Source organism: Zingiber officinale, chromosome 2B, assembly GCF_018446385.1.
Source record: "Zingiber officinale cultivar Zhangliang chromosome 2B, Zo_v1.1, whole genome shotgun sequence".
Lineage (NCBI taxonomy): Eukaryota > Viridiplantae > Streptophyta > Magnoliopsida > Zingiberales > Zingiberaceae > Zingiber > Zingiber officinale.
In genome coordinates this window covers 83473861-83540452 of record NC_055989.1, presented here as the reverse complement: position 1 = coordinate 83540452, position 66592 = coordinate 83473861, and the positions used below count along the sequence as shown (strand labels likewise).

Genomic DNA, 66592 nt, shown 5'->3' with positions numbered 1-66592 from the left:
AGAAGGAGCCCAAAAATGTTATTTGGGATTGGTGCGGTAGTTCAATAATAGTTCTCTAGTGGAATGAATTATTATTGATAAAATTAAGTTGTGTGTTCGGGGCGAACACGGGATGCTTAATTTTATCGGGAGACCAAAATCAATTCCTCCTCTCGGTCCCTATCGTAGCCTCTTATTTATAGAGTACTATACTCACCTATACCCACTTTCTATACCCACCAATAGGGGGCCGGCCAAGCTAGCTTGGGAACCAAGCTAGGGCCGGCCTAGGTATAAAATTGGGTGGCCGACCCTAGCTTGAACCCAAGTTAGTGGGGGCCGGCCAAATTAATTTAAAAGGGATTTTAATTTTAATTTTTATTATGTGGGAGATATAATTTATTAAAGAGAATTAAAATTAAAATATCTCTCTTGTAAAAGATCTACAAAAGATTAAAGAAAGAGATTAGATCTCTTTCTTTATTTGTAGATTGGTGAGATATTTTATTTTCTCTTTAAAAATTATTCACATGTTGAAAAATTAAAATTATAGAAATTTCCTTTTATCAACCATGAAGAGATTTTGAAGAGAAATTTTATTTTTTAAAATTTCCGGAAACAAATTAGGAAGTTTTAATTGTTGATTAAAACTTGTCCAATTTGATTTCATTGATGTGGCCGACCATAAGATTTCAATTGGGGAAATTTTATTTTATTTTTCTCAATTAAATCATGTCAAGGAAATTAAGGAAATTTTATTGTAATTAAATTTCCTAATTTGCCTAGGCCAAGGAATATAAAAGAAGGGGTGAGGGTGCCTTCACAAGACACAACCTCTATTTTATTTCTCTCCCTCTTTTGTTCCTTGGTGTGGCCGGCCATCATCATCATCATCTCCCTCTCTTCCTCTTGTGGTGGCCGAACCTCTCTCAAAGGCTTGGAGCTCTTGTGGTGGCCGGATACTACTTGGAGAAGAAGAAGAAGAAGGAGAGGAAGCTAGCATCTCTTGGAGCTTGGTTAGTGTTTTGATTTTCTTCCTTGGTGAAGCTTCTTTCTTTGTAGCCGAACCTAGCTAGGAGGAGAAGAAGGTGGTTGGTGGTTTTTCATCTCGGAAGATCGTTGCCCACACAACGTCCGAGGTTAGAAGAGGAATACGATAGAAGATCAAGAGGTTTTTTCTACAAGATATAACTAGTAATTTTACTTTCCGCATCATACTAGTTATTTATGGAAATAATACCAAATACAAGAGGCTTACGTTCTAGAATTTCGAATATGTTTTTCGATGTTATGTTCTTTTGTTTTTTTCTTTTCCTTGTGATTTGATTGTTCTTTTTGGTTAACCTAAAGTTATTTTAGGAAATTAAATATTAGATTTCTATAAAATGTTTTGTCTAGTCGGTGGTGGTTGCTCCCATATCCAAGAAGGCCGCGTGCCTCGCCACGTCAGTACTGGGAACCAATTATGGAAATTAATATTTAATGAAATTAATTACTTAAGGTGATTTGGGTCGAACGTGTTAAGTTCCGCAGGAGATCCAAGTCAAAACCTAAAAGAACAAATAGATTAAGTTTTGGATCAAACGTGTTAAGTTCCGCAGGCGATCCAAAATTTAATTTAAAAAAACACATGGTAGCTAGGAAAAGGTTCAGATCTTTGTACAAAATTTTTGTACAGTGGAACTTCTAGGTTTTCCGAGTAGCAACCAACAGTAATATGGATTTCTTATATGGATAACTTGTAGCTATGTTAATTGCAATAGAAGCAATCAAAACTCCTGCAAGGCTTGAGATTTTAAGCTTCGTCTATATGATTTGGATATTACAGAACAACATGTAAATTCTACAAGAATGATTGCAATGTCATCTTATGAAGGTTCTTTGGAAGACGTGCAACTGCTACATTGCATCATCTACTCAGTCATATATCTATCTTAATTTCCTTCACTTTATAAAATATAGTACTAAAATATGTTGGTGTGTGATGCTCACGAGTTTGCTAAGTATACTAGAAGTGGCTATCCTACATCTGGAAGCTGAAGCCATACACCTATTTATATTGTTCATACTAATGTTTAGGTTCTTGCATCAAAGCACTGAATATTGAGATAAAATTTTCATTCTGATAATATAATTGAATATATAAACAGGGAATTTGAAGAGTATTTGATAACACATGGGATCTTGCATCAAAGTACTTGTGTTAATACCTTTGCTTACAATTGCATTTGCTAAAAGAAAAAGTAAACTTTTATTAGAAGTGATAAGATTTCTATTGTTTTCTATGAACATACCTAATTTTTGAGAAGTTCTTCTAACTGTTGCATATTTGATAAACCACTTGCCACTTTGAGCATTAAAGATATCCACATGATGCAATCCTTCTAATGTTTAAGATGAACATAATTCAATTATACATCGTCTCAATTAACACATAATCCTCGAAGATTTATTAGCGACAATTGTTGGTAAATAGTGAATGTTGAAAATAGGGTGTCAAATGAAAGTATAAGATTGTCTATTCAATTGAAAGAAGACAATTCATATTAGGCTGCTAATTTGTGAAATATATGGTTCTGTTTTTGATATACTTGTGGTTTCTTTAGTTTCTGTCTCCCATGCTATCATATCCATTTGTTGATGTAATAATTCTTCTAAATCTCTGCTACTACTTTTGCAATTCACTTTAGAAGCTTAATACTCATCTACTTGCTATGTGATTAATCTGTTGCAAGTTTTATAATGTGATTAATCCATGAAATAACAGAATCTGCTATCAAGAAATCATTACAGACCCCAAGCAAGATGCCTTAGTTTATATGTATAATTCTTGTCTTGCTCCATCAGGTTTTAGTTCATGATTCATGTCAAAAAAAAAATAACACCAATAAACTAGAGAATAAGACTTGCCTCTTAGGATCGGTTAGAGACAATGGGTTAGAAAAGTGCAACAGAGATGAAAGGAAAATAAATCTAACGGCAAGGCAGAGAGGAAAGGAAAGAAGGGGTCGGAGAGGGAACAAACCTAGAGCTGTAGAAAACCTGAAGGGCGGCTGCTAGGTAAAGTAGATTTGCCACTGGGGGAGTCAAAGGTCGCTGGGTGAAGTCGATTGTTTGCGTCGGGTGAAAAAACAAGCAGAGGGCGCAAGGTGAAAAACCTCGAAGAAGACCTAGAGGGCGCACGACAAAAAAACAATAGTTAGGAGTGGTTAGAGACAAAGAAACATAGAGGGAAGGGAAAGAAACCTAATGACGAGGCAGAGAGGAAAGGAAAGAAGACGTCGAAGAGGGAATAAACCTATCTCTATAGAGAGGATCTGTGCGTCCGGGAGAACAACTCGAAGATCGCCGGCTGGGTGATGTAGATTTACTGTCGGGGAAGTCGAAGGTCGCCGAGGGTGAGCAGAAGGCCGCTGGGGGAGTCGAAGGTTGCGTCGGGCGAAAAAACAGGAAGAGGGCTTAGGGAGAAAAAAACGTGAAGAAGATAGAAGAAGACAGAGGGTGCACGGAGGGAAAAAATAAAGTAATTAGGGTTCCCTCGTGGAAAAAAAGGTAAACCGGTTCAGCTAGGAAAATATTTTTAACCAGTTATAACTTATTACTTCGACATTTAGACATATAGTTTAATTTTATGACTTATTACTTCATCAAATATATATCATGAAGTAAAATATTAGATAAAATTAAAAGTAAAACTCGTATTTTTTAATCTATGAAGTTTAACATAGTATTTACTATATTAAATTTTGTATCAAAGTTAATTGTAATATATTACTTCATAATTACTGATTGCCGAAGTAAACAGTGGCGAAGTCTAATACAGATTTTCACATAGTGGGAGGGTGTGATAGAATTCACCAACAAATCGTCCTCCTCCTTTTGATGAGTTGGAATCGGTGAGGATGGAAAATAAGGTATGTTTTCCATGAAAGTAACATCAATTGAGGTAAGTATTTGTTAATATTGGGATAATAACACCTATGACCTTTCTAAGGATGAGAATAATCAAGAAAAATATACTTCAAAGACTTAGGATCTAATTTAGTAACATGTGGATGAACATCCCAAATAAAACAAGTGCTACCAAATATCCTAGGGTTAATAGAAAATAATGACTTATTAGGAAAAAGGACTTTGTAAGGGATCTCACCATGAATAACAGAGGATGACATGCGGTTAATGAGAAAACATGCTATAGAAATTACATCAGCCCAAAAAGGTTTAGAAACATTCATTTAAAATAAAAAGGCCATGCAATTTCAAGAAGATATCTATTTTTACGTTCAGCTACATCATTTTGGGATGGAGTGTCAACACAAGAGGTTTCATGAAGCATGTCATTCTGACTCATATATGATTGGATAAACTGGATATATACTCCTTAGCATTATCACTTCGTAACGTACAAATGAATGTATTGAACTGAGTTTTAATCTCAACACAAAAGACATAAAACAAAGAAAATAACTTAGAACGATTTTTCATTAAATATAACCAAGTTCTACGAGAGTAATCATCAATAAAAGTAACAAAATACCTAAAACCAGGTTTAGATAGAACAGGACAAGGACCCAAAATATCAGAATGAACTAATTCAAAAGGAGTAGTAGCACGTTTATTTACTCTAGGACTTACACTGAGACGATGATGTTTTTCAAACTGACACGACTCACAATCTAGTTAAGACACATTATCATATTGTGGACAAGGCTTTTTGAGCGAAGATAGAGATGGATGCCCCAACCTACAATCAACCTTGAATGGAGAAGTGATACATGAGCTAGCAAAAGAATAAGGGAGTGGTGTGTCAAGAATGTAGAGGCCTCCAAACTCATGTCCTTTACCAATAATCTTCTTCATCAAAAGATCCTGAAATAAACAATGATCAGGAACAAATGAGATGCAACAATTAAAATTACAATTTAGTAGACTGACAGAAAGCAAATTAAAGGATAAATTAGGTAAATGTAAGACAGAGGACAAAGAAATCAAAGGAGTAGGATTGATAGTTCCAGACTCACGAACACAAGATAGAGATCCATCAGCTAAAGTAACAGTAGGAGTGTTAGCTTTGGACTAAAAAATAGAAAAGAGACTAGAATTACCTGTCATATGATCCGTGACACCGGAATCAATGACCCATTTTGAAGAGGAGGAAAGAAGACATGTGTTTTGTTTACCTGAATCAGCAATAGCAGTGACAGAGAAAGATGAAGACTTGAGTGATTCCTGATGTTTTGAAAATTTGATAAATTCATCTGCAGAGATAATGACCGATTTATCAGAGACATTATTAGATGCAATATAAGTGTTTTTGCTGATTTTTATATTGTAATTTTCTATATTCAAATTTCGTATGTCCTGGTTTACGACAGTAGTTGCATATAACACGAATTCAACATTTGTGTCTCAAAGTCCTGTGAACCACTTTTTTTATTTTCATTGTGATTAGTTGGTCTTCCAGGTACATATTTAGTATTGTAACTCTCTAAAACACCACTAAGAGAAACGGGTGCAGTATTTTCTGTACAAAGAGCATGACTAAATACATTTTGTAAAAAAGAGTCCTCAAAACCAGAGAGAACTTGTGACTTAGCAAACTCAAAGTCAAGAGATAGACCAACAAGGAAGCTCATAATAGTCATTTGCTCTCGTTGTCGTTGTTGAACATTCACATCAAGACTAAAGCGCAAAAGCATATTAAGCTTTTCATATGTCTTTTTGAATGCCATAAAATAATTCATGAGAGGTTGATCTTGTTTTTTCATACGATAAAATGCTTTACAAATGTCATACATGCGTCAGGGATTCTCTTTCCTATAATACAAAATTTTCAAGTAATCCATTAGTTCTTTAACAAATTCATAATGATTGATCAAACCTATTACCTCACCATCAATACAATTCTGAATCTGAAGAAACAAGTGAGAATCTTCTCTAAGCCATGTTTGCTTTGAATCATCTTGAGGAGGGTCATAAGTCAAATAACCATCTTTGTCAATACTTCATAAATAAAGACGAATCATCTTACTCCAATCCATATAGTTTAGACCATTTAGCTTATAGTTCATGATTTTAGACATCATTGGTACCATATATGTCACAAAAGAAGGTTTATTTTTAGCCACGAGGCTTCATCCCAAAGACAATCAAATAAAAAATGAAGGAAGGAAGACTTTTTTGATTTTTGCCGAAGGAAGATGCATCAGCTGCTGTTGCTTGGAGAGGGAACAGCAGAAAGTATAGAGGAGGTGGTGTGAGATGACACAACAACTGATGATGCTTGGAGAGGGAACAACAATAGAAAGTCTGGAGGCGACGGTGTAAGGTAGTTGCAAAGGAAGACTTCAGAGAGCAAGCGAGAAGAAGAAGCAGCTAATAGAGGTTGTTGTCCGATGAAACAGGTTACTGTTCGGTGAAATAGGTTATTGTCCGATAACTTTTCCTAATGCCCGCTCACTGGAAGATCAGTAGGTGAGGCTATGATGGCCGAAAACTCTCCGGCAACCAACAGTTGGTCGAGGATAAGCGAAAGTGGGTGGTGGCGACACAAAACCTAGTTAGACAACAACAAACAAAATCTGTCTGCTGACTCCTTTGCTACGAAAGGCGGTGGCTGATCGGAGGGATGCCCTCCGTGGTCCTGGCCAACAAAGATGCGCTATTTGGGGCTTGATGGCGGAAGCGACGAAGCCCTTTTGTTGGTGTTAGTGAAAGAGGAAGAAGGATGCGTGCCTGATGCGTCGACGACAAAGGAAGAAGCGCGATGTGTTGGCTTTGTCGTATGTGGATTTTGAAAAAAAATAGCAACTTCCCAAACAAACCCTAATTTCAAATTGATGGCTCTAATACCATGAAAAGAAGAGACCTCAGAACCAGAGAGAATTTATAACTTAACAGACTCAAAGTCAGGAGATAGACCAGCAAGAAAGCTCATAATAACCATTTGCTCTTGTTGTCATTGTTGAACCTTCACATCAGGACTAAAGGACAAAAACATATTAAGCTCCTCATATGTCTTCTTGAATGCCATAAAATAATTGATGAAAGGTTGATCTTGTTTTTTCACACAATAAAATGTTTTACAAATGTCATACATGCTAGAGAGATTTCCTTTCCCAGAATACAGAAATTCCAAGTAATTCATTAGTTCTTTAATAAATTCATAATGATTGATCAAACCTATTACTTCACTATCAATACAATTCTGAATATGAAAGAACAAGCAAGCATCTTCTCTAAGTTATGTTTGCTTTGAATCATCTTGAGGAGGGTCATCAGTCAAATGACCATCTTTGTCAATACTTCGTAGATAAAGACAAACCGTCTTACTCCAATCCAAATAGTTCAGACCATTTAACTTATACTCCGTGATTTTAGACATCACTAGTACCTTATCCATCACAAAAGAAGACTTACCTTAGTCAAATGACCAACTTTGATTTTAGATTAGCGTATGAGGAAGATATTTACCTCGATTATCCTAAAATTCGAATCTTAGACCTAAGTTGACAACACCTCATACGCTAGTCACTAAATCATCGCGAACGACTTTCAACATCTCAAACCTTAAGTGCTACCGAGTTCAAGCGGTTGATTGTTCTACTCTAAGTCTTCGTCTCCGTCTTCGTCTTCGTCTTCTTCGAAGACGGATCATGAACTACCAAAAAATGTATTTTCAGTCAGATGAAATCTGAGAGGAATTAGTTCCTCCTTAGATTGTGGCAGGTGGAGATTAGAATACTCCCCTAAAATTCGGAGGTTCCACCTTAAATTAGTTAATCTAGGTTGACCACACCTTCTCTTCTTAAATTAAACCAAGCAAATTCCTCACAAGCAGATAACGCATTGCATGGAAAATTCAACACTTCCTCTCCCATCGCTTCCTTCTCCAGCATTCAATCCCTCCATCTTTTTCCATGGCCGCGTCTCCTTTTCCTCGATCTTGAGCGGGGAAGAGGGAACCGACGAGCAATGAAGCTAGAGAACATCTATAAAGTTATTCAATGGTAGAAAAGCTAGCGCCTTGCTTGGAAATGGAGGAAGACAGGTGCGAGAGGCACCCAGAATGGAGGCGCTCCCTAGGCGTGTGCCCTCTCTGCCTCACCGAGAAGCTTTCCAACCTCTCTTCCGCTAATTCTTCTTCTCCTTTGCCGTCGAATTCAAACAACTTATCTTCCTCCTTTTCTCCTCCTCTTCCTCCTCCCCAGCATGGGTTCGCCAGAACAAGGATTTCAGAGTTTCAACAGAAGCTTCTAAACCAGAGCCCGATGCTTTCGTCCGTGTTCGGGAAGCAGAAGCAGAGAAAAGGGGAGGAGATCAAGAAGGCAAACAGATGGTGGTGCTTCTGGTTCAGAATCAAGCATTCAGAGAACATGACGGAGGTGCAGGGCTACTCCTTTAACGAACGAGTTCTTCTTTAATGTCTGACGATCGAATTCTGTAGATCAAACTCTCCAAATGAACAATTTTTTGTTCCTTTCATATCAAGTTCTTTCTTCATGTAGTCCATCGGAGAGGATCAAGTTCTTCAATCCTACCACAGTTTTTTTTTTTTTGAAGTTTCTATGATTTGTATATATTCTCTGCTAAATAATTCATTATAAATAACTGTTAAAATTACGATTATAATTTTATCAAATTTTAAAATTCCATGGAATAATTCATGATCGGTGATCCCCTCCGACTCCAACAAAATCACTTTCCGCATTACAAATGTTATTATTTTTATTACTTGCATAATTAAGGAGAAAAGCATTTATAAAGTTAGGAAATATATTTTTATATAAATTATAAGAATAAAATATATTATATTTTATAAAAAAACAGTTTGAACCGTCATGGTCGCACATCGATGGAAGAATTTTAAGATGTTAAGTGCATAACGACATAAACACAAACGATATATTTTCTAAGCCCTTCCCATTACAAGTAAACTTTCATATATTTACCATTTGTACCCAACCTTAGGACTAAATCATATTAATCCTGTTCGAAAGCTGAGTCAATAGATATTGAGGATATGATACTCTTGTTGGTTGGTCGAAGACTTTGAAAGCATAGATCTACCGTTGACATGAACTTGCAAGTACAACACCGAGCAGGGAGGGGTTCCCTAGCGATGGTCCTCTGATGCTTAAGTAAGATCTCCGGTGGAAAGAAGTAGAACAAAGAGAAAACGAGAACTGTAGCTACAGTAAAGAAGTGAGCATACCTCCGTCGAAGTCTGGGAGTCCTTATATAGAGCTCCCTAGAGGCGCGTGCATGCTCCCCGAGGCGTGCACGCTCCTCAAAGCATACCTGGAATGGACGTGTCAGAAAAGCATGTCTGACGCCATGCCTCAACAGCGCGAGCATATTCATGACGTGACAGTAGAAGTTTCCACCGTACGATTCTCTGTCTGACTATGCTGCCGACCATACCTCTTGTTGGCGACGCTGGTGCCTAAGAAGATACCGCCCGGTGTTTCCTTTGTCCCTTATTGGGCCGAGCGGAGGAACTGCTCGGCTAGCGCCTTCCGAGCGACATCGAGGTCGGGCCGATCTGGATGTCCGTTCGGCCGTTGATTTGATGTCCAACTTTACCCTGTCGAACGAGGGAGCCTTAACTGTCGGGTCGATGCCATGTCCCTTATTAGCCGAGCGGGATGGCCGCTCGGCCTTCGTCTCTTCCCGCTTTGTCTCATGAGCGTCGGAAGCTCGGCGTTAGACCGAGCTGACGAGGTGTCGGGTCGGCTACTCTTCTTGTTGATCGGGAAGATAACTTGTCCGACGAACACATACCCTGGATGTTGACCACTTTAATTTTCTATCGGGCGGACCCCATCTTACCATTGGACCTTGAATAATCAGGTATCATATTTTCGTTATATTTCTCTCCGTTTTTCACATTTAAAATTTTGTTATACCTATTTAAAAATTCATTGTTCTCCATTTACATTATCCAATAGATAAAAAATAATTTAAAATTTTCGAAATTCATTAATTAGTTTCAGACAAAATAAGTATTATTTGCAGATTCAAAAGTTTCATATTTTTTGAATGGACAGAATACTAGAAATATATTGATGATTTTGATCAGTAAATTACGGTTTTATATTTTATAATGAGTTTATGATAAATTTTATTAAATAGGAGTATATTTGTTTTGATTTGTAGAGATTGAGAATTTTTTATATCTATCAGTGAATTTCAAACTCTTAATTGAGATCAATAAATTCTTGAATGATTTGAAACAAAAATTTAAGGGAAGGATGAAAGTTGGAGATGTGAAATGAGTAATACTCAAATTTTGTAAGCGGTTCAGTACATGAGTAAGATATAATATTTTAAGAATAAAATAAAAAATAAATAAGATAAAAGTTCTTTTCCGTCTTCGTCCGTACGGACAAAATGAGAATAAATAGGCCCACGGATTGTAAGTCAGCCCAACCCATATAAATGGACGGCTGAGATCGTTCTCAGGAAGCGGCGTCGATGGATCCTAAGAACTCTCTAGGTTTCCACCGAAGCTTCTGTTTCCCACGCCTTCTCTCTGTCTGTGTCTCGACGCTCTATTCAACATTGGATTTTACGCTTTACTCTTCGAAAAATTCCTCATCGATTCTCGCGTCCGCTGCTAATTTCCATGTCGAAGATGAGGTAAGCCGTCGGGTCCTTATTTTTCTAGTTTAGCGGCGTTTCTTTGCTCATTTTTTTTTTAGTTGTTGTTGTTTTGGGGTTTTTGAGCATCGTGTTTGAGCTAGGGTTTTAGATTTTGATAATTGAACGTGCTAGGTTAGCATAGTTGTCCTTATGAGAATGACCTAAGTTCCCTCTTCGATTCTATGTTTTTCTTTTTGCATGTTCAACTCCTGGATTTAAAAAATGTGCTTTTTTTTCCCCGTGGAATTTAGTTACGAGAGTCATTCACAGTAACCATATGAAGCACAGGTTTGAGTGTCCTCAATCTTTTAGTATGAAATCTGCCAATTTCTTTGTACGCCTCTTGAAGTCTAGCTATTGGGAGAAAAAACTCGGATTATATTCAACAAATTACAATTTAATTCTCATGATCTTAGAGTATGTGTTGTTTTTTCATGTCGCCATTTGCCTATACTCGTTTAAGTGAGTTTGTTTCATAGCTAGCAAGAACAAAATTTGTTTTTTATATATAAGAAACGATTACCTTGTTGTTTCCATTTTGAATGATTACGTTGTTGGTTTCCTGCGTCTGTAGCCGACATCCATCGACAACCATATGAAGCATAGATTTGAGTGTCTTCTAATCTTTTGGTATAGAATTTGCCAATTTCTTTGTACGTCTCTTGAAGTCTAGCTATCGGGAGGGGAAAAAAAAAGAAACTTGAATTATATTCAGCAAATTACAATTTAATTATCATGATCTTAGAGTATGTCTTGTTTTTTCAGGTTGCCATTTGCCTATACTTGTTTAAGTCCAGAGTTTGTTTCATAGCTAGCAATAACAATTTTTTTTTTTTTATAAGAAACGATTACCTTGTTGTTTCCATTTTGAATGATTACCTTGTTGGTTTCCTGCGTCTGTAGCCGACATCCATCTACAACCATATGAAGCACAGATTTGAGTGTCAGCAATCTTTTGGTATAGAATTTGCCAATTTCTTTGTACGTCTCTTGAAGTCTAGCTATTGGGAGAAAAAAAAAAAAGAAACTTGAATTATATTCAGCAAATTACAATTTAATTCTCATGATCTTAGAGTATGTCTTGTTTTTTTCAGGTCTCCGTTTACTTTTAAGTCCAGAGTTTGTTTCATATCTAGCAATAACAAAATTTGTTTTTCATATGTTACAAATGATTACCTTGTTGGTTTCTTGCGTCTGTAGCCGACATCCATCTACAAAATGGGCACAAAGTTCTGACACAATTTATATTACAATTGAACTGCCGGATGCAAAGGATGTTAAGCTCACATTGCAGCCAGAAGGTCGTTTCTACTTCTCTGCAACTAGTGGAGCAGAGAACATTCCGTATGAGCTTGATTTCGAGTTGTTCGACAAGGTTAATGTCGATGTAAGTTCCAAAAGAATCTGTTTGACTACAAATGTAACACCTTGAATTCACTATTCAAGCCCCTGGATTGACATGAACATTGCAGGAGAGTAAAACAGCTGTTGGCTTGAGGACCATATACTACCTCATCAAGAAAGCTGATAAGAAATGGTGGAGCAGGCTGTTAAAGCAGGGAGGGAAGCCTCCTGTCTATTTGAAAGTCGATTGGGACAAGTGGATTGATGAAGAAGATGAGAAGGAAAATAAATGTGATTACTTTCTCCTTTTGATATTTTGCTACTATATATTGCAGGAACAATAATTGAAACTCCATTTCTTGATTTGTTAATGTTTGTGTGTGTGGGTGTGTGCAGCCGAGGGCATGAATTTTGATGGCATGGACTTCTCGGTGGGTCATCTCGCCTAAATACGAAAGGAATACTGTGTCGATCAATACTCATTGTAGATCTTCATCTTTGTTTTAATGTGCAGAACTTGAATATGGGTGGGGTTGACGACGAGCTTGATGGTGATGAAGATGAAGATGATGATGATGAGTTCGCACATCCTGCCGATAAGGATGGAGGTTAGTTTTTTCTATTGCTTCGCACCCAAATAGCAACCATTTAGTTATCATCCTTGCTATGTTGTTTATATTCTCATTGAATGCCATCGAATAACACCCGTGCCTTGTTTATACTTGTGCTCGCAATGTTCATTCGATTGCAATTGAGTTGTAGATTGCTGTTAATTCGATGTTGTTTCTTCAGAGGATGATGTTGATGATGCCGAGGAAGCCAAGCCAAATGCAGAACAAACTGCAGCTACCAGTGATCCTGAAAGCAAAGCATGACTAACGTATCTAGCATCCTTGTGTTTAGACCTCTTCGCTTATCGTTTTCGTTTATAAGTATGTCTTTCGCTAAACTCCTGAGGTCGAGGATAATCATGTCATTCACTAAACTCATGTAGTCGAGGATGTGCAAATGTGGTATCTTGAATTGAGGATGGCCTGTTTAAATAAACTAAATACCAAATGCTAGTAGTAGTTACATTCTCTTCAAACTTGGAGGAGTAAGGATCAGTTCCAACCGGCGCAATCAATCGAGTTGAAGGCAATGCCATAGGATCAAGGGAGTCGACATCGTCATCGATATGTATTTGGAATTTTTCTTTCAGCCCTTATCTACAAGTTCTTGCATTCCGTATTTTCACTACTAAACTTGTTAATTATGAAACATGGATGTCGAAATTATCCAAGTGTGCTATTCTAGCATTAGTGTGTTGATATTTTCACTATTTATATAAACTTAAATCATTAAACACTTTAACTTTTCGGCCGTAATTGGATTCGGAAAGAATCCGCTAACCCGAACGAGAGATTGATTCTCGTATTTTATTCATCACAGCGGACAGGATTTCCAACGCTATGACTAGTCGATGATGTGGGGGCCACTGTTTTCGGGCTAAACTCCGGGAACAGCCGGTAATAGATCTTCGTGTATAAATATGCGAGCCCGGGGCCAATTTTAGGATCGTTTGCTATCGCGCTAGGGTTTCCGCAGGGTACGAGGATTCCCTCAGAATCAACCAAGATCTCGAGGTATGCGATTTCTATCAAATAGGCTCCTTCGTATCTGCAGATCTCTTTCTTTCCATTCTCTGGCGCGAACTTCAATCGCTTCTGGCTTTCGAAGGTTCTCATTTGCATGCGGACTGAGGATCATCTTGCCCGATCAAGTGAAGTGAAAAATGAATATTTGTTTTATGATAGCGGTATACGTTGGTTATGACTTAGAGGTTGAGTTTTGGTATTCATGCAGTTTATGTGTATCTTCGCATGAATTAAATCAATCCCTGTGCTGCAGATACTTCTATAGTCTGTTAATTTTGCAAAATTAGATCGAATTGCTTCTGTTCATTCGCACTTTTTATGCAAAGAAATTCTCTTTTTAGAAAAGGAAATTGTTTGCCATTAGATTTGTCATAACTTTCATGTTGTTTGATCCAAATGTGAATATTGTTCTATAGTGGATATTTGTTCTAGAAGATAAAACCCTGACATTTAAAGCAATGGCTGGACGTCGAAACAACAATGGAAAAAGATCTTATTCTCACTCTGATCATTCTGAAAATGAACGAAGCAAGAGAAGAAATCCTGGTGAAGAAAGAGACACCTACATTCCTGGGCCTGAGGACTGTGTTTTCCGTTATTTGTGTCCAGGAAAGAAGATAGGAAGCATCATTGGGAGGGGTGGTGAGATTGTGAAGCAATTGAGATCTGAAACACAAGCTAAAATTAGAATTGGGGACACTGTACGTGGTTGTGATGAGCGTGCCATAACCATTTTTAGCACAGGGGAAGAAACAAATACCCTTGAAGATATTGATGAGAAAGTCTGTCCTGCACAAGATGCTCTATTCAAGGTCCATGATCGACTTGTTACTGATGACGTAGTGGGTGATGAAGATAATGATGGTGACAGTCCTCAAGTTACTGCTCGACTACTTGTGCCATCTGATCAGATTGGGAGTATCATTGGGAAGGGAGGACAAATCATTCAAGGTATTCGTAGTGAGACTGGTGCTCAAGTACGGATTCTTAAGAATGATCGTCTCCCAGCTTGTGCCATTAGTGGTGATGAACTACTCCAGGTATTCCAATCATCTCATCTTTTGTAGTATGCCATCTGTTTGAAAGCATTTAGTCATGGCATTGGCGTTGTTGCCTAACATGTAGTATACTACTTTAACTAAGAATGATAATTTGGACTATTTTTTGTTACTCTATCATAGAACTTTTCTATGTGTGATACAGGTAGATGTTGGCTTGTCAAATGTGTACTGGTTTTCATATGCCATTTCCACCTTCAAATGCTATAGTTGTAAACTCTCGTTGTCTTCTTTTTTCTGCATTGGCCAACTACCATAGAAATGTCTTCTCCTGTGCCAATGTGATGAGATGTTTTTGTTTTAATGATCTGTTAGTTTATATGAGGTGAATTTTAGTTAGAGATTAAGCTCATTATACTTCTATCTTGTTTGGAAACAGATTAATGGAGAAGCATCAGTTGTGAAGAAGGCTCTTTTTCAAATTTCATCTCGTCTCCATGGTAATCCATCCCGGTCACACCACCTTCTTTTTGCCACTTCACCCTCAGCGTTCCCTGGCCCAAATCAGTTTGGAGTCTCAAGCACTGCGGGTCCAGTAATTGGTATTGGCCCTTTGGTAGGTTCTTATAGAGGTTATAAAGGAGAAGCAACAGTAGACTGGCTTTACCCACCTGCTAGAGATGAAGGTGCTGCCAAGGAGTTCAGCTTACGTCTCCTCTGTCCTTCTGCAAATATTGGAGGTGTAATAGGAAAAAATGGTGTTATCATTAACCAGATAAGGCAGGAATCCGGAGCATCTGTTAAAGTAGATAGTAACTCTGCTGAAGATGACTGCATAATCACAATTTCTGCTAAAGAGGTTGAACAACTTCAGCCCTTTGCATGCATGCATGCAGTAACTTGTTTGCAAGTACTCATATAGTTTTCTTTTGCTGCCCTTATGCTTATTACTTTCTCATGATATTTATATTTTAGTTCTTCGATGATCCAATCTCTCCTGCAATAGATGCTGCAGTCCGCTTGCAGCCCCGGTGTAGTGAAAAAGAATCTGCTGAACCTTCATATACCACCCGCCTTCTAGTATCCACATTGCAGATTGGTTGCTTGATTGGTAAAGCAGGATCAATCATCTCTGAGATGAGGAGGACCACACGAGCAAATATACGGGTGCTTTCAAAAGAAAATGTTCCAAAAGTTGCTTCTGATGATGATGAGATGGTTCAGGTAAGTCATACTACCTGCTGGCTATATTTTATTTGATTAAGCAAGTCTTGACACCAAATATGTTTTGCTTTTCTTCATTTATTATTTTGTACAGATTAGTGGAGAGATTGACATTGCAAGAAATGCTCTTGTTTGTGTGACAACTCGTCTGAAAGCCAATTTGTTTGAAAGAAGAGAGAACACATTATCTACACATGTCTCTTCTGCTCCTCACCATCGTTTCCCTACTGATGCTTATGATGGGTCAAAATATTATGGAGGTAGGGATAGTAAGGTGCATGGCCGTGGGTTTTCAGATTCCAAAGGATATGGTACTTCCCGTGATTTGCTGCCCTCCGATGCTTTTGGAGATTATGGTGGTTCTCAGGTATGCCCACCCCCTCCTGAAATATCTAAATATCTGAAGTTTGAATAGTTATCTCTATCTATATTCTCTTAGTCTTTTGGTTAGTCTGCATTTGCATGTTAGCCGGTTGAAATTCCATTAATTATTTGTAACTACCTTTAGGGTGGTGGTAGCAGCTACAGTTCATATGATGGATACTCGCGTTATGGTAGCACTGGGTAATGTTTTTTATTTTCCTTCAGAACATATGGTTTGTTTTCTAAATTTATTTGCAATCTTTAAATGTTACTGGTAATGCTTTGCAAGGAATCGTACATTGGGAGGGGCATATAAATTAGAATACTAATTTAGCCATTGATAGGATTGTTGAAAATTTGAACAATATTTTTTTAGCATCACTCCATCTAATTGTCTTTGGACTGCAGCAATTAATAATTTTGAAGTTATAATTTAGATGAGTAAAAAGTTGATGATCTGTTGAAACTTTGAAAAGAAATAAATTTTCTAGTTTCTCTTTTTGTGCCCTATTGTAATAAAATAAGGTATATTGCTTATTATTCTTGATATATACTGTTAGTTCAGTGAAAAAAATAGAAAGGAAATTTCAGTAACAAATGCACTATTAATTCTTATGTCGGATCATATGATTCGTATTTGGGGTTTGCTGTTTCAATCTGGTGTAGTAAGCAACATCAGAGACCTAGCATTTAAATCTCAAATGTAGATTGTGAACATAAAAAGATAAAATGCAAAAGCTAACACAATTTCCTTGTCAAACTTGAATCCTTTCTGGATTTCTTACAATGGCCTACCCAGTATAATAGAATATGGTAGGTTTTGCACTTTCTGTAGTTTCACTTTCAGTATCTTAGAATATGGTAAGATAAAATGCAAATGGCTAGAGTTTTCTGGACTATGTAGGTTTCAGAAATCAACAGTTTAATGTTACATTATTTGGCGGTCAACAACATTGATTATATCTATTTATAGTTTGAGTTTCTTTAAAGCTTGCAGATTGCTGTAGACATAGGCTACATGTCAAAGATTTTCAATACATTTTTTCTGCCAGTTAGAATTCTGTTTCCATATGATTTGGAGACCCGAATCAGAGCTTTATCTTGTTTCTTTTTTCTTCTTTCTTCTTAGAAAACCAAGGTATAGCACATGAAAGTAATCACCTTCCATGGACAGATGGATGTGCATGTTATATTTATACTTTATTGCAAAACCTTATGCTACTAAACTTGAGAATCAATTCCTAGTTATGCAATACTCTTGTGACTATGACTTACGCATCAGTTACCAATGATTTCTTGACAGCATTGATATTTGATAGGTTCTAGACCTTTCTGTGGCCATGCTTTTACCTCCATTCCGAGGATGCTTTAGATAGCCTATTTTTTTAGCATGCATATTACCAACAAATTGCAACTGATCAGTGTCTTTGCAGCTTTTAATATTCTTCGACGGAAAATTACTCTCATTGCCTTAACATTAGCTTGTTTTACCAGGTTATCGGGTCCTAACAGATATTCCCATGGGAAACATCATGATTATTAAAACTTCAGTGAGTAGGACAGACAGGTAGAACATCTTTTTTATTTTTATTTTTAATTCTGGAATGCATGAGGTGATTTCCAACATACTTTGGGAGCTTTGTTACTCTTTGATGGCCCTAAAAACCTATAATAGACTTGTAATGCAGCTAACCTTTTTCACCTTGGTTGCCTTGCTGTCCTATTAAAACAGTTTAGGTCTCAGAAGCCTGGAGCCAGCCTATATATGAAGCCTCGAGCCTAGACCAGATGACCAGATGTTCAAGTCTGTCTCCTCCTACCTGCCCCTTTCTTTGCATAACCATTGGCCTAAGCTTGAAGCCCCCCTCCTATCGAGCATTGTTTTAGGGATTACTTTGACTGTGTGTATATTGAAACTCCACTCTCCTCTGTTGGTGATCACCGAGTAGTATGCCAAAATTTTAGATGTTATTTCTGAGAATGGATACCTTTTCTCGAAGGTGGCTACTGAACTGTATATTATTGATGTCCTATGTCAACATATAGTTTTGCTTCCACCACTACCATATTGTCTGGGCATTTATTCTGTGTGATTAGATTATTAGCTTACCTTTCTCCATGTACCATATCTAGGAGATTTATAGAGAGAGCTTCATAAAGTTGTGTTAATTGCATATCATGCTAGATATCCATTATTGCCTATCCTGGTATTTTAAATCACACCAATCAACCAGGTGAATTACTTGTTTTGTTGGTGCAATTTCTAGATTATAGTCGATGCATTTGTGACTCATCTTAAAGCTCAGGCTATTTAGTCAATTCGCTTATTGTTTGTCTTATATCTGACTGGTTTTACTTATCTTGTACTGTAATTTATACTTTGATCTGTTGTAAGTAATTTGTACTGTTGAAGTTGATGTAATTAATTTATTATCGTGTTGTTTTATTAAAAAAAAATTATATTGAATCCCACGTGGCATCCACGGTTTTTGTCCATAGATTTTGATTCCTTTTACAAGTGGCTTGTCAAACAAAAAACCACTTGCCGCCCACAATAATGCTAATGCATGCAAAATACCCCACACCAAAAATAAACAAATTAAGTACTCTGTAAATCTAACTATAAATAACACTTCGATGTCTCTCCATTATTATCACTGATTCCAAAATCCTTCACCGAAAGAAAGCTCCTCATGTTGTCACTGGGAGCCAGCTACGGCCACCTACACGTCCAACAAGAGCTCTTGAAGCAGAAGATGAAGAGGAAGAAAAAGGAAAAGGAAAAGCAGAAGAAGAAGAAGATAGAAGAGCAAAAGCATAGTAATACTAATAATCCTTCGCTTAAAAACGAAGGAAAAGAGACGACATTTCTATCTTCTGTTTTTTTAAAGAATCTTTGTGTTTTTCAGCTCTTTTTAAGAAACTGAATTTGTGTTCAGGTAATTTTAGTTGCAGTTTGACTTTCCCAATGTCTAGTCTGTCCGTGCAAACTAATCTAATCTAATAATATAAAAATATTGATGTTTGAAAATATATGTGATATTTGAATTTGATCTGGAGCTCAAAATACAAATAATTTTAACTTGAATTATAGTTTGAATTGATCTATATTAAGTTGAGGAGATTTAAATTAAAATTATCTAAAAATAATTAGAGTTCTATTTGTAAATAATTGAATAAAATATTATCGATCTTAATTTGGTTTGAAAAACTTATTGAATAGGAGTTTGATTTAAATTTGATAATTTTAAATATAAATTAAATATTTTTTAAATCGGGTTATGGGAGGGAAGGTAAATCAAATAGGTAGGGTGGGATCAGGTGAGACATTACGTAGGGTTCGCGAGAGCAATCAACAAGAAGCGGCAGCTTGCCGACATTTACAGCTCATTTAAAAAGTTGGGGCACGATTGACGTGGCCGTCATTGTCATTCTGATGCCACGTGGGCTTTGAGATGATGGGAAAAAACGTATTATTATTTGATCACGCTTAAAATTTGTAATTTAGAAGAAAAAAATATTTATGATTATTTTATTTTTTTAAGACTGATAAAATGCCTTCTAATTTTTTGTTAAAAAAATATCGTTCCCAACAATGTGATCAAGAGATCTATTGCATTGTTGTTTTTATCAAGTTAGTAATAATGATGTTGATAATTAAGAATAAAATGATAAGATTTTGTAAATTTTAAAATATTCTTGGTAGGTAAATAAGATAAGACCGTCTATCTAAATTTAAAGGATTTTCTTTAAAGGGGGTTAGGTAAATTCTTCCTTAAATCTAGCCATCTAATTCTAAGTACCAAACTTTTGAACATTATTCAAAAAATAATTGGACAAAAATTAAAATGGTGTTCATCTGATTTGCACCTCATTTTTAATTAAAGTTAAATGAACACCTTATTTAATTTGAACGGTCCCAAATACTCTTACATTATCGGATCCCTCGATCATATAAAAACTAGTATGAAATTTTTATACCTTGTAAAAGCTAGCATATAATTTATTGATAGGTTAATATTCATTTGAAATAATTAGTGTTATAAAGTTCTCATCAGTTATTTTACTCATTGAAATGCTATTTTAACTCGATTATCACTTTGAGAAGTAAAATTAAAATGATATAAAATTACTATGGTAGAAATTAGCCACTAACTTTTATATATTATAGAAGTTACATGCTAACTTTTATGATATGTAGAAGTTAAATGCTAATATTATGATATGTAGAAGTTAAATGCTAATATTTATTTGAAATATAATGAGTATTATAGAGTCTCTATCGGTTGTTTTGTCCGTTGAAATATTGTTTTAATTCGATTATCATTCAGAAAAATAAAATTAAAATGATATAAAATCACTATTATAAAAGCTAGTTGATAGTTTTTATAAGTTGTGATCAAATAATATAAGAATATTTTTGACAATTCGAATTAATTAGGGTGTCCATTTGAGTTTAATAGAAATTGGAGTACCTATCTGATTATTTTGTAAATGATGTAAGCCCTTTCAATATTTTTTCTAAAAAATTTCTAGTTTTTTTAATAAAATAAAAGGGCATTTTTTTTAGAATATTATGATTTTAAAATTTAAAAAGTATTTTAAAACAAAATATAAATTGTACTATTGTAGGAGGCGGAATGAAAAATTTTCTTTTTTAAGTATTTAATATTATTAATATTCTTAATCGTCAAAAAGACACCATCCAGGATTTGGCGCGACGTCCCTTTCTTTATATAAACCTCGTCGCTCTCTCTCTCACACACTGGGATTCGGTGAGCTCGATCGAGCCCTAATCGATCGAGCTGCATAACTGCATTGCGATCCCACGGAATTCCCCAATCGCCCATTTCCGGAAGCATCATTGCGCCATCGGCCTCGGAGTATCTTCACCGACAGTCTCCTCTGCCCTCGCTTGCTCGCCAAGCACCAGATCCAGAGTTAGGTGCAGGCGTCTTGCTCTTTGTTCCCTTTCTGTCTGTCCCTGCGTACGCGCGTATTCTTCCATTTCCTTGCTCTGTTTATGCCTGTGTTTTCTCGAAGCTTAGGTTTATGTTGGACAAATCTGAAGCAGCTGGGTCTGTTCCAGGAAAAAGGTTGGGTTTTGACCTGTTGATAGACTTCTTTACCTCTTTGGGGTGAGTTAATTGGCCGGTCTCCGGGTCGTGTTTCTTAATTATTGAATTATTTTGGCGTACTTGTGTTTCAAAGGCGCGCATTTTGTGCTTTGCCGGTGAAAAGTTTATTTATTTATTTATGGAGATCTTTTTCCCCAGTTGAAATCTTGCTCGATTGCCTTCGGAGTATCTTTATCGTTTTTATTTCAATTTCACGCGGATATATTGATAATCACTGGATCACTCCGAGATTGGAGTCGTTGGATATGAAAATGTATCATTTGGAAAGCATATACAGTGGTTCTCTACATGTTAGTCTGGGTTTCTTTGGGTTGTTGCTGATTCGTGCTAACTGTTATATTTTCTTACACACCTCTCTTGTAAGAGTTGTATTCTGACTGTTCAGTTAGATCCACCTCGTAATTTTGTTCAATTTTCAAATTATATTCGTGTACTGTTCAATAAAAAGAGGATGAGCTTTTTCTTACTGCATTAATGTTTGCCTAAAAGGGATGCAGTTCATGGTCTCAGAAGCATTAATTCAAATGGGAAATTTACTAGAAGAAGAAAGGTAATTTTTTTCACCTGATATTTAGCTGATTCAGGAACAATGTCAAGGATTCCTAAGTGGAAGATTGAAAAGACAAAAGTGAAAGTTGTCTTCCGCCTACAGTTTGATGCAACACAAGTATGTGACCAAAGCTGGAATTACTTTAATATTCTTCACCAACGCTCTGTCTTCCCCGTGGTTTTCTTTTATTGTTTCTTTCAGTGAATTAACTAGCTGGTTGCATGAAACTTTATCATTTTTTTAGTCTGAACTTTGTCAGCTCTTTGATTTCACACTTTTGCATATGCTTATTTTCATATGATGATACTTTATCTTTATCCTGTTTTGCATTCATTTTTCTTTTGTTGATTCTTTGCTTAAGGAGATTTGCTTCCTAAAAGCTTTATATAGTAACGCTCCTCGCAATATCGCAGACTAAGGTGATGTACAACCACATTATTAATTTTCTATAAGTGTTAGCACAATTCTTGCTGGTTTCTGCATCATTAATATGCTACTAGAATTCCTGTTGGAGCTTCATCCTGGTAAAAGAAACAGCTACGATAACCATTTTCTTTCCATGTAATCAGGTGTTGCAATGGTATGTAATGACACCATACAACATTTAAGATCTTTACCTGATCCTCCTCTCTCTTCCAACTCCAAAGGAATTTTTTACCTTATGATCAAATCTAAGGAGAATGAATATAACAGAAAACATTATTCATTGTTTCAGTGTATCTAACTTTCTAGAGAAATTGTGGTCAATTTATTTACAATAGGCTTTGCAACCTCACTAAATCATTATATTATGTAAATATTCTTCAACTCATTGTATTGAAACCGCTTTCCATTTTAGTTTGATGTCAGTTGTAGAATATCTAATGATTGAAAACCAAATACATTCTAAGGCTAACAAGTTATATTCTTTTTCACCAGATATTAGTGCTGACATTTATAGCAATATACTCACTCTTGACAGTTTTATAACATATGAAGCAATTATAATGAGCATGTTCAGGTAACATAATAGACATCTCCTTTTTTGAGAAACTTAAGATTTAAGAGAATTACCTGTGTTTGTTTCAGATTCCACAACAAGGGTGGGATAAGTTGGTCATATCTTTTATCCCCATCGACACAGGCAAAGCAACCGCTAAAACAAATAAAGTTAGTGTCAGAAATGGGATCTGCAAGTGGCCAGATCCAATCTATGAAACTACAAGACTTCTCCAGCATGCAAAGACAAAAACTTATGATGAGAAGCTGTACAAGCTTCTGGTCACTATGGTATGTAATTCTTTTTTATTTTTATTTTTCACTTTTTTTAGCTGCTAGAATCACAAAATTAGACACGCTTGCCTCTGGATGGTACTATTACTTGATCACTTACTTTTTCAACTGCTACATGCAATATGAGGTATGCAGCTGTGCTTTATTCATTTGCTTTCTGGAATGTATTTCTCAGGGGTCTTCCAGGTCAAGTTTCCTTGGAGAAGTTAATATCAATCTAGCAGAATTTGCAGATGCACTGAAACCTTCATCTGTTTCATTGCCTCTTACTAATTGTGATTTTGGAACAATTTTACATGTGAGTGTTTTATATTTAATTTTTCAACATGTTTTTTTTTTAAGAAAAAAATTCTTGCACATATTTGATTCTGTACTATCTGGTGTGTTTTTATTATCAAATTTAAGCCAAAAATGAGTGTACTCTTGAAATCATTGTGAACCAGCACTTCCCAGAAAAATGTTAAATTGATAGTCCAGAAGATGATATCTAGCAATGGTCTTTCACACTTTGGACATGTGTTGTCCATTTATTTAAAGTAAATCTTCCCAATTTAGAATATTTTTGATAGCTTATATGACGCATACTGGATTCTTTGTTGATTCTCGGAGGAAGAATATTCAAGCTTTAGGGATTATAACTTTTCGACATGCTGAATCTGATGGAGGTAAGAAGTATAAACTTAGATTATCATTGTTAGACAAATTTATAGTATCATCTGCTTTGCAATATTATGGAAGTAAACTAGCCATTTATGCAAGAGCTAGAAGTTTTTAGAAGGGCAAAAAGTGTGCATTCTCTTGGTGATATTTTCAGTATTAATTGGTTTAAGTCTTTGACACTATAGAGTTTGGGGAAAGGAAAGTTTTACTAAATTGCATATAAGCAAGATAATCATACATGAGTACCATGATTAGACACAAAGGAATTTTTTTTCTTGAGCTGATTTTACTTTAAATATCAAACCAGAACATTTGAATACTATTCTGAGATCAGTAGCAAGAGTTGATGCAATTTTTAGCCAAGTTCATATATTTTCTGCAGAGTACTAAATCAGCAATACCATCATAACTGGCACAAAAATGAAAGTATAAATAAGCATTGAAAGGTATCAGGAAATATGTTTACAGAGATGCATGGAATACTACGAGGGGATGACAGAGGCCATTCTAATATACACTTTTTCATTTACCACGACAATTTTGCTGCAAAATGTATTAATGCATACTCAACCAATTAAATGCTTATATTCAGATAAATGCTAATGAATTATCAAGACAATATCAGAGAAAAACTATAGGCTTTAGGTTAAGAACTAAATAGAAGCAAGGGGGAAATCTAATACTAGGTTAAAATCAATGGAGAAATTTAGTAAATATTTTAGGTATTTTAGATACGCTGTTCTAGAAGAATTAAAAAGGCGCTATTGAAGTTGACAAATTTTTGTGGAGCTATGTACAACAGATGATATAAGGATGTTCAGTGGATTTATAGTGTTGATAAAAGGAATTTAATAAAGAACATTTTCAGCACACAAGGATTACATCTATCATCTTGGAGTATAAAATGAAGAAAAATGGTACAGTGTTCAAGAAAGGACCAATGGATGGTATTTAGTGAGATTAATTAAGCATTTAGGGTCAAGGGGCGAGGAAGACCCAAAAACTCATAATATTGAAGTTGTCAGACTGCCAGCTAATGTAGTTGGTAAGGACCTTGATGAATTTGGGATCAAAGTCACCTTTATTGTGAAATGGGTTTCTCCTCAAAGAAAATAGTACGTTATAATACACTACAAAAATAAAATAAGATATTTACTTCTCCATATAGCCAATCCTAGGCTATTCGGTCATCCTAGTTTGTTGTTTTCATTAGATTTGTTTATTTTTATTTTATTTTCCCACATTTTAATGTTTCTTGTATCTTTTTGTCTTTTTGGGTATGTTCCAGATCACGGTTCAACTTCTTACGTCCAAAACTGGCTTCAGGTGCAACTTAATGAGAACTGTTTTCTCTTTTGTAGCATTTATAACTCCTCTCACTTGTTGCATTGCTATTTAGAGAATTTGAGCAGCAAAGGGAGCTGAGTGTGAGGGGGATTCAGATGGCATCTGGCAATAAAAATTATCCTGTTGACACTGAAGCTGCATCGTCAGAGATAATTAATGAAGTAGCAGAAAAGGTTGAGTATTGTATTTTAAGTAGTATTGTTGTTGGCTGCCTTCCATTTCTCACATTGATGTCATGATTTGGAGGAATTCTGCAAGATTCATGCACTGGCTACTTTTTCTGAGACATCAACTAGAAATTTCAGTCATTATCAGTATATATAGAGTTGCAAACTACAGTCAGTAATATGCATCTAATTGTTTATGTGTTTTTACGGGCCAGTAAGTAGTATATGTTACATATTTATTCAGTCTTTCAACAGTATGTAAAAAAATGCATCTTGGAATATCTTAATACATATATACTATAAGCTGTCTTGTTGAGCAGCCTTGTTGTACTCTATCTATTCAAAGGAAAAGAGATACCATTCATTCAATTATCTTTAAAACCTGCTCTTAGATCTATTAAGCTAATACTGGTTGTTGCCATCTTTAGCAATTCATGTACTAAATTGATAGTTAAAGTCAAACTGGTACACATCCTGCACACATTGCATGCCAAGTTTTTGCAAATAACATTTTTTCCCTATTTATCTATAACTTGTTTTCCCTCGAGAAACTTCCTTGACGACTGCATTTTGTTATCAGTTCTACATTTCACTGTACATTGGTTTTCGTGTGACTGATATGTATAGGTTACAACTGTAGCAAAATTTCCTTTGCAAATAAATTCATCATGAGGTTCAACAGCCATCTCATGCACGTACCAACTTCTAGTTGTGTATTGACTCTTAATGCTTCATATTTAAGTGTTAACTCCGCCAACCCATTATTCAATGCTAGTATGGAAGTTAAGGTAGTGTCGTGACTTTTCAATTGAAAGGCTTGGTTACCCTTCTGGTCCATCTTTCACATGTTTATAAGGATTTTTCTATCTTAATTTGTTTCATCCAAGAGGCCTTATCTTGGCATGGGTGATGCGCCCCCAGTTTTGGTACGGACCAGTCTGTATGGAGTGAACCACTGGAATACTGCTTTACTAGTTAGTTCTATAATCCAGTCTGATAATCTGCTGACATTGTGAAGTTTGTGGACCTAAAATCGTTGTCTTTGTCACCATCACCATCTAAATCGTCATTATCTGCTGAGTGCATCGATTCCTTCTTTGTCTTGTATCCTTTTCTAGTTCTCAAAGTTTTGCACGAGACAAAAACATCTTCAAACATCTAGATGATCATGCCAACTTGATTCTTCTGGTCTTAAAGATTTTCAAAACCAACTGCATGCCTAATTTTTGGTAACTATCAATAGAACACCCTTGGTATCTTTAAACTCAACATAGTTGGCCTAGATTTTTTGCTAAACGTTCATGGTTATCTTTACACCAATGGCAGTCATGGTCCATCAGGTTCTTCATCAATAAGGTTATACCCAAATCTGAGCAACTATCCGACTGCTTGCCAAAACTTACCCGTCATTATTCAAAAAATGGAGAATGATAGAAGTTGATGTACTTAAGCATTTTTTTTTTTTCAGGGAGACCATTTTCCTCTGTAAGTCTATATTTGCTTTAATATCCTGCAAGTTCTCGTTGCAGGATAATTGTTGATATTTCTGTCACTCATGGTAAATTATTTCAGACAATTGTATTTCGTCTTCTTTGTTTGTCTTTTTATTGGAACAATTTATCTAATTGTAATTGATGAATTGTTAAATGTTTTATTATTCATATCTTGGATAGGTTAATCTGACAGTTAGGATTAAACAGGATAGCATGAGATTCCCTTCACTTGAGCAAGTGGGAGAATCAAATGAAGAGTACGAAGATTCACCTGGTAAGATGGACGGTTCATCTTTCACATCGGAAAGTTTAAATGCTGAAAAGAATGATCTTCAAGGCACGCATGAAGTAGATAACTTCAGTATCACTTCTGCTGATTTACCTGGGAATGAGGCCAGTGTCAGTCAGCTTTCTACACAGGAGAGGAAGGATTGGACACATGGATGGAGTTCAAACTATTCTGTTGATAATGATCTAACTACAACTTATGGAGAGAACAATAGATTCAAAGTGAGATTGGAGGTTGCAGAGTCAGCATTTTTACAGCTTAAGTTGGAAGCAAGGTCGTTGCAGCGAATTACAGATGAATTAGGTGCAGAAACAAAAAACTTATCTGAACAAATTTTACTTGAGCTAGCTTCAGGAGAGCAATTGAGTCGGGAAGTGTCCTTGTTAAAATCAGAGTGTGCTCAGTTCAGAGATGATCTTGAAGTCTTACAATCTTCCAAAGCTATGCTCCAAAATCTTGACAGGAGAGCTGGTAGTCCCTTTTTGTCTAACAAGAACTGTGAAGATGATTTAGTTGATGGTAAGCCTCAGGGTGACTTTACTGCTTCAGAAATTCACTACATGTACCATGATTTGCGGGTCAAATGGCTCGAGAGTCTACTTCTTATTGAGGCAAAGGTCCGGGAAATCCAAAATAAGACTCGTTTAGGGTATCGTGGAAATGATGTTGATTTACTGGGTTCTGATTTCAACCTTCTTGGATGTTTCATTAGCGACCTCAAAGAAGATATTATCCAAGTAAAGGGTCTCAAGAGATCTTATGAAAATAACACATATCTATGTGGTGCAGTTCATTGCCTGGATTCTCGTATTGCATATCATAAATATGACTCACTTGTGAAAGATTTTGAAACACCAAGTTTGAGAGGGGTTGATAGATTTGACCTTTTAACAAAACTAGAGGATTCAACAGTCGAAAAAGAAAATCTTATCAAAAAGTTGGATCAGATGCAGTGCTACTATGAATCATTAATGTTAGAATCGGAGGAAAGCCAGAAGCAGACAGTCAAGGAACTGGAAAGTCTCAAAAATGAACACTCCTCCTGTCTGTACTCAACTTCTTTTCTTCAAAACCAGATTGAAAAATTGCACCAAGAGATGAATGAACAGTTTATGGCTTTTTCTGAAGATAGGAACAGCTTAGAATCTCAAAATAAAGAACTTGAGAGAAGGGCTGTTGCTTCAGAAACTGCATTAAATAGGGTTCGCTGGAACTATTCTATAGCAGTTGAGCGCTTGCAGAAGGACCTTCAATTACTATCTTTCCAAGTGTTGTCTATGCATGAGACAAATGAAAACCTTGCAAAGCAAACTTTTCCTGATGATGATAAGCACTCTGACGATGAAGGGTCAGATGAGGCAAGGATATATAACATCAAGGATGGCATTTTGACTAGAATCAACCAGGAAAACTATCAGTTGAACATTTCAGGAGTTCAGACAAACAATGAACTTCGTGAAATCAATCACAAAAATTCTCCACCTAATGGGATATCCACATCTGTTTCCTGTGAATATAGTGGACTGCCCCTCATGCAGCGGCAAAGTAAGGAAGATGTACATGTAGATGGATTTGGTTTATATAAAACTAGACAGCATGCTCCTAATTTTACTCAGGTAAACAACAACCTTGCAGCTGATGTATCCGCTGAGACACATGTAGATGAATTCCCTTCTAGATTGTCAGTGGGTGATGCTATGCTTGGCATTCACAGGAAGAGTCTATACACTGAAGTAGACAGAGAACACATGAAATCACTTCAGAGGTTCGAAGTGCTTCTTGCTGATACTGAAGCTGAAGTTTTGGAAATGTATTTGCTAAATGTGAATTTAAAAATTTTCTCAGATGTTTTACTTGGGGCATTGCATGATGTAAATGGAGGTGTCGAGCAAATGAAAGAAAAAGAGTTTGAACTTGCACAAGATCTACAACACACAACAGAGATGAAGGATAGTTATGCGCTTAAGATGCATAAAGCAGTTGAGTATTCAAGAATATTGATGGATGATAAAGCCAAATGTGTCTCCAGATGTGATGATCTGTCACTGAAGAACCAGATTCTGGAAGCAAAACTCCAAGATGTCTCTTATGAAAGTACTATTCTTAGTGAAAAAGTTGCAGAATATGAGAAGATGTTTGTGGAATTTAAAGCTTATGAAAAAATGTACAACACATGTATCGAAGAAAGGGATAAGTTCAAAAATCTGTTGAACAACGAAATTCAACAGAAAAAATGTCTTGAAACTGAAATGAGATCAATGAATTCAGATTTCAAATTACGGAAGGAAGAATTTGACAAGGAGTCTTCTGAAAATGACAAAATGCAAACTTGTCTTGAAAATATTCTAGAACAGTTAGGGAATTTATATGCTTGTATGATGTCTTGCAATGAGCAAATAAATTGTTCTGTTCTGGATGGAATCTCTGTATCACATCAATTGGAATCTGGAAACTATTTGTCAGTTTTTACAAGTCTGGAAGGAGCAACAAAGAAGGTACTTGAGTTACATAAGGAGAATATAAATTTAAAGGAAGAGAGAGAATTTTTTCAGAGCTCTCAGAACAACACAGAACTAAAATATGATAATATGAAGCAGCAATTTGAATCTGATATAAATGTGGTAACTGAAAAGCTATTAATGTCTAATTTTCTGGTTGAAAAGCTTCAAGTGGAGCTACAGAATGCCTTTGAGAAGCTTAAGATCAGTTCAGATGCTGAAGAGAGAACTGAATTGAGAAATAAAGACTTGTCATCGAAATTGACAACCTTAGAAATGAAACTGCAGCAAGCTATTGAAGAGAACAGGGATCTAGTTAACCAGCTAATTCTACTAGCAAGTATTAAGGAGGATCTTGAAAAAACTCAGATCAGTCTTACTCATTGTATGGAAGAGAAGAGGACTTTGTTGATGTCTATACAGTCGATGAATGAGGTCTCTACCCAAATGGAAAATGAGATTTTCAGTTTGAAAGAAAATCTGGAACTCATTCAGAGAGAGATGCAGACAGAGAAAAGAATAAGGGAGGAACTTGATAATGCAGTTAAAAACTTTTCAGCTCAGTTGGAGGAAAAAGAACGTGAGTTGTTATCTTTATATGAAGGAAAAACTGAAGCAAGGTATCTGCAAGATATGATTTTAGATTTAGAAAGAACAAGCATTGGATATAAGCATCAACTAATGAAGAGTGAAGAAAACCAAAGAAGTTTAGAGAGTGAGAACTCATCCTTAAAAGTCCAAGTTATGGAGTTGAGCAATCAATTGGCAGAACTCCTTGATACTTCACTAGCTTCTGAAATTAAAGTTACATTTATCAGAAGTCATTCCTGTGACAGGATGCAGGATTTCTTTGCACAACTTAAGACAGTAGAAAGAAAACTTGAGAAGATGACCTTAAAAAATGAAGATCTTATTGCTTCTCTTGAAATACTTGTTGAAAAAGAGTCACAGTTAATAGACGAAAATGCAAAGTTATCGATTGTTCTTCAGTCACTACAATCTGATTATGATATTATTACACAGGAGAAAGAGAGCCTTATTAGTTTCATAAACAAAAACAATACAGAATTTGAAGATATGAAAGCTAGAGCTGCAACTTTGGAAGTTGACAGTGATTGCCAAAAGAAGAAATATGAAGATGAGATTTGTCAGCTGAAAAACATTGTAATCTGTTATGAGGAAGAAGTGTGCAACTTAAGGTCATCTAGGGATGCATTAGAAGTTACAAATATGGTACTGAAATCTAAACTAGATGAACAACATAGAAAAATATCATCACTTGAGGAAAGTGAGTATCAGTTGAGAGCCTTACAGGAGGACCACAATGAACTTAGTTGTAAACTCTCAGAGATGATACTGAAAGCAGAAGAATATAAGAACCTGTCCAACCATCTAAGGGAACTCAAAGATAAAGCAGAGGCAGAGTGTCTTCAGGCTCGAGAAAAAAAGAACCAGAGATCATCGCATGAGTCGCTGAGAATTGCTCTTGTTAAGGAACAATATAAGTCCCAGATCCAGGAGCTGAAAAATCAGTTGTTTGTCTCCAAGAAGTATGCAGAAGAAATGCTATTGAGATTGCAAAATGCTCTTGATGAAGTTGAGAGCAGAAAGAAAACCGAGGTTTCCCTAGTGAAAAAAATTGAAGAATTGTCAGAGCAAATCTCAAATTTGGAGTGTGAGCTAGATACAAGTCTGACTGATAGAAAAGAATTAGCCAAAGCTTTTGATAGAATAACCGATGAACTGGAGTGCACGGTTCTGAACCTTAAGTGTTGCAAGGAAGAGAGCCTAAAGCTTGAAAAATCCTTGAATAAATGCAATGAAGAAAAGCTAAAGCTTGAAGATTCCTTGAAAGAGTGCAACGAAGAAAGAACAAATGCTAGAGTTGAGCTTGACTTGGTAAAGAGGTTGTTCGAGAATTTGGCCTTAGATGGATCTGTTAATCATGAAGGAAAAATCAATTCTGATTTCCCTGCCATAACATCAATTGAGCAAATTATGCAAGATGGTAGCTTTGAATTCTCATCAGTCTTCCAAGAATTGCTAAATTACACAGATACTAATTTGGAAATGGATGCTTCAATTGTGAATTTTGCAAATTTTTCAAAATATGCGGACATTGAAGTTGTGCTGCCAACTGTTGATGAGAGGTCACCCTCATATCTCCCTCTGAATTCAACAGCTTCTAAGGTAACTCTATTTTTCTTTTTGATATATTTCAGCGAGAGTGTCCTTTTAAGGTACATTGTGTTCTTTTCTGCAGATACGTTAGAGAAATTTCTTTGACCACCTATATTTCCACATTGGCTTAATATGTGTTTTTTTTTTGTAAATTCTTAATGACACTTAAAATTTCATGAAAGTTCTGTTAGTTTTTCATATGTCATGCTGATTTTTTTTTTTCCAGGAAAGTGAAGGTGCACTTGACCAGGAAGCCAAATTTGCAGATAATATAATAGATATAGCTGACATTGAGGAGCACTTCAAAGAGCAGCAGAAATTGATGTCTGGCATAGGCATGCTACAAAAGGAGGTAATTTATGAAATTCAATAACAACTTGGAAGGTACTAAATGGTAGCAAATGCTTTATTGTTGGCGGTCATTTCCCTGACAGTAATCTGCATCCATTGTGCAGTGGCAATGTAGAATTAGGCCCCCTTCATGTTTAATGATAAGCATCGTTAACGTCAGTCTAAAGCCTCTGGTTTCTTCTAACTTGTTGAATTTTTGCAGTTGGAAAAGTTAAGAAATGAAAATTTGTCGTCACTAATTCCTTTAGAAGATCATCAATTTTTGCCATCCCGACAGATTTTAGAGAGAGATTTGTTACAACTTGACATGGTATGTATGACCTATATTGATCATCTAACAAGCTGAATAATTGTATAATTCTTTTTTGGCCATATGTCAATGTTGGAGCTTCACCTGGTTAGGCAAATGAGCAGCTGGGAAACATTTATCCTTTATTCAAGGAACTTCCGGAAAGTGGCAAAGCATTGGAAAGAGTACTTGCCTTGGAACTTGAGTTTGCAGAAACATTGCAATCAAAAAAGAAATTGGATTTCCACTTACAAAGGTATTCTTTAAATTGCTTTTGGTCATTGGTTTTCTTTTTGTTCCACTCTATTGCCAAATTTCTTTCCTAGTAAAAATGTCTCTCTCTTTTTTCAAAACTTGAGTTATTGAACTCGTTGAACAAGGTAATATATAACATGCGTAAGGCTATCTATCTGATCTCACTACTAATTTATGCAATTTGCAAGGAAATAAAACAAATCCCTGTTAATCCATGATTGAATAGATTCCCTTAATATATTGAGTGGTGAGAAGAGGATAGATGTACTGTACCAAAACACAACAAAAGGTACGTAGTTCAGTAATTTATTAATATAAATAAAATAATCTAACACTCTTACTCTACAGCTTTGCATAGAGGGAAGATTTGTATAGTTGCCTCCAAATGTTTGGGACGAATATGACTTGATAACGATGAGCATAATGCTCACATCATACTAGAGTATAGATATCACACGCCCCGTCCTTGTCACATTGCTTAATCAAGCAAGTTCCCAAAAGCTTAGTGAAGTTATTGGCAAGGTGTTCTTCAGTTGAAGTATGAGAGTTACAATCTTATTTGGCACACTGCTGTTCGCTGAAATTACAATCCATCTCTATATATTTGGTGTGTTTATGAAGGACAGAATGATTTGCAGTATAAATTGTTGCTTTGTTGTCACAATGCATAATCACGGTTCCTGAATTCTTCCATCAGCAAGTTTCACCCAAATCGTCTACAAGCATAAGGAGTCATACATGCTTGTCTAACAACTTAAGATTATAAAATATAAAATAATCTGACACAAGGCATTACTGTAAACTTGGTTTCTGATGCAACTTCATTCTTTTAGTTTGTCTAATTAATCCTTGCACTCAGTGTCGACTTTAGTTCGACAGATCCGTCACAACATTGCAAGGCAATTGGGAAGAGTTTGTTAAATATCAACTCCAACCCAAATAAAGGATAAAACTTATCCAATAAAAGATAAGAATTATAGATAAGATTTGCTATTTAATTATTTATTTTTCTAATAGATAAAGATGACGACTTGGTAAAAGATAAAATTAAATGTGTGGTCAAGAGTGTTTTTCTCATTTCATGGATAAGAATTAGAATTTCAATGGCTAGGATTTAATTTAATTGAATGGTCCAGATTGTATGAAGAGTACTATAAATACTCTACCTTGTATTTAGTTTCATTCATCAATCAAGTATCAATTTGCGAGTCAAAGTTTTTTGTTTTTCTTCTTTGTCTTAGAATTGTGAGTGATCCACAAAAAAAAAGGTGTTGTAGTGTTGTTATTGTTAGTGTAAGACAAGTAATTTATTTACTTGTTTGTTGGTCCAATTTTCAACAATTGGTATCAGAGTCAGGTTAATCAGGGATTATTCTTGGTGGAGCTATCTTAGATTGTTAGGAGTTTTATGCTTTACAAGTTTTTTAATCAAACTTGTTTGGTATAATCAAAGCTTTTCGACGTGATGGGGAACCTTCAAGTAGTAGGAGGTATCAAGAAGCTCAACAACAAAAACTACAACACGTGGGCAACATGCATGGAGTCTTACCTACAAGGTCAAGATCTTTGGGAGGTTGTTGGTGGTAGTGAAGCTACGCAGCCGGCAGAAGACGCCAATGACATTTTGCGAAAATGGAAGATTAAGGCAGGTAAAACAATGTTTGCCTTAAAGATCACAATTGAAGAAGAAATGTTGGAGCACATCCGAGATGCCAAAACACTAAAGGAAGTGTGGGATATCTTTGCTACACTTTTTTCAAAGAATAATGATACAAGATTGCAACTTCTGGAGAACGAGCTATTGTCAATAGCGCAATGTGACAAGACGATTGCCCAATACTTCCACAAGGTGAAGTTGATATGTCGCGAAATTTCAGAGCTAGATCCATCAGCTCCTATTGGGGAAGCAAGGATAAAAAGAATAATTATTCATGATTTGAGGCCAGAATATCGAGGATTTATTGCTGCTATACAAGGATGGCTAACACAGCCATCGCTTCTTGAATTTGAAAATTTACTTGCAGGTCAAGAAGTTATGGCTAAGCAAATGGGAGGACTCTCACTAAAAGATGAAGAAGAAGCGCTCTACGCCAACAAAAATAAATGCAACTTCAAACGGCACACTGGTGGATCTAAAAAGGATGGTGACAAAGGAAAAAACTATCATGGGAATGGAGGCTCTCGTCCAGGGGGAGCCTCGAAGAATTATGGTGATCGTAAAAAATTTTCTGGCGAGTGCTACAATTGTGGGAAGGTGGGCCACATGGCAAAAGATTGTTGGTCCAAGAAAAGGTTCGTTCAAAGCAACACTGCTACTTCCAATTCTAAAGAGAATAGCGAAGATGATTGGGATGCTGAAGCTTTGATGGCTACGGAGGAAAAAGACTTGGCTCTCACAACAACGCTAGAACAAATTGACTACAAAAATGATTGGATCGTGGATTCAGGCTGCTCAAATCATATGACGGGTGATAAAGAAAAATTGCAAAACTTATCTCAATACAAAGGAGCTCGTATGGTGGTTACAACCGACAACTCAAGGTTACCAATAACACATGTTGGTAAGACGGTAATTACGCCTCGATATAATTCTAGCCAAGTGCCTCTTCAAGATGTCTATCATGTCCCAGGAATGAAGAAGAATTTACTGTCTGTGGCCCAATTAACATCTTCAGGTCATTATGTTCTATTTGGTCCTGAAAATGTAAAGGTATATCGAAACCTCAAAATTTCAGAAACACTAACAATGGAGGGTCAACGATTAGAGTCGCTCTACGTGATGTCAGCAGAGTCTGCATATATAGACAAGACAAGAAAAAGTGAGACAGCAGTTATATGGCACATGCGGCTAGGTCATGTTAGCTATTCCAAATTAAACATGATGATGCAGAAGTCGATGCTCAAGGGACTTCCTCAACTAGACATACGAACAGACACAATATGTGCAGGATGTCAGTATGGTAAAGCACACCAATTACCATATCAGGAGTCAAACTTCAAAGCAAAGGAACCATTGTAGTTAGTTCACTCTGATGTATTCGGGCCTGTTAAGCAGTCGTCAATTGGTGGTATGCGGTATATGGTGACATTCATTGATGATTTCTCAAGGTATGTGTGGATTTTATTTATGAAAGAAAAATCTGATACCTTCTCAATGTTCAAAGAGTTCAAGCAGTCAGTCGAAGGAGAATTGGGAAAAAAGATATGTTGCTTGCGCACAGACAATGGAGGAGAATATAGCTCAAGAGAGTTCTCTCAATACTTGAGAGAAAGTTGAGTATATCATCAATACACTTGTGCCAACACACCACAGCAGAATGGTGTAGCAGAAAGAAAGAACCGACATCTTACAGAAATTTGTCGAAGTATGCTGCATGAGAAGAATGTACCTGGACGTTTTTGGGCTGAAGCAATGAGGACTGCAGCTTTTATCATCAATAAACTTCCTCAACGAAGGTTAGAATTTATTTCACCCTTTGAGAAGTTATGGAACAAAAAACCTACAGTTAGCTACTTTCGAGTATTTGGATGTGTATGTTATGTATTTGTTCCTGATCACTTACGAAGCAAGTTTGACAAGAAAGCTATTAGATGCATCTTTGAAGGATACGATAGCCAGAGAAAGGGGTGGAAATGCTGCGATCCAACAAGCGAAAGATGTTACACTTCACGAAATGTAGTGTTTGATGAAGCATCTTCTTGGTGGACCACAGAGAAGGAGGTCTTGCCAGAATCTAAAGACCTTGAAGATAAAGTACAACAAAAGATGAGGGAGCATATAGTTCAATTTCAATCAGGTTCAGATGAATCAGGAGGTCCAAATGATAATGATGCAGAACAAAGAGTGGCTCAGAGTCCTTGGCAAACCGGCATATATCAACATCCAAATGAAGAAGAAAGGCCTAATGAAGTGGAAGAATTAACTTCACAATCTCAACTCCGAAGGTCAACAAGAACACGAAGGCCAAATCCAAAATATGCAAATGCAGCCATAGTTGAAGAAGCAGTAGAGCTTGAGACGTTTGAAAAAGCATCACAAAGTTCTGAGTGGATGACAGCCATGAAACAAGAGATTGATGCACTGCAACAAAATCAGACTTGGGATCTCATACCAAAACCAAGAGATGTGAAACCCATTTCGTGCAAATGGGTTTACAAAATAAAGCGTCGTCCAGATGGGTTAATTGAAAGGTATAAGGCACGATTGGTAGCTCGTGGCTTCTCTCAACAGTACGGACTAGACTATGATGAAACGTTTAGTCCGGTGACGAAACTTACAACTGTACGAGTTCTACTTGCACTTGCAACCAACAAAGATTGGAATCTGTGGCAAATGGATGTGAAAAATACTTTTTTTCATGGAGAATTGGATCGAGAAATTCATATGATCCAACCAATAGGTTTTCAGAACCAACATCATCCTGAATATGTGTGTAAACTGCGGAAAGCGCTCTATGGATTGAAACAAGCACCTAGGGCATGGTATGGTAAGATTGCTGAATTTCTAACTCAGAGTGGTTATTTAGTATCATCTACAGATTCTAGCCTATTTGTCAAATCAAATGAAGGAAAACTAGTTATCGTGCTTGTATATGTTGATGATTTAGTCATCATCGGTGATGATGGATCAGAAATTCTTCAGACAAAAGAGAATTTATCAGTCCGATTTCAAATGAAAGAACTTGGACAACTCAAGCATTTTCTTGGTTTAGAGATTGACCGCACACAAAAAGAAATATTCCTTTGTCAACAAAAGTACTCCAAAGACTTGTTGAAAAGGTTCGGAATGCTCGACTGCAAACCAATCTCAACACCTATGGAATCAAATTTCAGAATGTGTGCACATGAAGGAAAAAGCTTAGAAGATACAACTATGTATCAAAAATTGGTAGGCAATCTCATCTACTTAACCTTAACTCGACCTGATATTTCTTATGTAGTTAGTGTAATAAGTCGGTACATGCAAAATCCAATGAAGCCTCATTTGGAAGCAGTTCGACGAATACTAAGATATGTGAAGAGCACAATTGATTATGGTCTTGTGTATAAAAGAATTGGAAACTGTAAGTTAGTTGGTTACTGTGATGCTGACTATGCAGGAGATCATGACACCAGAAGGTCAACAACTGGTTACTTATTTAAGCTTGGTTCTGGAGCAATTTCTTGGTGCAGCAAGTGACAACCAACTGTATCATTATCAAGAACTGAAGCTGAGTATCGAGCAGCAGCAATGACAGCTCAAGAAAGCACATGGTTGATTCAACTATTAAATAACCTACATCAACCAGTTGATTATGCAGTTCCAATATATTGTGACAATCAATCGGCAATTCGTTTGGCGGAAAATCTGATCTTTCATGCAAGAACTAAACATGTTGAAGTGCACTATCATTTTATCAGAGAAAAAGTTCTCCAAGAAGAAATTGAGATGAGACAAATCAGTACAGATGATCAAGTTGCAGATTTGTTCACAAAAGGCTTGAGCGCCAGCAAATTCAAAAGGTTTCGTGATCAACTCGGCATAGTACAAAGGGTTGGTGTTAAGGGGGAGTGTTAAATATCAACTCCAACCCAAATAAAGGATAAAACTTATCCAATAAAAGATAAGAGTTATAGATAAGATTTGCTATTTAATTATTTATTTTTCTAATAGATAAAGATGACGACTTGGTAAAAGATAAAATTAAATGTGTGGTCAAGAGTGTTTTTCTTATTTCATGGATAAGAATTAGAATTTCAATGGCTAGGATTTAATTTAATTGAATGGTCCAGATTGTATGAAGAGTACTATAAATACTCTACCTTGTATTTAGTTTCATTCATCAATCAAGTATCAATTTGTGAGTCAAAGTTTTTTGTTTTTCTTCTTTGTCTTAGAATTGTGAGTGATCCACAAAAAAAAGGTGTTGTAGTGTTGTTATTGTTAGTGTAAGACAAGTAATTTATTTACTTGTTTGTTGGTCCAATTTTCAAGAGAGTTCTTTGCAAATTGAATTTCTTTTTTGTTTTTTGATTGATTATCCATTCAGAGCTCATCATTTCTGTTTTTGAATGGTGCGCAGCTCATTCCTGAAACAGCACAACAATGAGGCAGCAGTGCTCCAGAGCTTCAGGGACATCAACGAACTGATAAAGGAGATGCTGGAGTCGAAGACTCGATACGCCACTGTCGAAACCGAGCTCAAAGAGATGCACGGCCGATTCTCTCAACTCAGTCTGCAGTTTGCAGAGGTCGAAGGCGAGAGGCAAAAACTGTCGATGACACTCAAAAGTCGGGTACCTACAAGATCATAGCCCATGGCAAAAACAGTAATCGATCAAGGCTAAGAGAGATCTATACAAGGTGTACACAATCTTACTCAAATCCTCAAATATATATCTTGAAATCAATTTTGTTTCCTTTTCTGTTGTTCTTCAAGATTACAAAAACCTTGCTAACAAGTTAGAGTTCATGCTTGAAACATATCAAACTCAGTACTTGAGCTCAGCTTCCTTAAAGTTGACTTGTGAGTTATGCCTCATTTAGGTACACGTGTCATGTATCTATGACACGTGCAATTAGATCCTCGTATCCACATGGATTTTTTTTATTCCCCATGGGACACATTCACAAGATTTATTGATAGATTAATTAAAATGCTTCTAGAAACTTAAAGGCAGTCACTCCTCTTTTCTTCGGGAGCATTTCATTTTTATTTATATATATATATATATATATATATATATATATATATATATATATATATATAAAATAACTTTTAAATATTCTCTATTTTACTATAAATAATAATTATCAACCAAACAATAAAAACATGCAAACCAAAGGCCGCCGTCTCTTCTCTACTGGGAGTTGTCCAACTTGGACACAAGTCAGCGAGTCGCTACGCGGGAGTGGGGGCCTAAAATTTTCATCCCCGTTCAGTAATCAACCCAGCTCACTAGTCGTCCATTAGCCCAAGGGTTTAGATTGTGTGGTCAACAGACGACGGTAGACTCTTGCGTAGTCTAATTGTGATTTGATTATTAGTTTGTCAAACAGAAACTATAAACACGTGTAGAAAAAGCGTCACCACGTTTGAATTAGATGGATTAAATTAATAATTATGATAAGGGGAGAAATTTCGCTTTGCTCCTTGGGTTTATAAGTATTTTCACTTTATAATTTATGATTAATTAATAATTATGAAAGGATGTATTTTAACTGAAAATTTAGGATGAAGGACGTTTCTGATATATGACATGAGTCTCCGGAGGGTACATTAGTTATTCAGGAGAAAGCGGGGGTGGGGAGCGAAAAAAATATATCTCCTATGATTATCGTGATAATAATATACTAAGATGGTCCACGCCCGATTCGTGGCTTACGTCGTGTCTCGATCGCTGTCGTCGGCGCTGAGGTCACCTTTCACGCGGTCGAGCGGCACTTTAAATACCGCGCGCACCGCTGTGTCTGCTCTGCTTCGTGGAAGAGGAGTTGACAGTTGAACTGCGGGACTGTGGAAGTTAAGAACATTTGATTGCGTTTTTAGCTCTCGAATGAAGCCCGAGAGTGACAAGACGGCGGCAGCGGCGGCGGCGGCGGCTGCGGAGAAACAGAGGAGGAGGAGTAGGGGAGAGGAGGAACAGAGGAGGGGCGGCTCAGGCGAGGTACGGTACTTGGGGGTGAGGAAGAGGCAGTGGGGGAAGTGGGTGTCGGAGATCCGCCTCCCGCGGAGCCGGGAGAGGATATGGCTCGGTTCTTACGACGCGCCGGAGAAGGCCGCGCGGGCCTTCGACGCGGCCGCGTTCTGCCTCCGCGGCGCCGCCGCGCGGCTCAACTTCCCCGACCAGCTCCCGGCAGAATTCACGACGGCGGCCTCGTCGCACGGGCAAATCCAAGCCGCGGCGGCACGGCACGCCAGTAATCAGCCTCCGCCGGTGATGGAAGAGACCTCGCCGGCTTCGCCGGCGCTTGTAGGCGAAGAATTCTTTTTTGAGCACGACGACTTCTGGTGCGAATTATATCCGGTGGCGGCGGGGAACCAATGCCGTGAGCGGCCGGCGGCAGCAGTGGCGGAGGAGGAGAAGCCGGCGTCGGAGATGTCAATGGAAGTGCGCGATGATTTTTACCCTTTCGCCTACGAGAACTTCTTCTCCGATGAGTTTTTTCCGGTGGCGGCGGGGAACCAATGCCGTGAGCGGCCGGCGGCGGCAGTGGCTGAGGACCTGGAGGCGACGCCGGATAACCAGGAGAAGCCGGCGCCGGAGAAGTCAATGGAAGTGCGCGATGATTTTTACCCTATCGCGTGCGAGGACTTCTTCTCCGATGAGCTTTTTCCGGTGCTGCCGCCGGCGGCGGCGGCGGCGGATTGCTACGAGGATCGGATTGAGATCTTTGATGAATTCCCAACTCTTTGGAGCTTCTAGAAGCGGAAGAAGACGACAAGAAGCTCACTTCTTTTTTATCATTATGTTCATTTATTTTTTTTCCTGCTCGTCTTAATTAAGTTGGTAATTATTATTAACCAGCTTAATTAGCAGCAGTGAAAGAAAAAATGGACGATCCTTTTTATTGGAATCGTCCGAATCAACTTATTCTTTATTTTTTATTATTTTTTTAAAAACGCTTACTTTTAGAGTTATGGTAATAGCTACGCATTTATAATTACAGTACAATTATAACTATGATTTGCTACACAATAATAATATCTATAATTTCATAACTATTATAATATAAATATTTTAATTCTGATCAATATTAATAATACTATATTTATAGTGCGTAACTATTTTAATATGGATATTTTATTTTAGTTTAATATTGATAAATACTATATTATAATAACAATTTAATTCTTATCAACACTAATAATATTTTAGTGTAGTAATTACATAATTATAACAATATAAACATTTTATTTATGGTCAAATTGGTCAATACTGATTAATATTTGTAGCTACAAATTATAGTCGATATTTTACTATAGAAGTTATGGTTTCATAATTATTATAATTATATAGTTGTAGCAATTATATAAATCACAATTGTGAAAATTGTATAACAGTTGCTATAATATAAAAAAAATAAAAATAATTATTGAAAGTAAAATGTACATGATAAGATAGAGCACTCTTTTAATAATAAATGAAAGATGAGCCTCATGATTCCATAATTTTTCTCCATTAGATTCACGGTGCAATAGAGTATTTATAATTATAGATGAAAAAAAATTATATGATCATCTATAATCTTTTTGTGATTTTATTTTAAATAATATATTTTCCTTCACTAGTCTTTTTGTGATTTTTAACATAATAATCACCGTCAGTTTTTTTTTAAATTTTTCTCCAATTTTAATAACTATTTAAAATAATTTTCAGAATTATTATTATTATTTTTTAAAATACACAAGATATTTAGAACTGAGAAGTTATCTATTGAGCTTTTTGAAAATAATCTCCACCTATTTTATATCTATTTTTAAAAGTAAGAAAATACAATGCTAACTCAATCCAATTACATCAAATATATTTCTACTTCCTCAACAAAAAAAAAAAAAAAAAAATCCATATTTATTTTTTTTCAAAATTTTCTAATTTATCTCCACACCCAACGCAACTGTCGGTCCAACCACAGAGACACGCGTCTCTCGCTTATTGGCTGCATCTAAGGCCCTTAGATTGTAGCATCGGTACGTCACGATTCTTGTAGGATTTTGCACGTTAGAATCTGTGTATCTACATGTACCTCCTTCCATATCTATGGCTATGGAGTCGACGCTGGAGAACCGCTAAGATAATGAATCCACCTCTTGTAGGATCTTGCATGTTGCCTCACTAGCATCCTCGACTTATCTAGTTCCATCTCACCTCATAAATCATCTGTTCTTGAAAGAGGCTGAAGAAGCCGTAAGAGGAGACTCTCCCAAAATGAAGGGCAAGTTCTTGAGAGTGCGTAGAGGCCAACTGGATCGAGCTGCTGAAGTCAGAGATCGACAAGCTCAATTTCATCTTTCTCGAGCAGCAGAAGGAGTTCGATATTTGGAAAGGGTAAGAAGTATAGGTCCCGATGATGCATGCCGACTAGAAGGTGGGTGGATGAATAACCCTGTCAATAAGATTAACATTTTCTTTTGCTTTCTTTATTAACAAAGACGAACACAAGTTAGTTGAACAAGAAATAATTAAACATAAGCTAAAATAAAGAAGAGACATAAAACTTTTACTTGGTTACAACTGAAAAGGTTGTTAATTTAAGGTAAATACCAGCTCACTAAAAGTTCTCTTTCAATGAAGACAGAGTAGTCTCTTATAGACAATAACAACATAGAATTACAAAGAATGAAAGAATTGAAAATACATAGTTTGTAAACTAGTATTATATTGAATCAAGAAGACTAGAACTCTATTTATATTTCACGGGTCGAAATATTGCCGTTGATGATGTGGCGGGTTTCAGGCGCTTGGATAAGGTCTGGACGCTTCCACTGTGGCGCCTTATTTGCTTCGCAACAGTTCTACAATGACTCCACAACAGCTTCGGGATAAGTCTCTTGTCCATGCCAAGGCACTTGGATTGGTCCGGGCATCTGGAATATTGCTGACGTGGACCCAAATTTTATCCCCGCGTTAGTCTTTCAAAGGACGCCTCTATTGGCCCAAGTTGGTCTGGGCGCCTTGACTTGTCTGAGAGATTAGACTTGGTTCAGGCACTTAGACAAGTCAACTTTGTGTTGACTTATCTTGCTATTGCTCCGGTCGCTTAGGTGATTCTTCGACCATTCAAAGTTGAGCTCATTTGAATCCAACTCTTGCCTTCTTCTTGAGCAAACTTCCTTCTTGGCTTCTCGTCCCTTGGAAGTGCTGCGCATGTCCTTCTCATCAACCGGTATACTCTTTCGTAATTTCTCGTCTCTTGGATGCACCAAGCCCGTCGACTCACTTCCCGTGCCATCCTTTTTGTCTGCCACGTCTTCCACTCGACTTCTTGTGTTTTTAAATCCCTGCACACTTAGACACAAAATATTAAATACGTAGAGTCTAACTTAACCTGATTGATCACATCAAAACTAAACCCAAATTAAGTTATGATTAAACCAAATAATAAAATTGATAGAATTGCAATTAACTATAACAACTAAAAAAAATTAAATCAATACCCTCCTAAACTTAATCCTAATTTTCTCCTCCTGATTAAAAAAATTAAGGAAAAATAAAAAAAAAACATATAGAAAAATATTGAAACTTTTTTCTAAGGGTTTTGAATATAATTGTCAATAATATACCATTTTATCAAAATTAATTTTAAAAAGGTATCAATTATATTAATTAATTCTCTATTTTGATAAAAATAAATTAAAAATTATTTTTATGTTTTGAAAAATCCTAAAGATTTTTTTTCCAAGTCAACCAAAATAGTTAGATCAGGAAATTGGAAATAGTTTTCAAATTCTAAAAAATCTTGCCGATTTTTCTTACTATCTAAAATGGAAAGGTAATTTCTCTAAAAATCAGGGTTTTCAAAATTAATCTCCGATTTATTTTTTAATTTTAAATTATATAAAAATTTCATAAAAATAAGATAATTGTCAAAAAAAAATTCTAAAATTTTTTACTCTAACAGAAAACATAACTCATGATCACAAAAAAAATTATATTTTTAAAAACTCAATTTTCTAAACATTTTAATTGTCAAAACTCATTTTTTGGAAGAAGAATTTTTAAAAATAAATATAACAAACAGTAAATTTTAAAAATATATTTGGTTGTAGATAATGTCTTTATTTTGAAAAAAAAAATTCAATACAAAACATTAATAAAGCAAATTAAATTTAAACTATACATAAATATTAATTTAATTTAGACTAAGCATAATTTAGGAACTCAAAATAAGTTCCTATCTACGGGATTGATCAAAAATTTTCATGGAATATATTTTCTTTCTACTTTTACAGTTTATCCCCTATGGTTCCTGATATATCAATTAAGTCCACTATAATATTTGAAATTTAAATTTTATGAAAGATTTGAATATGTAGAATTTTTAAGACATTCTATTTGTTTTTTTAATTTTCCATTCTCATTTTTAATTTTATCAAGTTCTTCTAGTAGACATGCTTTTGCTAAGATAATTTCAAATTCATATTGTCTTTTTTTTTATAAATTTAATATTCTTAGTTTTAAGCTTACATTAAGATTTAGAGATTAACTTATTAACTAAATATAGCTGATTAGGAGGTAGAAGTAGGGGTGTAAATGAGTCAAGCCGCTCGGTCAAAGCTCGACTCGAGCTCGGAGTTGATCGAGCTCAAGCCGAGCTCAAGCTGACTCGTTTAATATTCGAGCCGATCTCGAGCCCATTTAATACTGGCTTGAAGGCTCATCGAGCCTGTTCGAGCTCAACTAATTTAATATTTTAATATTTAAAATAATTACTATTTTAAAATTAAGTAATAAGTTTAGGAGGTGTTTGTGGCTAGAGTGTTTCATAAGGTTGTTAGAGGTTGAAGGTTTGAATCCCAGCTTGTGTATAGTTTTTTTTACATTTAAATTCATTATTTTCGAGCCGAGCTTGAGCCCATGATTAAATGGTTGAACCGAGCTCGAGCTCAAATTTAGAAACTCGCTCGAGCTTGAGCCGAGCCTATTTAATTTTCTCAAGCTCGACCCAAGCTTGAGCTTGGCTCATTTGCAGCCCTAGGTAGAAGACATATCTCACTTACCATATTTAAATTCATTATTTTCAAGCCGAGCTCGAGCCCATGATTAAATAGTCGAGCCGAGCTCGAGCTCAAATTTAGAAACCCGCTCGAGCTCAAGCCGAGTCTATTTAATTTTCTCGAGCTCGAACGGACCCAAGCTCGAGCTCAGCTCATTTGTAGCCCTAGGTAGAAGACATAACTCACTTACCATATTTGATCTTAAGCTGGATTCTCTTCCTTGTTGGTTACTTCTATTCCTCCTTTATTGATGCTCTCCATTTGGTGACTCACCAATAATGCTAGTTCGACATATTTCTCTAGTTCAGACTCTTCTGATGGCTCATCTCAGGTTGCTTTGAGATTCCTTTATTTTGACTTGCTTGATCCTTTGTCTTTGTCTTTTAATTTTAGATAGCTTTTTTAGTGTCCTTCCTCATCGTAGTTGTAACATTGTACTCTTCTCTTATTTCGTGGAACCTTCTTAGCTTGAGACTTGTTGAATTTGTTAGTTTTAAAGAACTTTGAAAATTTTCTTATCATGTAAGTTTTTTTATTTTCGTCAAGAGATGTGTCAGAATCCAATCTGACCTTTCTCGTGTTTAGGGCGACGATGTTGTTTGGCTCCTTGTCCTTTCTTATGCCTGCACATCTAGATTCATTTAATTCAAAGGTAAAAAATAAATTTTTTAAACTATTTAACTCGAGGTCCTTCGAAATGTAGTAGACGTTTCTTATCGAGGTCCGTCGGGAGTTCTCAGGAACACATTTAAAGCATACCTTATTGAATCTCTATTTGTTATTACTCTGAGGTTGTTAAGTCCGATGATCAGTGCCTTGATCTTCACGTGCAGCTGATCCACTATTTCTCCTTTTTCCATCCGGAGATTTGTCAGTTGATTCTGGAGCAGATCCCGTTTTGCTAACTTGGCCTCCGAGATTCCTTCATGCAACTTCAGAAACTTTTCTCAGAGTTTTTTGGTAGAATCATAGGCTTTGTTCTAGTTGACTTCTTGGGGCGGCAAAATGCTGAGTAGATGAAACTCTTCTTTATCGTTGGCCACGAAGTCCACTTACTCCTTGGTTCAATGTCTTTCTTCTTTTTTGTCGACGTTCTGATCGCTAGGTTCTCCAAAACCATACTTGATAGTTAATAAAATATCAAAGTCAGTTTCAAAAATATCTCCATTTTTCTTTTCTAATTGATGAAATCTCTCTCAAATTTTGATAGATGAATGCTCGCTTTAGTCATTTGTGCTTTAGATGATAGTTAGTCCTTTTGAAGCAACCTCATTTTTATACCAATTGTAGGTCCCAATGAGGCCAACTAGAGGAGGAGGGGTTGAATAGCCCTGCCAATAAAATTAACACTTTCATTTGCTTTCTTTCTTAGCAAAGATGAATACAAGTTAGTTGAACAAAAAATAATTAAACATAAGTTAAAATAAAAAAGAGACACAGAACTTTTACTTAGTTACAATCGAGGAGGTTGTTAATCTAAGGCAAATATCAGCTCACTAGAAGTTCTCCTTCGATGAAGGTGGAGTAACTTCTTACAGACGATAACAATACAAAATTACAAAGAATGAAAGAATTGAAAGTATAGAGATTGTAAACTAGTGTTGTATTGAATTAAGAGGACCAGTGTTCTATTTATAGCTCACTGGTTGAAATATAACTATTAATGATGTGGTGGGTTCCAAGCACCTCGACCAGGTCCAAGCACCTCCACTATGGTGCCTTATCCGCTTCGCAACGACTTCATGATAAGTCTCTTATCCATGCCCGAGCGCTTGGATAGGTTCGGGCACTTGGAATGTTGCTGATGTGGACCTAAATTCTATCCCCATTGCAACATCTCTAAAAGGACACCTCTGCTGGCCCAAGTTGGTCCGGGTGCCCAGACAAGTCAACTTTGTGTTGACTTGTTTGATTGCTGCTTCGGTCACTTGGGTGATTCTCTGGTCATCCAAAGTTGAGCTCAATAGAACCCAACTCTGGCCTTCTCCTTGAGCAGACTTCCTTCCAGGCTTCTTGTCCCTCAGAAGTGGCGCGCGTATCCTTCTCGTTCGCCAGTGTACTCTTTCGCAACTTCTCATCCCTCGGATGTATTGAGCCCGTCGACTCACTTTTTGTGTCATTCTTTTCGTTCACTACATCTTCCACTCGACTTCTTGTGCTCCTAAGTCTCTACATACTTAGACACAAGACATCAAATACATAGAGTCTAACTTAACCTAGTTGTTCACATCAAAACTAATCCGGGATACTTATTGTTAGTATCCTAAGGTAGTTTTGATGTGACCAACTAAGTCAAGTTAGGTCCTATTAGTATTTAACCTCTATGTCTAAGTGTGCAGGAACTTAGGAGCATAGGAAGTCGAACAAAAGATGCAGCTAGTGAGAAGGACAACACGGGAGAGAGTCGACGGTCTCGGTGTGTCCGAGGGATGAGGCGCTGCAGAAGAGTACGCTGGCGGATGAGAAGGAGGCACGTGACATTTTCGAGGGATGAGAAGTCAGAGCAGAAGACTGTTTGAAGGTCGGAAAATGAGTTTATGTGAGCCATATTCCGGATGGCCGAAATCACCCAAGCAAGTAGAACTGGAGCGGAAGGCCCAGACTAAGAACTTCATCCAAATGCGATGTGGCGCGTTCCATTGAGATGAGGATAAAAGTTTATCCCCCTCTAGGCGCCTGAAACCCTTCCAGGTGCCCTAACTAGGGCTATAAATACAACCCTGATCCCAGTAACTTAGAACAACACTTGTAATTGATTCCAATTGATTTTAGCTTTGTAATTGTGAGATTTGATTGCTGTAAGAGGCTTCGCCACCCAGAGGAGATTTTAGTGAGCTTTCAATTTCCTTGGATTAGCAATCTCCTGATTACAAACCAAGTAACTCTTATTGTGCCTTATCTTTCTTTAATTGGCTTGTTAATCCTTTTATGTAGGTGTTAGTTTAATGAAGCCTGTAAAGTTTGAGAAAGGTTTGGTTTATTATTGTGCAGGCTATTCACCCCCTCTAACCGGCCGTCAAGGGACCTACAATTGGTATCAGAGCAAGGACGCTTCAGGAAGACTAACTGTTGATCGAAGCAAAAGAGATGGTCGGAACAAGCATCTATCCGTCAATGTTTGAGGGGGAGTTCTCATTCTGGAAACAAAAAAGGAAGGTATTTTTTTGAACTGATTTTGATATAATGCTTTCTATTAAATTTGGTTTTGATATCCCTAAAAGTAAAGATGGAAAAGAACTCGAGGAGCATCTTTGGACTTAGAAGCAGCGCGACAAATTCATAGCAAATGGTAAGACCGAGTTCCACATACTGAGTGTTCTTCCTGCTCAAGAACTCGACAAAATCGACAACTACCAAAGCACAAAAGAACTTTGAGAAAAGTTCTTAGAGTTCTACGAAAAATCAACGAAAGAATAATTTGATTATGCTATGGATACCGACTCATCATCAAAAGCATCCAGATCTGAGAAGATTACTGGAACAAAGCTAATTGTCGAGTACCTACCCAAAGACGACAAAAGCATCTCAGAAATGAGCTTCGAGAGTATCGATGAAGGGGGAGACACTACAGAAGAAAACAACAATGAAAGGATAGCATCTACCAACGAATATATAGTAAGTCAAGTAAGTAAGCTTCCTCCAGAGCAATTATTTAAAATTGTACAAATGATAAGTAAATCATTATATAAAAAGAGAACAAAGTATATAAAGTCAAAGAAAGAACATGCATGTCTAAAAGAAGAATTTGAAAAATTAATAGATGAAAATATAAAATTAAAAGATAAATTGAAATGTTAGAAAATGATTCATGCTCAAATTTTCTACATGCTAATGATAGAAATTTTAAATATAATCGAGGACTTAATTGTCATTTTAGATTTTATAAGGGTAAGTTAGAAGGATATCACAAAAATATATTTGGAAGAAATTTTTAATTAACCTAGTTGGAAGGAACTTATATTGGGTTTCAAAAATATGCTTAGATTAAATTGTTATGTTTTAAAGTTAGACCTAGGACTTTCAGAAAGAAAATTAAATATTTAATTTCTTTAAAAGGTTTTGTCTAGAAGTGGTTGTTGTTCCAATAACCAAGAAGGTCTACTGCCTCGCTACAGCTTGGAAGCCAATTACTGAAATAAATATTTAATTGACTAATTGTTAAGCATATAATTAAAAATGATCAAATGCTTTCAAATTGTTTATTAAAATTTCTATTAGAAATTATTTAGAAGTTAATTTTTTAATTGTACAAAAATTTTAAAATATTTTTTGTGAAATTTTTGTTTGCAGAGTTGTTTTCAAACTTTATTTTCCTATGAAAAATTATCATCTTTCTGGAAAAGATTTTTTTTTTTAATTTTATGTCTACTCAACCCTTAGTATTTTTTTTAAAATTCGTTATAAGATTCCAGATTTTTCAAAATTTTTTAATTTTTTCAAAAATAGTGTTTCCCTTAGACTTTGTTTTAGATTTATTTTTCAAAGGATTTACAAGTACCTCATTTTTAATGTAATCAAAGGGGGAGAAGCGAAGATTAAGTCAAGGGGAGGGTATCATTAATTTTTGCACATAATTATTTGTAAAATTTACCTTGTTATTGGTTTATATTTTTTTATTAACTTAACTTGGGTTGTTCACATCAAAAAGGAGAGATTGTTAGTACCCCAAGTTAGTTTTGATGTGATCAACCAAGTTAGGTTAGGTCCTGTTATTATTTAACCTCTGTGTCTAAGTGTACCAGAACTTAGGAGCACAGGAAGTCGAACGAAAGACGCAATTAGCGAGAAGGACGGCATAGGAGAGAGTCAATGGGCTCGGTGCGTCCAAGGGACGAGGCGTTGCGGAAGAGTATGCTGGCGGACGAGAAGGAGGCGCGCGACGTTTTTGAGGGGCGAGAAGCCTGAGTGGAAGACTGCTCGAAGGTCAGAAAATGGGTTTTGGTGAGCCCTATTTCAGATGGCCGAAACCATCTAAGCAAGTTGAACCCGGAGTGGAAGACCCGGACCAATGCGAGCGGAACCAGAGTGGAAGACTGGGACCGAAAGTCAACAGGAAGCTGACTTTCTCAGTTTGAGCACCCGAACCAGGAACTTCATCCAAACACAATGTGGTGCATTTTGTTGTGACGGAGATAAAAATTTATCCCCCTCCAGGTGCCTGGAACCCTTTCAGGCGCTCCAACCAGGGCTATGAATACAACCTTGATCCCAGTAGCTCAGAACAATCTTTATAATTGATTCCAATTGATTTTAGCTTTGTAGTTATAAGATTTGACTACTGTAAGAGGCTTCTTAGTCCAGAGGAGATTTTAGTGAGTTTTCAACTTCCTTGGATTAACAATCCCTTGATTGTAAACTAAGTAACTCTTATTGTGTCTCATCTTTCTTTAATTATCTTTTTAATCCTTTTATGCAAATATTAGTTTAATCAAGCTTGTAAAGTTCAAGAAAGGTTTGATTTTTTATTGTGTAGGTTATTCAGCCCTCTCTAACCGGCTGCCAAGAGACTTACACTTACAAGAAGTTTTACTGAAAGGAATTTATTTCTCCTAACCGCGTGAATTCTAGGAACAAAGAAAATAATCCTATACATGCAAATCTACTCTGGGGGAGGGTATTTGGGTTTCGACTGTTTTGTGAATCTACTCTTAAGATGGCTGTCTGTTTTGATTGAACTATTGGAAGGATTCTGATTTATGTGCTTTGAAGTTGTGAGATATGCTGGTTCTTGTGATTTCTGGAATTTTGACAGTTTTGGATTGTTGTGTTGATTTTGAAGTTGTGTTGTTTTTTTTTTGTGTTGCGGGAATTTTCGTGAACAGATTTGGGAGAAATGGAACTAGAGGGGTTTATGTTATGATGTTTTCATTAATTCCTTAGGATACATGGATGATAAATGCGCTATTTGTAGCTCTAAGTACACTTTGTTATGCATGCTACAATTATGCTCTAGCTATGTCTTCTTTCGTTGTGTTTGTTAGGTATGAGTTGTGATTTTTCATAAATGGTTGCATAGATGAATATGGTATGAGTGGTGACAAGATAGAATGAGTGCCCTGGGGTGAGCTCTAGGGATGACCCTTCCAAGCATGAATCATAAATAAATGTAGAATGATCATGGAGGAACGATTTATGTTCTCCTAGGAGGTATCTTCCAACGGATCATGAATAGGGACTGAATGAATGTGCTCTAATAAAAGTTGCCACAACTGCCTCATGTTATTATTTATTATGTTATGTTGAAGTTTATAGCGAATTGCTTCATGCTTACTATGTTAAAGTTTTATCTAAAGAATTGCATCAGGCTTACCCATTAGGCTAAGTTGAGGCACTGTTGGGAATTGGTTCATGTCTACCATGCTGAATTCGGTTATGAAATGCTGCAGGATTACTACCTTTAAGTTATGTCCTAGGAATTTCCGCATGTTATCTTCCATTAAGCTATGTTGTAGTCCCTTAGTGTAAATGCATCTTTTTTATTATAATGAGGTTCTACTTTGGTGAATTCCCACATGCTAAATCCTGTACGACGGGGTTTCACATGACCATATTTAATGCTATTCGTTCATGTAACGACCCGCCTTCTGGGTACTAGGCTGTAAGGCGAATCGCTACATCACTGCTAAGCTATACTGTGCGGAAAGCTGGGCTAATTAAAATTTTACTCTGCTATAACTAAGACAGCTGATAAGAAAGGTCTAAAGACCTCCTTTGCTGGTGTACATGTGCTAAAGAGGGGAAACTGAACATCCCAACTGAGCTAGGGACTCATAATTTACTTCCCAGCTAGCTGCTGATCGATCCACGGATCGATCAGACCTGCTACGATTCTGTCCCCAGCTGGATCGGTCGGCAGACCGATCCAGGAACCTGGAAATTCTCCGAAAGCTACTGTATTGCGTTGGATCGGTCGGCAGACCGATCCAGGAACCTGGGAATTCTCCGGAAGCTACTGTATTGCGCTGGATCGGTCGGCTGACCGATCCAGGAGGATACAGTAGCATACTGTATCCGTCTGGATCGGTCGGCAGACCGATCCAGTGGCACGATCAGGCTCTGATCGGTCTGGAGACCGATCAGAGTCTGATTTCGCCCGGAAAATCAGACTTCAGCACTTTGGCGTGCCAGAACCCCACATAACCTCTAACTAATGCATCAGGAACTATTCTAACAACATGCAATAACATTCTAACATGATTACTGACATTCTAAAACATTCTTTCATAGTTCAATGCATGTTCCAAAACTAAAGGTGCATAAAGATGAAAGTATTAAACCATAAACTGTAAAATGCTAAGGTAAACATGCTAAGAAGTCTAATGTTCATCCTGCTAAGTCCCCTAAGGACCTTTGATTCCAGTTCCTGCCACACACACCACCTTCGCATTGACCTCCAGCCTCCACTGCTAGTCCATTCTCCTTTTACCTGTATCTGCAGTATAAGGAAAATAGTATCTGTAAGCTAAGAGCTTAGTAAGAAACCATCTACCTCACTAAATCATGCATACGATGCAAATATGCTTTTAAATCATGCTTTTTAGAAAAAAACATACTGAAGATGCAAGCATGGCAAGGCATGGTATCATACAAGCATGGCATGTCTAATACTGAACCTATAAACTGAACTTAAAGCTAACATAGAAACTGAAATGAAAACAACATGCTGAGCTAAGCTATCTAAACTGAAGCTGCAATCAAACTCAACTAGCATAACTGTTTTTGAGTTTTGAAAACTAATACATAATAAGTGAAAATAATACACATGCTGTTGGGCCCGACAACTGTACTTGCTGTGCGCGCATCCCTACTAGACCCGGGTTTGCAAGTCCCGAATTTGGTAAGGATAACTAGGTTATCTAAACCTAGGGACCGACTATGGGAGCCCAGCCCAATGGATATCTAATCCAGTACGGTGCCAACTGAAAGTAAAATACTGAAGTAGCTAATACTGTTTTGCTGAAACTAGGTTATCTGGACCTAGAGGCGACTATGGGAGCCCACCCATTGGATATCTAATCCATATCAGCTATAACAACTGAGTATACTGAATAGATACTTCTAATGTATCTAACTGAGCTGTTGAAGATGCCTAGGGTGCATTTTTACTAAACTAGCTATTTTATCAAACACCTAGCGTGCCCTAACTCTCCTCTCTATTAGGGTGACCACCTCTAGGCACCCGACAGCGTCTAACCTCCTATCTGAGGAGGGAAGACATGCCCGGCCCATCTAAAGGTGTTCAACTAAGACCCTAATCTGAAAAGAGAGTTAAATCCACCCTAGATATCGATAAAACAATCGGCATACATCCTACTAAAGCATAAAAACTCAAACGGAGCTATTATACTGCAGGTGAGGGGTTTCTTACCTCAATCGTAAGGTTTTCTTACGATTCTATCCGCTAGGTTTTCCGGAAAACTGATCCTCTCGACGATCCGTTCACGTCTTCGCGTTCCTCTCGCGGAGATGACCCTTTTTCGTGTTGGAGTCGTCGCCGGAAAGTGATCCGAGAGCCTTGGGCTTGGGCGCCGAGAGAGGGAGAGGAGAAGGGGTGTTCGGCGGTGAGGGTTTGGAGAGGGAAAAGTGGCGTGAGGTGAGGATGTGCCGAACCAAAACTTAAAATAAACCAAACCCCAACTTAAGTTTTCTATTTATACTTAGTGATAAGTTCCGCCCACATCCCACTTAACTAGGATTGTTCCCCTTTCCTTTCAGCACAGCCCTGCTGGGTCCACTGGTTACTAGCCTTGTCCACTAAACCATAGGTCTCGGGTTCAATCCCCGCCTAGGCCGTTTTACGCTTATATTTATTTTTGCTACCTCCGCTACTCGGAAAATTCCGGAAAAATATCTAAAAATTCCGGAAAAATCGTAGAATAATTCTAATGCAAAGTTTGAGAATTTTCGGGCGTTACAATCCCCCATACCTTATAAAAAGTTCATCCTCGAACTTAGAACAATTCTGGGTATTTCTGTCTCATGCTGACTTCTGTCTCCCAAGTCGCCTCTGCTGCTGTGTGATTTTGCCAGCTGACTTTGACTAACGGTACTTCCTTGTTCCGTAATTTCTTTACTGCTCGGTCTATTATCTGAATAGGCCGACTGTCATAGCTGAGATCGTCACGGACCTGTACCAACTGGGGCTCAATCACCTGGGTGGCGTCTGGAATATGCTTCTTCAGCATGGAGACATGGAATACGTTGTGGACAGCTGACATCTCCTGAGGTAGCTCTAGCTCATATGCTACCTTGCCCACTCTCTTCGTGATAAGGTATGGTCCCACATATCTGGGAGCTAGCTTGCCCTTCTTCCCGAAACGCATGACTCCCTTCATGGGAGCTACTCTGAGGAAAACTGTATCCCCAACTGAGAACTCTAGGGGTCTGCGGCGTGTATCGGCATAGCTCTTCTGCCGGCTCTGTGCTGTCTCTATCCTCTGGCGAATCTGCTGTATGGCTGCTGTGGTAGCTGCTACTAGATCTGTCTGAAGCTCTAGTTCCTTCTGTTCACCACTCTCATACCAGCAGATTGGTGATCTGCACCTCCGCCCATAGAGTGCCTCATAAGGTGCCATGCCGATAGTGGCCTGATAACTGTTGTTGTATGCAAATTCTGCTAAGCTCAGATATTTGCACCAACCTCCCTTGAAATCTAGGGCACAAGCTCGGAGCATATCTTCGAGTATCTGATTTACTCGCTCCGTCTGACCATCTGTCTGAGGATGGAATGCTGTGCTGAATTTTAACCTCGTGCCCAATGCTGACTGTACACACTCCCAGAAGTGTGATGTGAATCTGCTGTCTCTGTCTGAAATGATGGTTCGTGGGACTCCATGTAGTCTGACGATCTCCTGGAGATACAACTGAGCTAGCTTCTCCATGGAATAGGATACCTTGATAGCTAAGAAGTGGGCTGATTTAGTCAACCTGTCGACTATTACCCAGATGGCGTCAAAACCATTCGTGGTTCTGGGTAGTCCCACTATGAAATCCATGGAGATATCCTCCCACTTCCATTCTGGAATCTGTATAGGCTGCAGAACTCCTCCTGGTCGCTGATGTTCTGCCTTGACCCTCTGACAGGTGAGGCAGATGCTAACATATCTGGCGATGTCTCGCTTCATCCCGGCCACCAAAACGTTTCTTCAGGTCTTGATACATTTTGGTGGAGCTCGGATGCATCGCATAGGAGTCCTGTGAGCCTCATCTAAAATCTCTCGTAGCTCCTCCCGATCTGGAACACGAGTCTGTCGCCAAAATACAACACCCCACTGTCGGACACTGAATTCTCCACTTTCGATTCCGCTAGCCCTTGCTTGATTTTCTGAATTTCGGGGTCCCGATCCTGTCTTGAATATCACCAAGCAAGGTAGACTCTAAGGTCATAGTAGAGCTGTCCTACGATGAGCTCGAGACCAAAATCCACGATCTCCTTCAGGGGCGGCGACATGGCGGTAAGAGACAATAAGGTAGCACTTTCCGCTAAGTGCATCTGCTACCTTATTGGCTTTCCTGGATGGTAGAGGATGTCTATATCGTAGTCCTTGACCAGCTCAAGCCATCTGCATATTCAGATCCTTCCGAGTGAAGAAGTACTTCAGACTGATGATCTGTATACACTCTGCACCGAGCTCCATATAAGTAATGTCTCCAAATTTTGAGAGAGAAGACGATGCCGCAAGCTCAAGGTCATGAGTAGGGTAATTCTTCTCATAATCCTTGAGTTGTCTGGAGGCATAGGCAATCACCTTGCCGTTTTGCATCAAGATTGCTCCTAGTCCCAACTTAGAGGCATCACTATAGATGTCAAAGTTCTGGTGTCGTCTGTAGAGCCAAAATAGAGCACCGTCGGCTCCTTTTAGCTCATTGTCGCTCTCACAGTCCTCCGTCCACCGGAATTTCGCTGTTTTCCGTAAGAGCTGGGGGGGAGACTACCGGAGAAATCCTCTACAAACTTCCTGTAATATCCTGCTAATCCCAGAAAGCTCCTGATTTCGCTGGCGTTCTTAGGTCTCTTCCAGTTACTTACTGCTTCTATCTTGCTGGGATCTACCATAATACCATCCTTTGAGATGATGTGACCCAGGAAGGACACCTGATCTAGCTAAAATTCACATTTCGTGAACTTGGCGTATAGCTGGTTCTGCTGAAGGGTCTGCAATACTAGTTTCAGGTGCTCTGAGTGTTCTTCCTGAGTTCCTGAGTAGATAAGAATGTCATCGATAAACACAATAACAAACTTATCTAAATACTCCCTGAATACTCTGTTCATGAGATCCATGAATGTAGCTGGAGCATTGGTCACGCAGGGCATGACCACGAACTCGTAGTGTCCGTATCTGGTTCTAAATGCTGTCTTTGGTATATCCCCTTCTTTAACCTTTACCTGATGATAACCTGATCTGAGATCTATCTTAGAGAACACTGCTGCTCCCTTCAGCTGGTCGAACAGGTCATCGATTCTGGGAAGGGGATACCTGTTCTTGATCGTGACCTGATTCAGTGCTCTGTAGTCTATGCACAGTCGCATGCTTCCATCCTTCTTCTTCACGAACAACACAGGCGCTCCCCATGGTGAGTGACTCGGGCGTATGAAACCCTTGTCAAGGAGCTCCTGTAATTGCTCCTGAAGTTCCTTCAGTTCTGCTGGAGCCATGCGGTATGGTGCCTTGGAAATTGGATTTGTGCCGGGAATAAGCTCTATCTCAAATTCAATCTCCCTGTCTGGTGCTAAGCCTGGTAGCTCTTCAGGGAAGACTGCCGGGTAGTCGCAAACGACTCGGACCTCTGCTAGCTGTTGGTCCCTGTCCTGACTGGTGCTGACCACGTGTGCTAAGAATCCCGTGCATCCTGAATCCAGTAACTTCTGTGCCTTCATAGCTGAGAGAAACCTCTTGGCCTTTCTCCTCGGTTCCCCGACGAATTCGAACAGTGCTTCCGCTTCAGGTTGGAACGTGACTTTCTGTTTACGGCACTCGATAGAGGCACCGTATTTGACCAAAAAGTCCATTCCGAAGATAACGTCATAGTCGGTCATTTCTAGCACTATCAGATCGCAAAAGAGCTCCCTGTCTGCTATGACTGCCCCGAGCCAGTGCGTGGACGCCATGATCTCTCCAAGGTAGCGTCCAAAACCCACCGAGTATCTCCGAGGTAACTCTAATTTTTGGAGAACATCCGGCTACATATGAATGGGTTGCCCAAAATAGAATAGCACTATCGAAAAATGCTAATCGACTGTGACAACCGTCGAGGCATTGGCTACGTCCCTCTGGTGAGTGCGTAGATCCTCGCATTCGCTAAAGCCGGAGGGGCTTCTAATCCCTTGGCCGATAAGTGGACCTTCTAGAGCGGCTGCATCTGATGTAATGAGCTGGCTGGCTGCATCCGAATCTGTGGGTGAGGAAGACGGCCTTGTTCGGCAACCTGCTTTGGCCATGTGCCCTTCCTGTCCACATTCAAAGCATCCTCGGCGCCTTGCGACAAACTCACGGGTGGAATTTCCCACAAGTGGCACACTTTGGATAACGGGTCGCTTGCTAGATGGTCCTCCTTTTGAGTCACTCCCGATTTGCGCTTCTTGTTGGAGTTCCCTTTCCGCTGTGGCCCTGCTGTTTCGAGGGTGAGAGCTTCCTTGGCCTTTGGACTCGAGGAGACTTGCTTCGCTTCATGCTGCGGTAATGCTCGTGGTCAAGGCCGCTCACTAGCTCCTCCGTGTGCATGGCCTATGAATGCCACCACCACGTTCACTGCGATCTCGGGCCTCAGCATCTTGAGCATCAACCGGACTCGTTCCTTCTCTGTGCTGACTAACTCTGGACATAGACGAGCCAACCTGTTGAATTTCTTCACGGCTTCCTCCACTGAAAGGTTGCCCTGACGAAACTCCGTGAACTCATCGTAGTGGCGGTTGGTAACCCGCATGTGAAAGAACTCCTCAAAGAATTCCTTCTCGAAGTCCCCCCATGACATCTGATTCACTGGGCGCTTCGTTCTGATTCTTTCCCACCACATGCGTGCGTCTCCTGTCAGGCAGAAGGAGGCACATTTCACCTTCTCGTGTTCTGGCCAGTCCAGAAGCTCCATCGTGCTCTCCAGTGTTTTGAACCATGCTTGTGCATCCCATGGTTCACTAGTGCCTGAGAAGTTCTCTGGCTTGACTCGCTGCCACTGGATCAGATAGGCTTCCTTCCTTGGCTCAGCTGTTGGGACTGCTGGTGCTGGTACTGGTGTTGGTGCTGTAGGCTGAGCTGGTGGAACCTCTAAGACTACCGGCGTCGTCAAATTCGGTTCCGGGGTGACTGTGGGGGTATTCTGCTGGTTAGCCTTTAAGGTGGCTATCTCCTGTAACTGAGCCACTAATGCTGTAAGATCTGGAGGAGGCACTGAACTGTCTGCCTCTTGCTGGGGCTCAGTGGCTAGTGCCCTTTTAGCTGGGCGTCCTCGTGCCATTTCTAATGACATAGAGAACATATGTATAACTAATACTATCACAGTTATATAGTTTCTGATATCATGTTTAAACTACCATGTACTAGCAAGCAACAAGCATATAACATGAACTATAACTATAAGCAAGAAGCATATAACATGAATTGTAACTATAAACAAGAACAATAAAGAGAGTAGAGGTATTCTTACTTGGAAGCTGCAGGTACAATGCTGATGTGTGTGTAGGAAGTATGGAACTTGGCTCTGATACCACTCTGTAACGACCCGCCTTCTGGGTACTAGGCTGTAAGGCGAATCGCTACATCACTGCTAAGCTATACTGTGCGGAAAGCTGGGCTAATTAAAATTTTACTCTGCTATAACTAAGACAGCTGATAAGAAAGGTCTAAAGACCTCCTTTGCTGGTGTACATGTGCTAAAGAGGGGAAACTGAACATCCCAACTGAGCTAGGGACTCATAATTTACTTCCCAGCTAGCTGCTGATCGATCCACGGATCGATCAGACCTGCTACGATTCTGTCCCCAGCTGGATCGGTCGGCAGACCGATCCAGGTATGTCTGGATCGGTCGGCAGACCGATCCAGGAACCTGGGAATTCTCCGGAAGCTACTGTATTGCGCTGGATCGGTCGGCTGACCGATCCAGGTATGTCTGGATCGGTCGGCAGACCGATCCAGTGGCACGATCAGGCTCTGATCGGTCTGGAGACCGATCAGAGTCTGATTTCGCCCGGAAAATCAGACTTCAGCACTTTGGCGTGCCAGAACCCCACATAACCTCTAACTAATGCATCAGGAACTATTCTAACAACATGCAATAACATTCTAACATGATTACTGACATTCTAAAACATTCTTTCATAGTTCAATGCATGTTCCAAAACTAAAGGTGCATAAAGATGAAAGTATTAAACCATAAACTGTAAAATGCTAAGGTAAACATGCTAAGAAGTCTAATGTTCATCCTGCTAAGTCCCCTAAGGACCTTTGATTCCAGTTCCTGCCACACACACCACCTTCGCATTGACCTCCAGCCTCCACTGCTAGTCCATTCTCCTTTTACCTGTATCTGCAGTATAAGGAAAATAGTATCTGTAAGCTAAGAGCTTAGTAAGAATCCATCTACCTCACTAAATCATGCATACGATGCAAATATGCTTTTAAATCATGCTTTTTAGAAAAAAACATACTGAAGATGCAAGCATGGCAAGGCATGGTATCATACAAGCATGGCATGTCTAATACTGAACCTATAAACTGAACTTAAAGCTAACATAGAAACTGAAATGAAAACAACATGCTGAGCTAAGCTATCTAAACTGAAGCTGCAATCAAACTCAACTAGCATAACTGTTTTTGAGTTTTGAAAACTAATACATAATAAGTGAAAATAATACACATGCTGTTGGGCCCGACAACTGTACTTGCTGTGCGCGCATCCCTACTAGACCCGGGTTTGCAAGTCCCGAATTTGGTAAGGATAACTAGGTTATCTAAACCTAGGGACCGACTATGGGAGCCCAGCCCAATGGATATCTAATCCAGTACGGTGCCAACTGAAAGTAAAATACTGAAGTAGCTAATACTGTTTTGCTGAAACTAGGTTATCTGGACCTAGAGGCGACTATGGGAGCCCACCCATTGGATATCTAATCCATATCAGCTATAACAACTGAGTATACTGAATAGATACTTCTAATGTATCTAACTGAGCTGTTGAAGATGCCTAGGGTGCATTTTTACTAAACTAGCTATTTTATCAAACACCTAGCGTGCCCTAACTCTCCTCTCTATTAGGGTGACCACCTCTAGGCACCCGACAGCGTCTAACCTCCTATCTGAGGAGGGAAGACATGCCCGGCCCATCTAAAGGTGTTCAACTAAGACCCTAATCTGAAAAGAGAGTTAAATCCACCCTAGATATCGATAAAACAATCTGCATACATCCTACTAAAGCATAAAAACTCAAACGGAGCTATTATACTGCAGGTGAGGGGTTTCTTACTTCAATCGTAAGGTTTTCTTACGATTCTATCCGCTAGGTTTTCCGGAAAACTGATCCTCTCGACGATCCGTTCACGTCTTCGCGTTCCTCTCGCGGAGATGACCCTTTTTCGTGTTGGAGTCGTCGCCGGAAAGTGATCCGAGAGCCTTGGGCTTGGGCGCCGAGAGAGGGAGAGGAGAAGGGGTGTTCGGCGGTGAGGGTTTGGAGAGGGAAAAGTGGCGTGAGGTGAGGATGTGCCGAACCAAAACTTAAAATAAACCAAACCCCAACTTAAGTTTTCTATTTATACTTAGTGATAAGTTCCGCCCACATCCCACTTAACTAGGATTGTTCCCCTTTCCTTTCAGCACAGCCCTGCTGGGTCCACTGGTTACTAGCCTTGTCCACTAAACCATAGGTCTCGGGTTCAATCCCCGCCTAGGCCGTTTTACGCTTATATTTATTTTTGCTACCTCCGCTACTCGGAAAATTCCGGAAAAATATCTAAAAATTCCGGAAAAATCGTAGAATAATTCTAATGCAAAGTTTGAGAATTTTCGGGCGTTACAGTTCATAACCTTAGACTCGTCATAGTGGACATTGATGTTAAGTAGGAGTAGTACCCATTTTCTTTAACATTGATTTTGTTTGCTATTCCTGTCACTGTAACTATGGAATATACTTGTTGAGTCTGTGAACTCACGACGTTCATGATACAAATGGGGAAAGATAGCACTAGGGATGTGATAGGGAACGAGGAGGTGGAGTAACCGAGGAGATGAGATGAAGTGCATAGCACACTGTTCGGGAAACTGTAGAGCACGTCTTATCCTTTAGTCTTTTGCATGGTCATGTATGAGTTGGACAAAAAAAAAGAGAGAGAGAAAATTTGTTTGATTGCTTCCTTGGTATGTTTGGATTTTGAGATATACTGTAGTTTGTATTTTATTAAGTAAAATGAGTATTCTTGATGAGGTCTCATGAATAAGAAGTATGGTTGTTTCACATCCCTCTTTAGCCATCCGCCAAGAGACCTACACTTACAAGAAGTTTTACTAAAAGGAATTTATTTCTCCTAACCGCGTGAATTCTAGGAACAAAAGGAACAGAGAAAGCAATCCTATACATGCAAATCTAGTTTCATCAAAAGCATGGCCTAAGAACATGAAAGCATTAAACTAAAGCGATAAGGAACATGATTGAAGAGTCATGTCCTTATATTTAGTGTCATCTAAGAATCCCTTAGAAAGAAGAAGAAGTGGAAGTGAGATGAAGGTCTTCCAAGAGAATTAGGATGACGTCACCGCAAACCTTTGTTATTGGGGAATAAAGGAAGATGTCAAGATGCCCTAACCCCTTTGGGACTTCTCCCTTATATAGGCACTCTAATATATTATCAGCCCATAGATGATAACGGATCGAGTTAAAGGGTTCTACACATTAAACCCACATCTAATAGCCCAAAACTCAATAAACATAAATTAGATCACTTTAACAGGTTTGGATCATATTCACTTGTACAAATTATAATTAAGCTCATCTAAGAGATTAAATCTAACAATCTCCCTCTTGGGCTACATGTGATGTATATATGATATACAAATATAACTTTAATTGATATCAAACTTTATGGGTACAGAATACCCCCAAATAATCTGATCCATCAACTTTATTGGTATAGGACTAAAGAGGTCATAGTTACTATATATGCCTGTAACAAGCCCTAACAATAATCATGATACCAATGTCATTAATGACATAATCAAGATGCGGATGTTAGTATAGAAATTACATGAAATGTGATCAATATATATCAATTTCTAACTGGTCCTAAAGTGACCCAAAAGGGTTTGATCATATTTGTAAATACTTTATGCTAAACTACAAAAGAAAATCAGGATCTAAGACTTATGATTTCAAAAGGAATCCATATCAAATTTACAAATACCAAATGCTAACCAACAATAGTAAATCATGATACATTATTCAGAGAGTCAAATAAATAAATAGAATTCTTATTAATATTTTGAACTTTAAGTATGTACTATAATCAAAATAAAATATTTATCTTTATTAACATAGAGCAATAAATATAGACTCCTACTAGATAAGTTCTTCTTCCATAAGAAAGATTTTTATATCCACAACATGCGCACGAAACACCTTAGGCACCAAGCTTTTAGTGAGTGGATCGACTAACATGGAATCTATGCTGATGCATTCTATCATGATTTGATAACTTTGAATTCTTTCTTTAACTGCTAGAAACTTGATGTCGATGTGCTTGGACTTTAACGAACTATAGTTGTTCTTGGCATATAATTCTATGATTTTATTATCATAGTTGATCCTTAATGACCTATTAATGCCATCAATAATCTACAATGTTATGATGAAGTTCTACAGCCAAATACCATGATTGGCTACTTCGTAGCATGCTACCAACTCCGCCTCTATAGTAGAAGTGGCTACTAGCTTATGCTTGACGTTCTTCCAAGATATACCCCTTCCATCAAGTATACTGTTCAATCATCCTGTAAAATCAGAGTATGAATATCCAATCACCTCCAGGTAATCTGACCTCTAATACATGAGCATATGTCATTTAGTTCTTTGTAAATATCACATCACTCTTTTTACTGATTTCTTATGTTATGGTCTTGGGTTACTAACATATCTGCGTAACATCGCCACCATAAATGCTATATTTTGTCATGTATAAATTTGTACATACATGAGACTTCTCACAACTGACACATAAAGGGATTGGTCCATCTCCTCTATTTCAAGTTCAAGACATGGATGTTACTTTAAATTGAATTTGTTACCTTTAGACATAGGTGTGTCATCAGGTACATAATTTTGCATATTATACCTTATAAGCACATTTTTGATATAGATATGTTGTGAAAGTCTAAGAATGCCTTGTGAACGATCACGAAAGATTTGTATGCCTAAAATAAAGAATGCTTCACCAATATCTTTCATTTAAAAAAATACCAGATATAAATGACTTGGTTTCATGCAGTAGACTCTTATTATTGCTCACAAGTAATATATCATCCACATATAGGACAAGTATAACAAACTTCCTCTCACTTAACTTGATATATATGCACCGATCAATAAGGTTTTCTCTAAATCCATAAAGATGACCACTTGATCAAATTTCTAGTACCACTGAAGAGACGCTTATTTCAAACTATAAATAGACTTCTTAAATCTACATACTAGGTGCTTTGAATCTGAGGACTCAAAGTTCTTTGGTTGCACCATATATACAGACTCCTCAATGTCTTCATTGAGAAACATAATTTTTATATCCATTTGATGTAGCTCTAAATTATAATAAACTACAAGTGTCATGATTATCCTAAGGGAGTCTTTTGTTAACACAGGTGAGAAAGTCTCTCAATGTCTTCCTTATAAGTGAATGTCTTGACAACAAGACTAGCCTTATACTTTTCGACATTGCCCTTTAATCCCGCTTAGTTTTAAATATTTATTTACAACCAAGGGCTTCTTACCTTCAGACAATTTGATAAATTCCTAAACATCATTATTATCCATAGACTTTAACTCTTCTTGCATGACGTTAATACACCTTTCAAGGTTAGAGCATTGTATGATCTCTTGATACCGGATCACTTTCCAACCCTATGTTAAAATCATGCTCTTAGAGATTAACATAATCACTAGAAGTTGTGGTTCTATGTTCCCTCATGGTTTGCCTTAATGACACTTGTCATCAATATGAGGCAATACCTCAATTTGAGTGGTAGGTTCCTCCAATTGCATTGGAGATGATACGGAAATATCTTGATTCACTACTCCCATTAGATGTGTAATATTCATAATGTGTGACATGGAAATCATACTGTTACTGATTGCACTAATACTGACCATAGGAGGATTGTTAATACTTTCCTCAAAAGATACTTCCCTAATCTTATTACTCCAACTATTCTTAATAAATTTAGCATTTTTTATTTCAAAGAAGGATCTATTAGAGGGATCATAAAATTTATACCCCCTTAATTTCTCAGAGTAACCTACAAAATTACAGCCAAATGTTCTTGAGTCCAATTTTCTTTCATTAGGCTTGTAAGACCTAACATCAGCTGGACAACCCTGGACATATAAATACCTAATGCTAGGCTGTCTACTCGTCCATATCTCAAATGAGATTTTAGTTATTGCATTATTAGATACTCTATTGAGTAAGTAAGCTGCAGTCTTGAGTGCCTCATCCTATAAAGACTCTAGTAGATAAGTGAAAGGCCACATACTTCTCACTATGACTTTTATGGTATAATTACATTGCTCCGCTATACCATTCTGACTGGGTGTACCAGACATTGTATATTGAGGCACAATCCCACACTCAACAAGGTAGTTTGCAAAAGGTCCTAGACGTTGTTCACCTGATCTATTATATTAACCAAAATATTCACCTCCATAGTCGGATTAGACGACTTTAATTTTCTTACCTAGTTGAAGTTTAACTTCAATTTTTAAAATCTTGAACATATCTAATGATTGCGACTTCTTATGAATAAAGTACAGATTGCCTAATAAGAGTAATTGTCCATAAAGCTAATAAAATATGTTTGATCATTCCAAAATGTAGGATTGGAAAGATGCTAGGGGGGGTGAGCAGTGTGTTGGTGCAACCTTAGGTCAATGTTGACCTGGTTGACCAGACTCGAGTTGACTTGACTCGAGTTGTGTTTTGATGTTTGACGAGTTATGTTTGACAATGTTTGACGTGAACAGAAAAGTTGTATCTTGATGTTTTACAAGGATACAAGCTTGGGAGATTGTGGGTGTAACCCGTGGTCAAGGTTGACCTGGTTGACCCGAGGTGAGTTGACCTGACTCGGAAAAGTCCAAGTATGGAGACTTGGCACGGAGAAGTCCAAGTATGGAAGCTTGGCATAATGGAAGTCGGAGAGGGCTCGGTAGCTCGTTCTCCGAACTGGAGTCGGAGAGGGCTCGGTAGCTCATTCTCCGAACTGTGGTCAGAGAGGGCTCGGTAGCTCGTTCTCTGGACTGGATGTGGAAAGTCCTGGTGAGTGAAGCCAGGCAGACGGATAAGTCCTGGTGAGTGAAGCCAGGCAGATTGGAAATCCTGGTGAGTGAAGCCAGGTGAAAACCCTAGTGAGTGAAGCTAGGTGAAAGTGAAAGTCCTGGTGAGTGAAGCCAGGCAGTTGGAGAAAGTCCTGGTGAGTGAAGCTAGGCAGTTGGGAAGACTTGGTGAGTGAAGCCAGGCAGGGGAAAGACCTAGTGAGTGAAGCTAGGCAGTTTGGAAGTCCTGGTGAGTGAAGCCAGGCAAGGGAAATCCAGATGGGTCAAGGTTGACCAGATATCTGGTGAAAAGTTCAAGCAGGGAGCTTGGCACGGGAAAAGTCCAAGTATGGAGACTTGGCACGGAGAAGACCAAGTTGGAGACTTGGCACGGAAAGTCGGAGAGGGCTCGGTAGCTTGTTCTCCGGACTGTGGTCAGAGAGGGCTCGGTAGCTCGTTCTCTGGACCGGACGAAGTCGGAGAGGGCTCGGTAGCTCGTTCTCCGGACTAGGTCAAGAGAGGGCTCGGTAGCTCGTTCTCAGGACCATTTAGGGTTTAGGGCTGGAGCTCTAAACCTGGATCGGTCTGGTGACCGATCCAGCGATACGCCTGAGTATCTGATCGGTCTGGTGACCGATCAGATAACAAACAGAAGGGTTCTGTAAGTCATCTGATCGGTCTGGAGACCGATCAGAGGAGTTGAGCCAACTTT

General features: G+C 37.9%; 4 protein-coding genes across 14 annotated transcripts; all 4 read left to right on the top strand.

The window, feature by feature from the left end:
- The first annotated feature begins 10472 nt into the window (after positions 1-10472).
- On the top strand, positions 10473-12994 carry LOC122046094 (co-chaperone protein p23-1-like). Its single transcript, XM_042606616.1, has 6 exons — positions 10473-10620; positions 11824-12010; positions 12096-12258; positions 12364-12398; positions 12482-12575; positions 12760-12994. Exons 1-6 carry the CDS (start codon positions 10607-10609, stop codon positions 12840-12842), a joined length of 576 nt encoding a protein of 191 aa, XP_042462550.1. The 5' UTR covers positions 10473-10606; the 3' UTR covers positions 12843-12994.
- Positions 12995-13444: 450 nt separating this feature from the next.
- Positions 13445-19222, top strand: LOC122046093 (KH domain-containing protein HEN4-like). Of its 4 annotated transcripts, none has more exons than XM_042606612.1 (8): positions 13445-13592; positions 14021-14644; positions 15042-15461; positions 15578-15826; positions 15921-16193; positions 16335-16390; positions 17684-17756; positions 17922-19222. In XM_042606612.1, exons 2-7 carry the CDS (start codon positions 14063-14065, stop codon positions 17730-17732), a joined length of 1629 nt encoding a protein of 542 aa, XP_042462546.1. In that variant the 5' UTR covers positions 13445-13592; positions 14021-14062; the 3' UTR covers positions 17733-17756; positions 17922-19222. The 4 variants fall into 4 exon arrangements, with proteins under 4 accessions (XP_042462546.1, XP_042462548.1, XP_042462545.1 ...); XM_042606613.1 differs by having other exon boundaries at positions 13523-13592; positions 13687-14644; XM_042606614.1 differs by having other exon boundaries at positions 13513-14644; positions 17927-19222.
- A 1714-nt stretch (positions 19223-20936) lies between these two features.
- On the top strand, positions 20937-39177 carry LOC122046091 (myosin heavy chain, cardiac muscle isoform-like). 8 transcript variants are annotated; one of them, XM_042606604.1, is made up of 12 exons: positions 20937-21129; positions 21238-21327; positions 21817-21994; positions 22946-23146; positions 23325-23447; positions 25098-25135; positions 25209-25329; positions 26997-31793; positions 32011-32136; positions 32338-32445; positions 32538-32680; positions 38742-39177. In XM_042606604.1, exons 3-12 carry the CDS (start codon positions 21917-21919, stop codon positions 38971-38973), a joined length of 5967 nt encoding a protein of 1988 aa, XP_042462538.1. In that variant the 5' UTR covers positions 20937-21129; positions 21238-21327; positions 21817-21916; the 3' UTR covers positions 38974-39177. The 8 variants fall into 8 exon arrangements, with proteins under 8 accessions (XP_042462538.1, XP_042462543.1, XP_042462537.1 ...); XM_042606609.1 differs by having other exon boundaries at positions 20937-21134; positions 21238-21285; XM_042606603.1 differs by having other exon boundaries at positions 20937-21134.
- An 840-nt stretch (positions 39178-40017) lies between these two features.
- On the top strand, positions 40018-41085 carry LOC122048396 (ethylene-responsive transcription factor ERF034-like). The gene is made up of 2 exons (XM_042609966.1): positions 40018-40127; positions 40209-41085. Exons 1-2 carry the CDS (start codon positions 40018-40020, stop codon positions 41083-41085), a joined length of 987 nt encoding a protein of 328 aa, XP_042465900.1.
- The last annotated feature ends 25507 nt before the right edge of the window (positions 41086-66592 follow it).

What these genes read in the sequence shown, in the direction of transcription:
- LOC122046094 (XM_042606616.1), top strand. An exon ending in TCGACAAGGTTAATGTCGAT is followed by an intron (nt 12,011 to 12,095) that starts GTAAGTTCCAAA and finishes TGAACATTGCAG; the next exon opens with GAGAGTAAAACAGCTGTTGG. An exon ending in TTGATGGCATGGACTTCTCG is followed by an intron (nt 12,399 to 12,481) that starts GTGGGTCATCTC and finishes TTTAATGTGCAG; the next exon opens with AACTTGAATATGGGTGGGGT.
- LOC122046093 (XM_042606612.1), top strand. Translation starts at nt 14,063, where the DNA reads ATGGCTGGACGTCGAAACAACAATGGAAAAAGATCTTATTCTCACTCT. An exon ending in TCACAATTTCTGCTAAAGAG is followed by an intron (nt 15,462 to 15,577) that starts GTTGAACAACTT and finishes TTTATATTTTAG; the next exon opens with TTCTTCGATGATCCAATCTC. An exon ending in TCGCGTTATGGTAGCACTGG is followed by an intron (nt 16,391 to 17,683) that starts GTAATGTTTTTT and finishes TTGTTTTACCAG; the next exon opens with GTTATCGGGTCCTAACAGAT.
- LOC122046091 (XM_042606604.1), top strand. Translation starts at nt 21,917, where the DNA reads ATGTCAAGGATTCCTAAGTGGAAGATTGAAAAGACAAAAGTGAAAGTT. An exon ending in ATTTTGGAACAATTTTACAT is followed by an intron (nt 23,448 to 25,097) that starts GTGAGTGTTTTA and finishes GGTATGTTCCAG; the next exon opens with ATCACGGTTCAACTTCTTAC. An exon ending in ATTTGTTACAACTTGACATG is followed by an intron (nt 32,446 to 32,537) that starts GTATGTATGACC and finishes TCACCTGGTTAG; the next exon opens with GCAAATGAGCAGCTGGGAAA.
- LOC122048396 (XM_042609966.1), top strand. Translation starts at nt 40,018, where the DNA reads ATGGTCCACGCCCGATTCGTGGCTTACGTCGTGTCTCGATCGCTGTCG. An exon ending in AATACCGCGCGCACCGCTGT is followed by an intron (nt 40,128 to 40,208) that starts GTCTGCTCTGCT and finishes TTGCGTTTTTAG; the next exon opens with CTCTCGAATGAAGCCCGAGA.